Raw genomic sequence first — 72,089 nt, 5'->3', positions numbered from 1 at the left:
GTGTGGGTTGTGGGGTTTATAACGGGAAAAAGTAGGAAATAATGTATTTTTAATTAAATAATATTAATTAATTAATTGGTAAATAATGATGGTAATTATGCAAAATTTTAGGTGCAGGTTGTGGAGCTAATTAGGGGTTGAGCGTGGGAAGAAATGTATTTGTAATTACATAATAATTAGTTGTTAATTAATAATAATTAATTAGTATGGTGATTCTATATTAATTTTTTTTAGCTGTGGGTTGTGGGGTTAATAGGGTCAAAGGGTGGCAAGTAGTTTATTTTTAATTAATTAATATTTAGTTGATAATATTAATGAATTGATAATTATGTTAATTTTTTAATTAAACATGTTTGGGGTGTGGGTTTTAGGTTTATAGGGTTAAAGATTTACTTTTTTTTATAATTTGTTGTTAAATACTATTAGTTATTTAATTGAAAATACATGTTAATTGTGTAAATAATGATTTTAAAGTTCAAATTTAGGTACGGATTGTGGGTATTATAGGGGTAAAGGGTGGGAAGTTAATTATTTTAATAAACTATAATTTCGTTTTTAATTAATAATATTTAACTAATTATTAATTATGTTAAATGTGAAAAGACATTTTGTTTACATTTTAAATATAGGTTCTGAGTTTTGTAGAGACATGGGGTGGGAAGTAAATTGATTTTAAGCAATGACTAATTTTATTAAAATTAATAATTATTAATTTAATAATTAATTGTGTTTGTGTTTTCTGTGGGTATATTGTGGGAAGTACATTGATTATATTTAATTCATAATTCATACTTAATTAATGAAAATGTATTTGTTGATGAATATTTATATTAATAGTGTAAATCATTTTTTAGGTGCAGGTTGTGAGATTTGTGATGTTACAGCATGGGAAGTACATTTCTGTAATAATCAATATTTTTGTTAATAAATAATTTTTGGTTTGTATTTATAATAATATTTGTAGGTATGTGTGATATGTATTTAACATTATAATCTGTTTTTACTTGAAAAAAATGTTATATAATTTTTTTCCAACATATTTATATATTTTTTTATTTACTTAGTTTTTAAAATATATTAATTTTGTTGAAGATATATTGTTTGCTTTTAATGTTGAGTGGGTATAGTACATTTTACCCCTCACTATCCAACACTTTCCCTACTGTTGCATTTACTTAAGTGGGGATAGTAAATCTTACTCCTCTGCAATCTAACACTTTCCCTATTGTTGTACTGACTAGTGTGGGTATAGTACATTTTAGCCCTCCACAATCCAGCGCTATCCCTACTGTTGCACTGACTGGATTGGGTATAGTAAATGTTATTGCTGTGTTAAGTGTGGTGGGTATAGTACATTGTAGTATTTTGTAATGTTATATTTGATGTAATTTTATATTTATTGTAGTTAGAATAGTAAATCTTATTTTTAGGTGGTGTAAAATATTTTGTTACTTTTGTGTTGTTTTAGGTGGGGATAATTAAGTTTATATTTATTTATTTGAAAAATGCTTTCTTTTTAATGTGGTGGGAAGTGTAAATATATTTATTTTAATTTGTAATAATTTAATTTATGTTACAATTTATTTAATTATGTGTTTGATTCATTATAATAATAATACTGTGATTTGATTTTTTTGTTTGCAACTTATTTTTAATTAAATTGTAAAATATGTGTTGTTTAATTTTTATTTTTAATTAAATTGATTCCCATTTTTAAATATTTTATGGGGCAGATTTACAAGAAAGTGATGCATCTGTGGAGATGCATCACTTTCCCCGTGCTACCGTGAGAAACACTTATGCCACCATGGATGCGCCGTATTGACAATACGGTGCACCATGGCGCAAGGATTGACAGATGCATCAGAATTCTGACGCCTCTGTTGGGGAAAAAGTCGCGCAATGCTGGAGTTGTGTCGCAAGCACGCGCAACTCTAGCAATGCAGTTTGAGGCCTATTCCAAATACACTGCGTCACTCCTTACGCCTGCTTCAAGCAGGCGTAAGGTTTTGACGCAGTGGCGTTCTGGAAGTGATGCAGTGAAATCTTGTAGATTTCAATGAGTCTCTTTTACGAGGCTTTCTTGCATGGGAACGCCCACCCTGCATACATTATACCTGACGCAGGTATAATGTGACGCAGGGCTTTACAACTTGACGCATCTCCCTAGATGTGTCACATTGTAAATTGGCCGCATTTTTTACACAGCCGCTGTGTCACAAAAGTGACACAATGGCGGCGCAAAAGTGTTGCAAGGGGCTTGTAAATCTGCCCCTATGTTTTTGGTATATTTAAATATGTTTACATATATTTTTGATAATATTATGATATTTAGGATTTTTTTAACTTATATTGTTAATTAAAATATTAGTTTAGATTTTTTATATATGTATAGTTATATATATGTGTGTGTGTTTACATTTTTAAAAGATGTTTATTTGTTTAATTTGTTCAAATATACATTTAAATATATGTTTTTTAATAAATTATAGTTAGTATTTAATTTATGTTTATTGTAATATTTTAAATTATATATATTTTAATTCGATATTCAATACAACTCTATTATTTTAAACTATATTTAATTTCAATATTTTTGTGCTTACCTATTTAAGTATAGGGAGTCAATATTTTTGCATTCTATATTTTTACCTCAATTTTTTTAACATCTATATTTTTGTGGTCATTATTCTCTAAGTGAACAAACAAAATCCTTCCAAATCCACCGGTAGTACTCCAGGCTAGGGATTCTTGATTGTGTTGTTCCAGGTGAGCGATGGTTAACCTGTAGCTTGCAGGAAGTCTATTCCTTTGTCCTTTTGAAGCTGGTTAGGTCCACAGGGCTGCAGTACCAGATTGTGCAGCCGGGCTGTCTTCAGAGTGCAGGGCCTAGTTTGTCCAAATCAAACTTCCCAGCAGAGACCCTTCTTCTTCCTTTAGTTTCAGTCATCAGATCTGAGAAGTTCTGCCCCTCTCAGATACGTATTCCAAATTCTCAGGGTCATGTAGGAGGGCACGCCTGTCCAATGAGGTGTAGGGCAACACCCCAGGGTATGACTACATCCTCCAATGTGTGGCACTATATTCTCCCAGAGACCACCCATTCTCAAAACTTCATTATGGTTAATTTTCCAGCAGGGGGAGAAGAGCTAACTAAACCAGCATACAGGATGGCTCATTTACATAATCCCCCCCTTTGTTTCTTGAAATTCCTGCCTTAAACCTATCATGTGGCTGTGTTCAAAGGGTAGGGCTGTAACTGGAGCTGACTTACACTGTCTGTCCCGTCCTCTCTTTGAAGAGGTTGATTTAGGACCCCCCCCCCCGCTATAGCATTCCTATGAAGCGGAACTCTCTCCAGAATGGCTCTTGCACCCCAGGGGCTACTTATCACCTCATCAAAGCAGACTGGCTAATCCACTTAATTCTGGCCAATTAGGTCAGAGCAAGAAAAGGTTGAATTTTGGCTTACAGGCAAGAAAGTCTTATAACTTCTTGTCTGTACATTTTAGGATCAATTCCACAATACTATATTGTTGTATTTATCAATACCATTCTAGGAAGTGCTTGAATTTTATTTTTATCACCTCCATGACGTTAAGTATTAATTAATAACTTCTTGCCATATTAACCTATGTGGGTTGGGATCTACAATGGGGAAAATGAACTTGGCAATTTTTTCAACATCAGCGCTTATAAAACATCTTTTATAAGGACCCTGCCTATCTCTATAGGACCCCCCACTCTTGGAACACCTAGCGGAGACTTTATGGGTTCTGAATATGTAAAGATATTACAGATCCTCGCACCACAGTGATCCTAGCACAAAAGTCGATTTTGTGAAACAAATGACTCAAATGTGAGGAGTGAAATGTGCAATTTCACTAACCCCAGGGCATATAAAAACCATTTTATAAGGATTCTCCTCTTAAGAACTAGGCCCCACCACTCCTGGAATACCTAGTGGAGACGCTGGGGGTACCTAATATGCCCAAACATTGTAGTTTATAAATGTTTAAGTGCCCCAAACACCAAAGTCGGGCTTTGGCACAATTTGGATTTTAAAAGCAGTCCTGCAACACAGGGCTGGCTTTAAACTGACCTGAGGCTTTATCAGTGCACACATGCAAGTGCAGAAAGGCTGCCCACATCTAAACTGCCAGGCCCTATTATATACTAAGGACTTAAAGGAAGTTACACTCCCCCAGCCCTATTTTGTGCTAGGGCCTTGTAGGGATGGTCATGGCAGTCAAAAGGGTACCCTAACCCAAAGTGTACCCTAGTTTATGTAGGTTTTTCACGGTATTGTAAGTGCCTTTTCAAATTGCACTGGCCCAGGGCCAGTTAGGCAGAGATCAGGGTCAGTCAGAGTCAGTTACCACCAGTACCAGTTAGCAAAAAGTTTGGGGTGCCCAGGGCACAGGGTGACTTTGCAACAAGGGTCCTGATGCTACATGTGCCATCTCTTCCATGCCCTTTAGACAGTGGAGGGTCTTGTTGTCACAATTGTCTTCTCTTCCATGCCATTTTCACAGTAGAAGGTCTTGTTACCAAAGTGTCACCACTTCTATGATAGTTGGCAGTGGAGGGTCAGGTTCACACAAGTGTCATTTCTTCTGCGCCCGTTTGACAGAGCAGGGTCTCAGCCATCATGGAAAATAGAGAGTTTCTTGTTGTTCACTGAGCAGAGGGCCCTAAATGTTTTTTGATGTCTTAAAACTGTCCAGCTGAACAAGTAGTCATTGGAATATCCTTTCATGTTGTGGTATCTGAATATTTCAACTAGCCAGTGGGCGTGGCTCAGTGGAATGTGTGAATTCCATCTTCACAATACACACAGTGCAAATTCCACTGATGTGGCCACTCCTCTTCTCAGGGCCGGACTGGCCGTAGCGGCACAGGGCATTTCCCTGGTGGGCCATTTCGGTTACCTGGGGCCTCGATATCGGCCACCTGTAACAAATTTCATGTCATATACTTACAGCCCTTGCTTATTTTAGAGGAAAATTGGGGAAATTCCTCTTTTAAGCTTGCATCTCAAAGTTCAAACTTTGTGAAGCAATGACAAGCCTATGAGCCAACTTTCAGTTTACTAACCAAATGTCAAAACATGATCAAAGACAAAATACATATCTATTTTTTTATTTAGGACAGAACACTTATTACTGGAGGTTGTTTATCAGAACTGGACCCACAGAGTTCGAAGAGCAGGATGGATTTACCTTCAAAGACCCAACTTTTTCCCCAAGTGTTTGGCCTTGAATATCTTCCCCAAGCTACCTGTAATCTTCTCTCCACTGCCCCTCTTTTCCTCCTGTTTCTGGCAATCTGTTGTGTCCATTATTTGAGTAGGTTATAAAAAAGAATCTAATTAACATAAATATAGCAACATAAGCGAATACCATAACACTACAACACAATGTATTATCACAAAAAAACAAGACTGCTTTGCAATATATATGGAAATAGCTTCAAAGCCACCTCCTCGCTACCCCCTAATGAGTCTGAGCCACTGAAAAAGAGGCAGGGCCGTATTGGAACCCAAAATCTGCCATAGCAAACTGCTTGGCCGGCACCCCTGGCTGTCCCAGAGTCTACGATTTCTGGGTGGAAGTCCATAGGCTTTTAAGCAAAGTGATTCAGATCCCAGTGGACCCCCTCCCCGAGATAGCATTGTTGGGGTATGTGGTACAAATTCCCCTAAAGGTTCGCAGATATCCGTACTACTAGCAAAAAGAGAGGTTGCAATGTGCTGGGGTAGCAAAAGAGCGCCAAAGGCATCTGGGTGGCTCCAAAGCTTAGCGTCCTGTTCCAAAAAAAGTGATATGAATGCCAATACTATACCGGTGTCCTCCAGGCCTAAAGATATATGGGGTCCATTCCAAGATTTTCTAGCTTCGCAGCAGCAAACCCCTCCTACGCAGCAGGGACAGGGTTTGGAACCGACGGGGGTGGGATGAGGGGAACACTGTATTAAAAATGTATCTGTGTATACTATACATAGTATAACAGGAGCTGAAGAGATGATTGGGACAAAACGGACGGATGACGGGGTGGGAGGGAATTCCTCCGATTGTACCTTCACCATGCCAACTACTGCAGTCTTAGAATGTAATGGTTAAGCTATGATTGATGTTGCGCCGATAAGTCGTGCCTTGCTGACCGTAATGGAATAACAATGTTGAAGTGTAATTTGTATATGTACTGCAAATTGAACTCTGTGCTCTGCTCTCTTTTTCTCAAAAACTGCTAAATAAAGTAAAAAAAAAAAACATTAACAAAATACCTTAATGCCTTCTGGCTGCAAGGTCCCCTATGTATCCACCCAGTTGGCACAGTTTGTACCTAGTTTTCCCTGCAGTACTATGGCTACTTGCCCAGCATCAAAGGCTTGTAGTCCAATTGGCTTCAGCAATTACCTTGCCCTACTCCCGAGCTACGTCTTCCTATCAAAAGTAGCTAGAATCCATGCTCACTTCACACAGGAAGCATCTTACAGAGAGAGCAGAGTTCTTCCCAGCCTGAGGTGCACGACAGCGGAAGGATGAAGCCTGCTTTGCGCAGAGTTTGAATGAAGATGGCGAGTGGCTTTGGAAGCCTGGGGCTGTCACGGACTCTAGGACCTGCCTCAAGAACCTCACGGGTGACCTGTCGCACTTTGATGTATGATTGATGGTACTTTTACAATAATGCACCTTTCAAAAACAAAAACTGGCTCACACGGTTGAAAATACAATCAAATCAGGAGACTGCAATAACTTTAGCTTAACTTGCTTAGGTACTTCTGTCAATCAAAGCTGTTTACCTTTTGAAAACTGCTACAACAACAGAAGAAGACCCCCTTGCTGCCTGATAGTGGAATTCCCATGTTCTCAAAAGACAACCGTAGAGGACATATTTCCTCCAGCTTTATCCTAAATCTCCAAGACTGTCCAGTGGCATGGGAAGAAACCTTCTTCCCGACCAACTTGGACAAAAGAGCCAAGGTCCAGGCCAGCTGGTCATACTCGCTGAGTGCCGAAGGTCCTGGAGAAAGTGTATTTCTGCATGGAAGTGAACCAGTAGATGATTGTCAGCAGAACATTTTTTATCCAGCATGTATGCAACTTCTTCTTTTTGTTTTGCTAGAGTTGAAACCTCTACAAACTGAGGAAGGGAACTAGTCAATCCTGATTGGCTAGCCACATCATGTACAATATGTGGTGGCAGCTAATATAGGACGCACGTACATGGTCCTAGGCTCCTGAAAATGTAAATGTGTTGTATTTGTAAAGCGCACGGCTGCCCACGCGACGGGGCATCCCGGCGCTGCACTCATACCGCTGTGGAACCCTTCCTGGCTTTTCCATGTGAAATGTCCACTCCTGGGCAACCCCAAGGTGAAGCCAGGCATCCAAGCGCTGCTGGGGCCGTTGTGGAGATTAAGCAAGCTATTGCCCAGAGTCACAGAGTGGGACCCATGATTAGACTGGGCACCGAGGCGAGAATTATCAGGTCCGGGGAGATTAAGTCCAAGAGCCACGGAGGCGGGAATTGAACACTGGTCCCGGGCTAGACCTCTGCATCAGGGTCTGCCGCTCTAACCATTGAGCCACGCTTCTCCAAAATGGATTACAAATACAAATGTAAGGGAGCAGAGTGAGCACTCCCTGAACCCACAGGTATGTGGGGCAGTCCCAAGGGGATACCCGCTTGATTGACTGAACACAACAGGAACAAAATGTTCTGGTAACAATTACCAAGCTTAAGGTCATGGTTCCATTGAAATGCATTATAGTGAAAGCCAGGTTTTGAACGTCACAAAAAACACATCTAAAGGATGATAACAGATTTTAGACACAATTGAAATTAATTGTTGTTGGTGGTATACTCATTTTAGGAATCCTGGTGTGTTCTCAGATGATTTTGCCCTGTGGACAATTGCTGAAGTTTGATGAACCATGTTTGCCATGTTTGAGAAAAAAATGTTTTCCTTCCTGATTTTCTCTTAGAGGTTATCGAACGTGCTCCAGAGGCTGACAATAAAAGCACATTTCTATAAGTCTGCACTATTTTCCACAGCCATCTGAGAATGAAGGCTGATATTCTGAGGAAAGCATGTACAGCAGCAGCAGCCTGTCAGCTGATTCCCCAGTGTCCTACTGCAGCTCCTCCATAGTGTTTTAATGAACATCAAAAACACTAACATTCTGTATTCGTGACAGACGTGTGGCACACTGAAACACCATCTTGATGAAATCAAAGCTATAAAAGCTTAAAGGATTTCTTTTAGAAATTAGGAAAAGGAGATGGTTCATTTTGTCATAGAATGCATGATTAGTTCTATGGAAAGCTAAGTGAAGACTCATTAGTTTTTGAATTCTCAAATATCTTTTGCATTCATGTCAGTAAAACATTCTGACATGCAGACTGAAACATGTACTTTCAGCACCATCAGCAGTCTGTCAATTAACTCCCTGGGTGATCAACTGCAGCTTAACCCACACTAATGAGCAACTAGAGTGCTAACATTGTGCACTTATGACAAAAGTGTGGCACATCTGAATGTCATTTTGATGGAATCAAAGCTGTGAAATGACAGCATTTCCTACAAAGGAGACTACAGTAAAGGAGCAAGATGAGGGGGTAATTTTTGTCACAGGATTTATGATTAGTGCTCTAGAAAGCTAAAATGAGGACACATTTTCTATGAGTTCTCAAAAATCTTCCTCATTAATGACAGAAAACATTCTGAAATGCAGAGAGAAGCATGCACTTTCAACACCAGCACTAGCCTGACAGTTAACTTCCTAGTAATCAACTGCGGCATTACAACAGAGATCTAATGAGCAACTAGAGTGCTAACAGTCTGTATTCATGTTAAAAATGTGATGAACCTGAATGCCATCTTAATGTAATTGAAACTGTAAACTGAAATGAACCTCTTAGAGCAGACACTGCAATAAATGAATAAATTAAGGATTTCTTTTTCTTATATAAATTGTGGTTAGCGTTCTAGAAAGTTAAATCGTTCTTCCGCACCAGCAGCAGTCTGTCAGTTAATACCCCAATAATCAATTGTAGCGTCACCACAGAGTTCTAATGAACAACTAGAGTGCTAACAGTTTGCATTAAAGATAAAAGTAAGGCACTGAACACCATTTGTTGGAATAGGAGCTGTTGAAATTAAAGCCTTGCCTGAAGAGCAGGCAGAAGTAAATTTGCATTGAGATGTTAATGGAGGGGAAGTATGAGTGTTTAGTCATTTGAGGCATAATACCTTTTTAAAGTAGCCAAAAATATATAGAAACATCTGCATAAGTACCGTATCTCCTTCCATATCTGTTAACTCAGCCTTCCCATCATCTCATTCGCTTAAATCCTCCCCAATTTTACAATATATATATATATATATATATATATATATATATATATATATATATATATAAAAACCACTCCCGACTTCTTTCTCAGTAATCGGACTCCGACACAGGAATGAGCTTTGCCATTAAGCTTCGTTTATTTTCTTCAGCTTGACACGTTTCAGCACACCTGCCTTTTTCACAATGGGCAGTCTCATAAAATTACGTATTTTTAAACAGAGGATGTAGGTCACATGACCCTTTCCAAATGGATAAGGAAGAAAGACTATATGGTTGCAAACACAATAACCTCTCAATACTGAGAAAACACTGTAAATCAAATAGTTAAAAATCACTATTGATTAAAACCATGATATCTACTTATACATTTAAAATGTGCTGAAACAATTCATTCATGTAGCACTAATACATACAATTACCAACAATCAACTTTCAATATTAATACATAATTAAAAGTTCATTTATGGACTTTCCATTGCTATCCATTGATAAAATCTCAATGAGGGCGCTCAATGAAGACACCATTTCCTCCCAATGTCCTTTGGCAATTTTCCAAATCAGCACATTGGGGTCAATTCCAATTTGGGAAAAACCACTCCAAATAGCCGTACGGAGCGTTTTTCCCATACGAATCGTACCCTGCAGCCTCCCCCGTATGTACAATGAAGTACGATTCGTACCAGGAGCAGGACTCCGTACGAATCATACAAAGACCGTATGACTCCAATCTCTGTACGATTCTCCCTCGGAACCCACTGTACGTGACATCCGTACGGTCCGAAGCAGGTTTTCCTGACCCAGCAAGTACGATTTGTGTCAGGTACGCACCGTACGATGCTTTCTTTAAGGGAGCCCAAAATATCCGGAGAAGGAGAGCACGCCTCGAAACAGGTATGGAACGCCCCACCCCCCCGGGTACGGTGCGTACCCCTGCGATCATGGTGCCTAGACATTCGGAATCAATAATTTCCTATCTTTCATCCGCTGTGGGGGCCCTCACGAAGGAAATTGCAAATGCGGAGCAAGAGCTTGGCTTAGCCCCCTCGCCCCTTACAAACCGTTCCCACGCTATTGATACTGACAAAGCGCCGCATGTACCACTGGAGCCTGAGGTGGTGGTGATTCACCCTAAGAATATTGCTGTATCCACTGTCTGTCCCTCCCCTGGCAAATCCCGATCACCGCCACCGGAACACTGTACCCGGGTTACTGGCCACGAACTAAAGAGGAACACAAAAAGGAGGAAAAAACCAGACGTCATATCAAATATTGCTACTGTGACTAACTACAATTTTGGTGTTCAACTAGAGGCCTTGTTTACAGCTCGTATTGAGCCTTTGTTACAGGGTATAGCGAAAGACGTGGTGGAAACTTTGAACACTTGCCTAGCTGGTCTACTTAAGAAGTGTGCTTTAATAGACACATATGTTAATAAATGCACTTCAGCTCAGGAACCCCCTAGGCCTGATGCAGATCCCCTATGTAAAAGTCCTAAGGAGGCTGTTAGACCTTCTGGATCTCCGTCGACTAATGACGGGGTCGCCTCAGTTAATGCTAGGACTCGGGAAACTCACATATACCCAGAAGAGCAGACACCATTTCCCCAGGCCCCCTGGGCAGTTTTGCACCGCAGCCAAGCCCAGCTATTAGCTCGTTGCCAAGAGGCTGCCAAGTTAAATTGGACTTGCCTCCGGAGGCTGCCCCTTTAGTTGCCACATTTATTGGAGTTCCTCCACTACAAGAGGGAGAGGGTGAGTCAGTTCTTGACTTGATGAACAAGGCTAGAGTTTGGTGTGCTGAGTCCTGCAGTGGAGGGTTGAACATTTCAAATAGGATTATCATAGCGAGAAGGGTGGGTTGGATTGGGAAATATCCAAAGAAAATAGAGGGGGACTGCGTCATAGTTAATTTCAATAGTGCGGATTTGGCAGACAGGTTGTTGTGGGATGGCTCAGAGTTCTCACAAATTATGCAAATGAGACCGGTTCCCTTGGGATTTTTTTACCCACCCCCAGACACATACTATGGGACATGTCGCATAGCGATGGAAAGGAGGGCATGGGGCACAGTACCGGGAGGCGTAAGGACATCGGGGAGTTGCCCATATCCCCCGAAGGGGGGCCTGGGTCCCTCGGTGGCCTTCCACCCCCAGACAACTTATACGCCTTTAGAGAGCCGTGGACCGGTCCTGAGTAATCGATTTGTTCCCCTTTCAGATATTGAAGAGAATGATTGACTGTTAGCCATGACCCCGCCTACCGCTCATGGTGTCTCCAACCCTGATGTGTTAGCGGATTGTAAAATTATTAGTTGGAATGTAGCTGGTATTAGAGCAAAAAAGGGCAGACACAGCTTGGGTTGACTTTGTCACTAGCCACGATATAATAGCTATGCAGGAATCCTGGGATCCTTCCCCTAGCTTCTGGTTGGATGGCTTTACCAGCTTTGTCGTCCCGGCCATTTCAAGCACTGCAGGCAGAGCGAAGGGCGGTCTTATCACCATTTTCTCCTTAAAACTTATGGGGACACTAAATATGGTGGAGGCAGGGTCACCTAATCTTTTAATAGTCGAATGGGTAGTTTCTTCTACCTGTAAAATTATCCTAATAAATTTTATAATTCCTGGGAAAGGGACGATGGTACTGAACATATTGCCTTGCTGGAATTTTTTTTATCTAATCTCAGTCAAAATCACTACACTAATTTCGAGATCATCCTAATGGGCGATTTTAATATTCATCCCTGTAGTGACGTATGTCACGTAGGAGCGCAGGAGGATCCAGTAGGCTCACTGGTCCCCCTCTTTGAGCACACAAAGCCAGAAGAGGCCCTCGAGGAGCTGTTGGCCAATCTTAATGTATTCGAATCGAGCAACATCGAGGGAGAGGCAAGGGCAGTTACCTTTAAGGGCACTGACCCCGGCTCGGTGATAGATTATATCTTTATGACCCCTGGTATTCTACATAGGGTTGTGATCTATAAAGTAATCATTTCGATATATAGTGATCATAATCCACTTCATAGGTATCAGGACCAGCTCCCCTCAAATTGGGCCTGCCATATTTCCCAAGGACCAAGGGAGAAGGCTTAAGCGGGCAAAAGTAGTACCTGATAACTTCCTCGAGGAACTGCTCACTAAAATCGAAGGTAATATGGCGACTTGCCAGGATTCAAATGCTCTCAACCAAGAAATCATGGGGGCTTTTGAGTCAATATGCGTACAAATCGCGCACGATTTGACGATTAAATCATGTCATGGAGGTAACAATCCCCACAGATGGTTCGACTCTAACTGTGCAAAAGCTCACAGGGCACTATTACAAGCACTGAAAACCACCCCAAGAGATAAGGTAGTTATTGCTGACATGAGGAAGATGTACAAGCAAACGATTAGCAGAAGGAAAAATGACATAAAAAATGCAGCATGGGAAAAATTACTGTCAATTGACATTTTGCGGGACAGTAGCCAGTCCTGGGTGACAATAAACCAGCCTTTTTTCTCAGACTCAGAAAACACAGTCATGGACTGTGTTATCTCTGATGACAAATGGTTTCGTCATTTTAGAGAAGTTTATGGAGACTCAGATTCTGGCTCCCCAAGGTGTCCATTGTTGGTGCCGAGCCCGCCCCCCTACATTTTGATTTTGAGGAAGTAGAGAGAGCAATCTTACAGACCTCAAAAAACAAGGCCCCGGGGCCGGATGGGATCCCTTCAGACCTTTATAGACACTCACCCAAACTCTGGGCTAAGGTGTTAACAAATGTTTTTTATGCTGCTAATGGTAATACTTTTCCTGCTACATGGGCAACCTCAATCAGCGTACCGATCTTTAAAAAAGGGCAGCGAGATGATCCCGCTTATTATAGACCCATTTCCCTGCTAGACTCTGCGATCAAAATACTAGGCAGAGTCTTATTGTATAAACTAAGGGAAAATTTAGACAGCAGTGGGGTTTTGTCAAACTTACAATATGGATTTAGAGAAAAGAGGGGTACCCTGGATCAGTGCTCAAACTTGCATCTTTTAATTTCCAAATACACAATAGCAAAGAAGGGGTCGCTATATTTGGCCTTTATGGACCTCTCCTCGGCCTTTGATATGGTGAATAGGGATAAGTTGTGGACAATCCTCTTGAAGATAGGGATTGACCTCTCACTTGTTAACTTTATGGCGTCTCTTCATCAGGAGTTGTTCGCAACGGTCAGGGTCACAAAGGAGGGCAGGTGTACGAGCCGTTTCAAATCAGAGCAGGGAGTGCGACAGGGCTGCATCTTGGCCCCCCTCCTTTTTACCATCTATATTAATGGACTGGGAAATTATTTAGATGTACCAGGGGTGGGCGTGCCGCGTGTAGGAGATGCAGTTATACCGGCTCTCCTATACGCGGACAACGCAGTCTTATTAGCTCGCACTGGGATGGGACTCCAGAGACTGTTGGACCTATTCGGGGTCTTTATGGATCGCTTGGACCTGAAGATAAACGCGAAAAAATCCCATTCAATGATGGTTGGTCATCTTAGACCTAAGTGTAAATCCAAAACCTTTGTGTGCAAGTGTGAGGTGGTTTCCAGGGTCGCCGCATTTTCTTACCTAGGGGTTCTCTTCGATGAGAAGGGGACGTGGGCCCCCCAAACCAAGGCTAAAAGTATATCCATGGCAAGATCCAAGTCTGCCCTTATGGGCTTTTCAAAACGGCTGGGGGCCAGGCCCATGGAGGCTCTTTTAAAAGTTTATAATACAAAATGCATGCCAATTGCCACATATGGTTCTTCTGTATGGGGCTATGTTTCACATGATAAGATCCAAAGAGTGGAGAATAGGTTTTTAAGATACCTTTTGTCTGTTCCCCAGTCCACCCCCACCTTTTCGATCCATTCAGAGGTGGGTTTGGATTACGTTTCAGATAAGCTGAAATTAGCCCCATTAATATTCTGAGTAAAAACATAGCTCAACCCAGAAATAACCTTGAATCATGCTATCTTGAACGATGTTATGGCATTGGATCATGCGAAAAAGGTTCCCTGGTTGGAATATCTGAGAAACTCATTTAGTCAGTTAGGACGCCGGGAGCTGTTTTTAACACCTTCTTGCATCAGGAGGGAGGATGTTAATTGGACTAAGTTGCACTTTATAGATAGGTCTAGAAGGGCTCGTGAGGAGCAGGAATTACTGAAACCCACAGTTAGATTGCATTACATGTTATTAATTTCCCCCGCACTTGAGCCATACCTTAAAATTGTAACCAAACCCTTTTACAGAGTCCTACTGATCAAATTATTCAGATTTAACCTGATACATTACTCTTTGGGTAGTTACCAATCATAGGGCAAACCAGAAGATGGCCCTCCTTGTAATTGTGATAATTTTTCGCAACAAGATACCATGCATTTTATCTTGTTTTGCGGGTTTTATTCGGGAATAAGAAAAAAAACCTGCTACCAATTTTGAGAGAGGCCGGCTTTACCCAAGTCAGGCCTGCTCTCATCCATCTTCAGATGTTAAGTAGCACCCGCATCATTTTTCAAGTGGCCAGTTTTTTAGCGGCAGCAATTAGAATTAAAATGAAAAACACGCCACTAAATGTATTATTCACATTGTTTTTTATTAACCATTTTTAAACTGAACTTGATTAACAGCAGTGTATTTTTTCAATAGGGCCTTGGACTGAGCTTGTAAATACATGAATTGCTCTATTTTATATGCATGTATGTAAACTTGTTATGCCTTTTATGATTTTAACAAATCGAATAAAGTGTATTTGACTGACTGACTGGTTTATGCACCGTACGGTGTGTATGTGATTGTGTGGTTGTCCGTACGAATCGCCATTACCTGACGTGAACCGTACAAATCGCGTCCTCATACCCCGGTCCCGATCGTACTCGTCGGGTCATACGGCGTGTTTACGAATCGTATGGTTCACTGTGAGGGTCCATGTCGAACGGTATCAGCCTTGCAGTTCGTACGGTTCGTGAAGATTCGGACGGATTGACGGGATACGGATCGTACTACGCGATTCGGACGGACGTGTACGATTCGTATGGAGAGGGCTCAGGATACAATTCAGGCGGACGTTTTTTTTCCCAAATCGGAATTGACCCCTTTGTATCAATTTTCTCATTTTTGTTGTGGTCTCAGTATTCTTTTGCGACAGCAGTGTTGGGCCAGTGCCCTTAATTGAAGTCAAACGTCATCTTAATTTTTATATATATACACATGTGTGTGATTGTGTGTATATATATATATATATATATATATATATATATATATATATATGTGTACATATACACACACACATATATATATACTACTGTTCCTGAATTCCAGGCCCTCGTGAAGTCAAAATTGAATTTAGTATCCCAAATAAGAAAATGTATACTCAGGTTATGCTGTGTGCAAAACGTTTATTTCGTAAAACTGTTCACCTCAGTCTTCAGTTAATGAGTGCAAAATGCGATGCCGTGTGTGCAACGAAATTCATTTAATTAATTTATATGTTTACTTACCTCTAATCAGCCGTAATCCGTAGTTTACTACCCCCCACCCTGCCCCTATCCCGCCCCATGTCAGAGCCCAGCAGCACTCCCACCACGGGCCGCTACTATCCCCCAGTGCAGTGAGTATGCCGCTCCCAATGAGACCTTTGACCCGCAAATACTCTGATGAACATTGCGGAGACTATAAATCCTGCTGTTAATTTAGTTTTGAATACTTCGCTCGAAAATCATTCCACTCTTAAAGAAATCCATGGCTGATCCTGCAGTTGCCTCCAACTATAGGCCCATATCTTTGCTGCCTTTTTTCTCAAAAGGTCTTGAAAAGTATGTGAATTCAGTACTAACAGAATATGTGGAGTTGAAGCCATGTTCTCCATGATAGAGCGGAGAGAGCATGGCGGAAGACGTATGATGCTGATATGAAAGCCGCGTATGTTGCTTCCGTCAAGATCTATCATCGAGCTATTTGTAAAGCTCGTGCGGCGTTCTATGCATTGGAATTCCGCAACAGCTCGAACCCGTCTAAGACCATATTTAAAGCCGTTAAAGATCTTCTGGCGAAAAGAACTTCCTACCTGGCAGTTGGTTCCATCTCCCACTGTGAGGCACTGGCTTCCTTCTTTCTGGAGAAGGTTCGAACTATTTACCAGGCTTTCCCTGGTAGTGGGCCCGATCCGGGAATTTATGATGGTATTCAAGGGCACATCGCATTGCATTCTTTTCCCCCGCTACTTCCGGAGGGATTTAACAAATTTGCTTTGCAAATCAAGTCTGGCTCTCCCTCGGATCCTGTAAGATCAGCTCTTTTTAGAGACCAGTCTTTTCTGGGACGATCTGCGGTGTGCTCCTTGATTAACCTTTCGCTGACCTCGGGTGTGGTTCCTATCAAATGGAAGCAGGCGGTGGTTTCTCCAATTTTGAAGAAGCCTTCGATGGATCCTTTGAGACCCGAGAGCTACCGCCCTATTTCATTACTCCCTTGGCCGGCGAAGGTTGCAGAGGCCCATGTTAACTTGGCCCTGTCAAACCATCTTGCCCGGGCCGATGTCCTCGGTCCCACGCAGAATGGCTTCCGTGCTGGGCACAGCACGGAAACGGCTCTTCTTGCGATGGTGGAACACCTGCGTGCGGTGCTGGATGCTGGTCAGACGGCGGCGCTGGTATTATTAGACCTCAGCGCCGCCTTTGACACTGTCTCTCACAGCATTCTGCTGCACCGGCTGGAGGAGATTGGTGTTGGGGGACAGGCGGTCCGCTCCTTTCTCGACAAGCGTTCTTTTTGCGTGGCCATCCCTCCCTTTCAGTCCAAATTCCATCCTCTGGCCTTGGGGGTTCCGCAGGGATCCTCGCTGAGCCCCATGTTATTCAATCTATACGTGAGACCGCTGGCTGAGGTCGCAAGGCAATGGGGCCTGACTATGGTCTTGTATGCCGACGACACTCAGCTGGCGGTTACTCTCAGCGGGGATGCGGAGTTTGATGCCCCCAGGTTTCAAAATGGACTGAAGGCGGTGGCCAGCTGGATGACGGCGCACTGTCTCCAGCTTAACGCATCAAAGACCGAGGTTATGATTGTCGGAAAGAGAGCGGAGCTTTGGGGGGACAGGTGGTGGCCCTGGGAATTGGGACCATCTCCGACTCCGGTTTCAGAATTAAAAAACCTAGGAGTCTGGCTGGACAGTAGCCTTAACTTTGTTGCCCATACAAAAAAAAATGCGGCCTGCTGTTTTGGCACTCTCCGGGGCCTAAGACCTGTCCTTAAATTTTTCGATGCCCCGACCAGGCAGCTGGTGATTCAGGCGACGGTAATTTTCCGGCTTGACTACGCCAGCTCTCTCCTGGTGGGGGCCAACCAGGCAGAAATCACCCGTCTGCAGCGGGTTCAAAACGCTGCAGCTAGAGCAATAGTAGGCCTGCCTAGACATTGCCCCGTCTCCAATGTCCTTCGCTCCCTGCACTGGTTGCCGGTGAGGACGAGGATCCATTTTAAGGTTTTATGTTTGGCTTTTAAAATCTTGAAAGGTACCGCCCCTCAGATACTGTCCGATCTCCTGTCCTTTTATGTTCCGGCACGCTCTCTCCGATCTTTGGGCCAGGCTCTCGCCGTGGCCCCTCGGTTTAAGCTGTGTCGTGCCGGTGGCCGATCCTTTCGTGTTAAGGCTGCGGCTATTTGGAACTCTCTCCCAGTTGAGATTCGTATGTTGGAAGATCTTTTACAATTTCGGAAAACCATTAAAACTTTTTTATTTTAATTTCCCTGTAGTCGCTCCTTTTCAGCTTTTGTGTTGGTAGTGTTATGTTTTACCTTGTCGGGCGCCAGGACGCTCCTTTGCTGGAGCAGCTGTGCGCCTAATAAATAATATTAACATAACATAACATAACATAGTCAGTCAGGCTTTATAGCCTCTCTCAGTACTGAAACAGCACTACTGGAAGTTTCCGAAATTATCAAAACACAACAGGATAAAGGGGGCTTCACCCGAGGTCTCTTGGTGGGAATAGCGGCAACAACGATCTGAGGAACATTCCCTGTCCGCTTTCAGTGAGAGTGATTGCCCGCCAATGAGAAGACTCGGTTAGCAGCTTAAAAACAGCAGCTTCGGAGCATTTCCATCTTGGCAAAATTCAGCGAGTACCCGGCACTGATGAGGCACACGCCGGAATGCGTCTGCCGAAGGCTGACTCTTGTGGACACACGAAGTGTGAATTATGTATGCAATGGCGGAATAAAGAAATTTGCTGGTATCCAGAGCATGTGTCAGACCTGTTTTTAATGAAAGCAGGATTGGAGGAGGATAGTAAAGCGGAGGTCGGCTCCGCTTTCTGACACGCCCCTCGGTCTGGAGCTCCGCATCAACCGACAAACTGTGGCAATGGACGATGTGCTTGGAAGGCACAATGCGGCGCCCCCCCAGCCCGGAGTTTCTCTAAGGTATTGGGGAGAGGGAGCAGACAGTATGTCTGTTTAATGGACTTTCCAGCAATGATGGAAACCGCCAGCGTTTTCCCGCAATGCCAAAAGGAGCCGACATCATTAGCATTAATATGTGCGAAGTTAGGTCACTGTACCTCACTCTCATTGACTGTTGATTCCATATTGCGGGACTCGATGCACTTCACCCGAGGTCTCTTGGTGGGAATAGCGGCAACAACGATCTGAGGAACATTCCATGTCCGCTTTCAGTGAGAGTGATTGCCCGCCAATGAGAAGACTCGGTTAGCAGCTTAAAAACAGCAGCTTCGGAGCATTTCCATCTTGGCAAAATTCAGCGAGTACCCGGCACTGATGAGGCACACGCCGAAACGCGTCTGCCGGAGGCTGACTCTTGTGGACACACGAAGTGTGAATTATGTACGCAATGGCGGAATAAAGAAATTTGCTGGTATCCAGAGCATGTGTCAGACCTGTTTTTAATGAAAGCAGGATTGGAGGAGGATAGTAAAGCGGAGGTCGGCTCCGCTTTCTGACACGCCCCTCGGTCTGGAGCTCCGCATCAACCGACAAACTGTGGCAATGGACGATGTGCTTGGAAGGCACAATGCGGTGCCCCCCCAACCCGGAGTGTCTCTAAGGTATTGGGGAGAGGGAGCAGACAGTATGTCTGTTTAATGGACTTTCCAGCAATGATGGAAACCGCCAGCGTTTTCCCGCAATGCCAAAAGGAGCCGACATCATTAGCATTATTATGTGCGAAATTAGGTCACTGTACCTCACTCTCATTGACTGTTGGTTCCATATTGCGGGACTCGATGCACTTCACCCGAGGTCTCTTGGTGGGAATAGCGGCAACAACGATCTGAGGAACATTCCCTGTCCGCTTTCAGTGAGAGTGATTGCCCGCCAATGAGAAGACTCGGTTAGCAGCTTAAAAACAGCAGCTTCGGAGCATTTCCATCTTGGCAAAATTCAGCGAGTACCCGGCACTGATGAGGCACACGCCGAAACGCGTCTGCCGGAGGCTGACTCTTGTGGACACGCGAAGTGTGAATTATGTATGCAATGGCGGAATAAAGAAATGTGCTGGTATCCAGAGCATGTGTCAGACCTGTTTTTAATGAAAGCAGGATTGGAGGAGGATAGTAAAGCGGAGGTCGGCTCCACTTTCTGACACGCCCCTCGGTCTAGAGCTCCGCATCAGCTGACAAACTGTGGCAATCGACGATGTGCTTGGAAGGCACAATGCGGCGCCCCCCCCAACCCGGAGTGTCTCTAAGGTATTGGGGAGAGGGAGCAGACAGTATGTCTGTTTAATGGACTTTCCAGCAATGATGGAAACCGCCAGCGTTTTCCCGCAATGCCAAAAGGAGCCGACATCATTAGCATTATTATGTGCGAAGTTAGGTCACTGTACCTCACTCTCATTGACTGTTGGTTCCATATTGCGGGACTCGATGCACTTCACCCGAGGTCACTTGGTGGGAATAGCGGCAACAACGATCTGAGGAACATTCCCGGTCCGCTTTCAGTGAGAGTGATTGCCCGCCAATGAGAAGACTCGGTTAGCAGCTTAAAAACAGCAGCTTCGGAGCATTTCCATCTTGGCAAAATTCAGCGAGTACCCGGCACTGATGAGGCACACGCCGAAACGCGTCTGCCGGAGGCTGACTCTTGTGGACACACGAAGTGTGAATTATGTATGCAATGGCGGAATAAAGAAATTTGCTGGTATCCAGAGCATGTGTCAGACCTGTTTTTAATGAAAGCAGGATTGGAGGAGGATAGTAAAGCGGAGGGCGGCTCCGCTTTCTGACACGCCCCTCGGTCTGGAGCTCCGCATCAACCGACAAACTGTGGCAATGGACGATGTGCTTGGAAGGCACAATGCGGCGCCCCCCCAACCCGGAGTGTCTCTAAGGTATTGGGGAGAGGGTGCAGACAGTATGTCTGTTTAATGGACTTTCCAGCAATGATGGAAACCGCCAGCGTTTTCCCGCAATGCCAAAAGGAGCCGACATCATTAGCATTATTATGTGCGAAGTTAGGTCACTGTACCTCACTCTCATTGACTGTTGGTTCCATATTGCGGGACTCGATGCACTTCACCCGAGGTCTCTTGGTGGGAATAGCGGCAACAACGATCTGAGGAACATTCCCTGTCCCCTTTCAGTGAGAGTGATTGCCCGCCAATGAGAAGACTCGGTTAGCAGCTTAAAAACAGCAGCTTCGGAGCATTTCCATCTTGGCAAAATTCAGCGAGTACCCGGCACTGATGAGGCACACGCCGAAACGCGTCTGCCGGAGGCTGACTCTTGTGGACACACGAAGTGTGAATTATGTATGCAATGGCGGAATAAAGAAATTTGCTGGTATCCAGAGCATGTGTCAGACCTGTTTTTAATGAAAGCAGGATTGGAGGAGGATAGTAAAGCGGAGGTCGGCTCCGCTTTCTGACACGCCCCTCGGTCTGGAGCTCCGCATCAACCGACAAACTGTGGCAATGGACGATGTGCTTGGAAGGCACAATGCGGCGCCCCCCCAACCCGGAGTGTCTCTAAGGTATTGGGGAGAGGGAGCAGACAGTATGTCTGTTTAATGGACTTTCCAGCAATGATGGAAACCGCCAGCGTTTTCCCGCAATGCCAAAAGGAGCCGACATCATTAGCATTATTATGTGCGAATTTAGGTCACTGTACCTCACTCTCATTGACTGTTGGTTCCATATTGCGGGACTCGATGCACTTCACCCGAGGTCTCTTGGTGGGAATAGCGGCAACAACGATCTGAGGAACATTCCCTGTCCGCTTTCAGTGAGAGTGATTGCCCGCCAATGAGAAGACTCGGTTAGCAGCTTAAAAACAGCAGCTTCTGAGCATTTCCATCTTGGCAAAATTCAGCGAGTACCCGGCACTGATGAGGCACACGCCGAAACGCGTCTGCCGGAGGCTGACTCTTGTGGACACACGAAGTGTGAATTATGTATGCAATGGCGGAATAAAGAAATTTGCTGGTATCCAGAGCATGTGTCAGACCTGTTTTTAATGAAATCAGGATTGGAGGAGGATAGTAAAGCGGAGGTCGGCTCCGCTTTCTGACACGCCCCTCGGTCTGGAGCTCCGCATCAACCGACAAACTGTGGCAATGGACGATGTGCTTGGAAGGCACAATGCGGCGCCCCCCCAACCCGGAGTGTCTCTAAGGTATTGGGGAGAGGGAGCAGACAGTATGTCTGTTTAATGGACTTTCCAGCAATGATGGAAACCGCCAGCGTTTTCCCGCAATGCCAAAAGGAGCCGACATCATTAGCATTATTATGTGCGAAGTTAGGTCACTGTACCTCACTCTCATTGACTGTTGGTTCCATATTGCGGGACTCGATGCACTTCACCCGAGGTCTCTTGGTGGGAATAGCGGCAACAACGATCTGAGGAACATTCCCTGTCCGCTTTCAGTGAGAGTGATTGCCCGTCAATGAGAAGACTCGGTTAGCAGCTTAAAAACAGCAGCTTCGGAGCATTTCCATCTTGGCAAAATTCATCGAGTACCCGGCACTGATGAGGCACACGCCGAAACGCGTCTGCCGGAGGCTGACTCTTGTGGACACACAAAGTGTGAATTATGTATGCAATGGCGGAATAAAGAAATTTGCTGGTATCCAGAGCATGTGTCAGACCTGTTTTTAATGAAAGCAGGATTGGAGGAGGATAGTAAATCGGAGGTCGGCTCCGCTTTCTGACACGCCCCTCGGTCTGGAGCTCCGCATCAACCGACAAACTGTGGCAATGGACGATGTGCTTGGAAGGCACAATGCGGTGCCCCCCCAACCCTGAGTGTCTCTAAGGTATTAGGGAGAGGGAGCAGACAGTATGTCTGTTTAATGGACTTTCCAGCAATGATGGAAACCGCCAGCGTTTTCCCGCAATGCCAAAAGGAGCCGACATCATTAGCATTATTATGTGCGAAGTTAGGTCACTGTACCTCACTCTCATTGACTGTTGGTTCCATATTGCGGGACTCGATGCACTTCACCCGAGGTCTCTTGGTGGGAATAGCAGCAACAACGATCTGAGGAACATTCCCTGTCCGCTTTCAGTGAGAGTGATTGCCCGCCAATGAGAAGACTCGGTTAGCAGCTTAAAAACAGCAGCTTCGGAGCATTTCCATCTTGGCAAAATTCATCGAGTACCCGGCACTGATGAGGCACACGCCGAAACGCGTCTGCCGGAGGCTGACTCTTGTGGACACACAAAGTGTGAATTATGTATGCAATGACGGAATAAAGAAATTTGCTGGTATCCAGAGCATGTGTCAGACCTGTTTTTAATGAAAGCAGGATTGGAGGAGGATAGTAAAGCGGAGGTCGGCTCCGCTTTCTGACACGCCCCTCGGTCTGGAGCTCCGCATCAACCGACAAACTGTGGCAATGGACGATGTGCTTGGAAGGCACAATGCGGCGCCCCCCCCAACCCGGAGTGTCTCTAAGGTATTGGGGAGAGGGAGCAGACAGTATGTCTGTTTAATGGACTTTCCAGCAATGATGGAAACCGCCAGCGTTTTCCCGCAATGCCAAAAGGAGCCGACATCATTAGCATTATTATGTGCGAAGTTAGGTCACTGTACCTCACTCTCATTGACTGTTGGTTCCATATTGCGGGACTCGATGCACTTCACCCGAGGTCTCTTGGTGGGAATAGCGGCATCAACGATCTGAGAAACATTCCCTGTCCGCTTTCAGTGAGAGTGATTGCCCGCCAATGAGAAGACTCGGTTAGCAACTTAAAAACAGCAGCTTCAGAGCATTTCAATCTTGGCAAAATTCAGCGAGTACCCGGCACTGATGAGGCACACGCCGAAACGCGTCTGCCGGAGGCTGACTCTTGTGGACACACGAAGTGTGAATTATGTATGCAATGGCGGAATAAAGAAATTTGCTGGTATCCAGAGCATGTGTCAGACCTGTTTTTAATGAAAGCAGGATTGGAGGAGGATAGTAAAGCGGAGGTCGGCTCCGCTTTCTGACACGCCCCTCGGTTTGGAGCTCCGCATCAACCGACAAACTGTGGCAATGGACGATGTGCTTGGAAGGCACAATGCGGTGCCCCCCAACCCGGAGTGTCTCTAAGGTATTGGGGAGAGGGAGCAGACAGTATGTCTGTTTAATGGACTTTCCAGCAATGATGGAAACCGCCAGCATTTTCCCGCAATGCCAAAAGGAGCCGACATCATTAGCATTATTATGTGCGAAGTTAGGTCACTGTACCTCACTCTCATTGACTGTTGGTTCCATATTGCGGGACTCGATGCACTTCACCCGAGGTCTCTTGGTGGGAATAGCGGCAACAACGATCTGAGGAACATTCCCTGTCTGCTTTCAGTGAGAGTGATTGCCCGCCAATGAGAAGACTCGGTTAGCAGCTTAAAAACAGCAGCTTCGGAGCATTTCCATCTTGGCAAAATTCAGCGAGTACCCGGCACTGATGAGGCACACGCCGAAACGCGTCTGCCGGAGGCTGACTCTTGTGGACACATGAAGTGTGAATTATGTATGCCATGGCGGAATAAAGAAATTTGCTGGTATCCAGAGCATGTGTCAGACCTGTTTTTAATGAAAGCAGGATTGGAGGAGGATAGTAAAGCGGAGGTAGGCTCCACTTTCTGACACACCCCTCGGTCTGGAGCTCCGCATCAACCGACAAACTGTGGCAATGGACGATGTGCTTGGAAGGCACAATGCGGCGCCCCCCCAACCCGGAGTGTCTCTAAGGTATTGGGGAGAGGGAGCAGACAGTATGTCTGTTTAATGGACTTTCCAGCAATGATGGAAACCGCCAGCGTTTTCACGCAATGCCAAAAGGAGCCGACATCATTAGCATTATTATGTGCGAAGTTAGGTCACTGTACCTCACTCTCATTGACTGTTGGTTCCATATTGCGGGACTCGATGCACTTCACCCGAGGTCTCTTGGTGGGAATAGCGGCAACAACGATCTGAGGAACATTCCCTGTCCGCTTTCAGTGAGAGTGATTGCCCGCCAATGAGAAGACTCGGTTAGCAGCTTAAAAACAGCAGCTTCGGAGCATTTCCATCTTGGCAAAATTCAGCGAGTACCCGGCACTGATGAGGCACACGCCGAAACGCGTCTGCCGGAGGCTGACTCTTGTGGACACACGAAGTGTGAATTATGTATGCAATGGCGGAATAAAGAAATTTGCTGGTATCCAGAGCATGTGTCAGACCTGTTTTTAATGAAAGCAGGATTGGAGGAGGATAGTAAAGCGGAGGTCGGCTCCGCTTTCTGACACGCCCCTCGGTCTGGAGCTCCGCATCAACCGACAAACTGTGGCAATGGACGATGTGCTTGGAAGGCACAATGCGGCGCCCCCCCAACCCGGAGTGTCTCGAAGGTATTGGGGAGAGGGAGCAGACAGTATGTCTGTTTAATTACCTTTCCAGCAATGATGGAAACCGCCAGCGTTTTCCCGCAATGCCAAAAGGAGCCGGCATCATTAGCATTATTATGTGCGAAGTTAGATCACTGTACCTCACTCTCATTGACTGTTGGTTCCATTATGCGGGACTCGATGCACTTCACCCGAGGTCTCTTGGTGGGAATAGCGGCAACAACGATCTGAGGAACATTCCTTGTCCGCTTTCAGTGAGAGTGATTGCCCGCCAATGAGAAGACTCGGTTAGCAGCTTAAAAACAGCAGCTTCGGAGCATTTCCATCTTGGCAAAATTCAGCGAGTACCCGGCACTGATGAGGCACACGCCGAAACGCGTCTGCCGGAGGCTGACTCTTGTGGACACACGAAGTGTGAATTATGTATGCAATGGCGGAATAAAGAAATTTGCTGGTATCCAGAGCATGTGTCAGACCTGTTTTTAATGAAAGCAGGATTGGAGGAGGATAGTAAAGCGGAGGTCGGCTCCGCTTTCTGACACGCCCCTCGGTCTGGAGCTCCGCATCAACCGACAAACTGTGGCAATGGATGATGTGCTTGGAAGGCACAATGCGGCGCCCCCCCAACCCGGAATGTCTCTAAGGTATTGGGGAGAGGGAGCAGACAGTATGTCTGTTTAATGGACTTTCCAGCAATGATGGAAACCGCCAGCGTTTTCCCGCAATGCCAAAAGGAGCCGACATCATTAGCATTATTATGTGCGAAGTTAGGTCACTGTACCTCACTCTCATTGACTGTTGGTTCCATATTGCGGGACTCGATGCACTTCACCCGAGGTCTCTTGGTGGGAATAGCGGCAACAACGATCTGAGGAACATTCCCTGTCCGCTTTCAGTGAGAGTGATTGCCCGCCAATGAGAAGACTCGGTTAGCAGCTTAAAAACAGCAGCTTCGGAGCATTTCCATCTTGGCAAAATTCATCGAGTACCCGGCACTGATGAGGCACACGCCGAAACGCGTCTGCCGGAGGCTGACTCTTGTGGACACACGAAGTGTGAATTATGTATGCAATGGCGGAATAAAGAAATTTGCTGGTATCCAGAGCATGTGTCAGACCTGTTTTTAATGAGGATTGGAGGAGGATATATATATATATATATATATATATGTACATATATACACACACATATATATATATACTACTGTTCCTGAATTCCAGGCCCTCGTGAAGTCAAAATTTAATTTAGTATCCCAAATGAGAAAATGTATACTCAGGTTATGCTGTGTGCAAAACGTTTATTTCGTAAAACTGTTCACCTCAGTCTTCAGTTAATGAGTGCAAAATGCGATGCCGCGTGTGCAACGAAATTCATTTAATTAATTTATATGTTTACTTACCTCTAATCAGCCGTAATCCGTAGTTTACTACCCCCCACCCTGCCCCTATCCCGCCCCACGTCAGAGCCCAGCAGCACTCCCACCACTGGCCGCTACTGTCCCCCAGTGCAGTGAGTATGCCGCTCCCAATGAGACCTTTGACCCGCAAATACTCTGATGAACATTGCGGAGACTATAAATCCTGCTGTTAATTTAGTTTTGAATACTTCGCTCGAAAAGGGGACGGTACCCAGCTCTTAAAGAAATCCACGGCTGATCCTGCAGTTGCCTCCAACTATAGGCCCATATCTTTGCTGCCTTTTTTCTCAAAAGGTCTTGAAAAGTATGTGAATTCAGTACTAACAGAATATGTGGAGTTGAAGCCATGTTCTCCATGATAGTCAGTCAGGCTTTATAGCCTCTCTCAGTACTGAAACAGCACTACTGGAAGTTTCCAAAATTATCAAAACACAACAGGATAAAGGGGGCTGAGGTGTGGTTATATCACTGGACCTGTCTGCGGCCTTTGATACCGTGCTCCATGACCGGCTCATGCGAAGGTTGATGGAGTGTGGTATTTTGGGCACGGTATACAAATGGTTTGCCTCCTTTCTGAGCGAGCAGCAGCAGGAAATCCGGTCCCCTCCGCTATCAGCCGCAATTCCACCTATGAAGGTGGGCATCCCACAAGGTGCAATTCTGAGCCCAACGCTCTTTAACATTTATAATGGCCCCCCTTGGTCTCCTTGCAAAATCGCACAGTGCGAAGATTAGTTCTTATGCCGATGATACACAACTGCTGTTCACGTGTGGCAAAAGGAGCGAACTTCGAAGGGAATGAGATTAACAGATGTTTGACGGAGGTCTTTTCCTGGATGCGACTCACCCAACTAAAGTGCAACCCAGAAAAATCTGAAATTATCTTTTTTGGTTGCCCTCCATGAGGATTGGAGCCTATGGTGGGCCTGTGACATGTCTCCTTCCTCTGCTCCAGTTAGTATAGTAAAGAACTTGGGAGTTAAACTAGATGCTAGTTTAGCGATGAAGACTCAAATTCAAACTGTTGCTGGCATATGTTTTGGTCTGCTAAAAATGGTAAAAAACGTTCTTCCTCTGCTTCCGGTTGAATATCGGAAAAACGTAGTGCAAGACCTAATTTCATCCAGGCTGAACTATGTGAATGTCCTCTATCTGGGTTTATCAAAATATCTTCTCAATCGGCTGCAGGTGGGTCAGAACAGTGCAGCCAGAGCTATTCTTATGGTAAATCCCAGAATGCACGTCACCCCACCTGAAGGTTTTGCACTGGCTCCCGGCGGGCCCTCATGCTCATCCCTAAGCTTGCCCGCTCTCGGATGGGGGGACGCTCCTTTGAGATCCTTGTGGCACGTCTGTGGAATGATCTGCCTTTGAATCTCAGACTGGCCCAGGACCTGTTGCTTTTCAGGCGACAACTAAAAACTTGGTTGTTTCAGTAATAGTACTCTGGCAGGCAAAATGGAGTCCATCCGGTTTCGGTTTTTTTTGGGTGGTTTAAGCACCGGGACACTTTATGTGAGTGGCCGTGCATTTTATAAATACCTATTTTCATTTCATTTCAACTGGGGGAGGTGCGGAGATGCGTGTGCAGAGTCAAATCACCGCCTTCAGGTAGCCAGGAAAGGACTGATGGGGGAAAAAGGAATGCTGTCTCATTTTTTTCTTTCACCAACAGTAGTGAGGGCTTCACATTTCTCTTCGCCCAGGGCACTATAGGAGCAGCCATTCCACCTTTCTCCGCTCAGTTCGAACAACGTGGCTAGAGTAACTTCAGAGCCTCCTGCAGCTGGCCCAAGTGCTATCATGTGAACCTCACATTTTCTGCTGGATGGGGTGATGTTTACAACCAAACTAGAATCCTCCCTGGGAAGACATTACATGGAAGAAGATGAGCCACAGGCGGCACTTGGCAGGGACCGAATATATGACATTACAACGCATGTAAAGACAACACATGCTTTTACAAGGCAGTCTTTACATCGCAGCTACCATTACATTGCACGATTTTAAAACGCATGCCATTTACATACATTTTTAAAAACTACCATTACAACGCATTCCATTACAACGTATACTATTATAATGCATACCATTACAATGCATAATACTTTTAGGGCAACAGTAGGGAAAGTGTTGGATAGTGTGGTGTGAAAATTAGTACTATTCCCATGTTCCCCAAAACCCATACCCACCCTAATACTAAAAGAATCTCCATTACTTACCGTATAATGTGTTGTAATGGCATGCATTGTAATGGTATGCGTTGTAATGGCATGCGTTGTCGTGACATGCATTGTAATGGCATGCATTGTAGCCAGGCGCGCAACACCCATTGAACTCACCGGGCTTCAGCCTCCCCCGTCGTGTGTGGCAGCCCGGGATGAGACAGATCCCGGGCACACACACAGCCGCATCCGAACGTTTCACAGGTCTTTAACAGGCCATTCGAATGTTAATTAGGTTTTGCAGTTGTTTCACCCCTTCTAAGAGCCCCTGCAGCTCCACTCCGCCTACTGATTAAAGGTTTCAGCCCCCCCGAAATTTTTTCTTAGCCCCCCCTGAAATTTGGCTCTAGTTGCGCCTCTGATTGTAGCATTGTAGTGACATGCATTGTAATGGCATGCATTGTAATAGCATGCAATATAAAGGCAGTTGCATTCTAACAGTTGCGTTGTAAAGGTAGGTCATTGTAATGACAGCGTTGTAATGGATGTTTCCCGCAGGGCCTGGGCTAGATACTGTCTTCAATCTGAGGGTGTTATTTTAGAGAACCCTGTGCATTTTAATGAGACTTTCATTACTTTTCGGAAAAGTGCTGCTGCAGTTCTAGGGATCTGCCCAGTTAAAGCGAAAAAAAGTCAAATACAGACTGAGAGAATAGAGATCTCCTTATAATTAGAGCATAACAAGCATTGCACAACCCATTCAATTTAAATTGTGACAACCATGGTCCTCGAAATCCACTAATGGTTTAGCTCTGATCAGATGAAACAGACACCTCAGCACGGCTGCCAGTTAACCAGAAAGGTATCTTAATGCAACATTTATATTCCTTTGTTGTTTTTATTGTTAATAGTAAATAAATATACCTTTATGCTATTTTATTCCTATTTCCTGAATGCGACTTTATGAATTTCTTAAACACACGATTCTAGTTATCATGAGTTAGTCTTTGCCCCTAAATGTGTGGTCCACGCCCCTTTACCAGGTTTCCCACACCCCTTCCAGAGACCCCCTACCCCAAGTATTTTCATCTCATTTAAAGCCCTGGAGAAGGTTCAAACTAACGGTTCATGGATACATTTATTGGCACTGCAAATCAAGAAACATTTTGACATTGATTTCAAATTTGGTTGAATAGTTTTGTCAGTTTTCATGTTTTTTCTTGTTTTTCCCCCTTTCCCTCACTTCCTTTCAGTACAGCAACATTGCATTTGGTCACCATTTGAGCAGGATCTTCGTTGCAGGCATTTGCGTGCTGTGCTAGGTTTTATTCTGCTTTCCTGGCACCTGCCCTTCAGATCTCTGACACTCCTGTCCAGATGATGGCGCGTGGCTTCCCTTGGCGCGCTGACGGCAGCACGCATGGAAGGCAGTAAAAGAAATGACATCTCTCCGAGGAGGCGGGTAATTTCCCGCCGCACCTGTTCCAGCCAGCTGCCCACGGCCCCGGCCGCCATTTTGTTCCAGTCCTCCCGAAATGAAAGCAGGAAGTGCGCGTTATTCAAGGCCCTGGAGGGAGCAGCCCTGTCCTGCGTTTTGAGATTGGCTTCGGAGCACCGCTCTGGAAATAATCTAATCTGTTACCAGCTTCATCCGAGCAGACAAGGGGTCTTACAAGCTGGGGCCTGGGAGAGCAGTGAGAAGACATTGTCTGACGTCCCCCTGGATCCGGCTTTCATTTCTCAAAGAGCACTGTATTTGCATAATGTCATCCTTTGTCCCGGCTGCCAGCCCCTCTCCCTGGCTCCTGATAATACAGAATGTATGATACCAGCCTCTCCTCCGGTGCAGAGGTGGTACCGCATACCAGACAGATGGGGTTTGGGGCCGCATCGCTGACAACGGGGCGTTCGGGGGCGGCACAAAGGAAATCCATGTGGAACAAGGAAGCCACCTGGAGAAGCCTCTTTCAGTTCCTAGGCACAGGTTTTGGGCCAGGGATATGGGGTGATGAGGCATCCAAGTTGTTCTGACAATATAAATAGGTTGTATAAGCAGTTATCGGGCACAGTCATGTTGCTAACCAGCACTTTGAACACAGGCTTCTTTACGACATCACTCCATTCACTCAACTGTTCATTCATTTATTTCTCCTTTATACAGCAGGGTACACAGTGGCGTAGCAAGCACTTTGGCCACCCGTGGCAGCCCCCCGTGTGGGGTGCTGGCGGGATTTTTTCTATTTGTCGCCCCTCGGAGGCCGATTGAAGATTGAAGAGAACGGCGGGTAAGAGCGGGGGAGGCTGCCACCCCAAAACTCGTGCCGCCCCCCCATCCCCCCCTTGCTACGCCACTGAGGGTACATAGGCCAGTATTGGTTTTGAGCGAATAAGGTTTAGAACTAATGGTAAATATGACAGATGGTAGTGAAGCCGACAAGAAGGCGTTAGATAGATTTACTCTTTGTATTTGCAGTGGTGGGGTCTGAAAAGGCAGAGGCTCACTGTGCATAGTTGTCCTTGCAGGTCATGTAGGAGGCGGTGTTCTTTGAGGGTGGTCTTGAACACGGGAAGCAATGGGGTGGCTGCAACCCAGAGAGAAGAGGTTCCAATGGAGCTGACCCAGATGGTTAAAGGAGGAGCGTCTTAAAGCCACATACGGAAGCTTGTATGCTACCAGGAGGTCTGATAGGCAGAGAGTAAGGCTGAGAAAGGACGAAGCGACAGAGGATCTCATAAACTTAATTTGGGGAAGAGCTGCTTATGACTTTGAAGACAAGAATCAACAGCTTGTACAGAGCTTGGTTTTTGACTGCCATCTGGTCAGTGCGATTATGCTAATATGAGGTAGCAAAAAGAACAATTGATGGACAGAATGATGAACAATGTCATACATTCACAGCAGCACAGAGATCTGGGCCTCAACCCATTGTTTTTTTTGCTCACCATGTCATTTGAATTTAGACCCAGCCATATGCAAATCAGTCTTGACCCTGCTCCTCATGGGGACAGTCCAGCCGAACTGCCAAGCCCGGTCCTCCCTGGACTGGAAACAAGCATCCTAGGGCGTGGGTCCGGGCTCACTGTATCACTGGATTCAAGCTAGCCTGGCTGATGAGTGGTGATGCCCTGAAACCAGTCCCAGGATGCTTGTTTCGGATCTGGTATACTCATGTAAACTTCTGCTGCTGTGTACTTAACTCACCTTTGGTCTACATGGCGAATATGTGTAGCACCAGGCAGCATGTGATACTTGTGGGAGCGTGTTGGGATGTATGTGTGCCTGTGCATGATGCATAACATGGAGACCTGTGGGTTCCATCTAGGAAGCCCAGGACCTGGAAAGGCTAGCGGAGGCAAGGGCTGCCCTCCCCAGTCAGAAGATGAGGTGGGAATACACACACTGAAGGAAGGAGAGCAGGACATCCTCTGTGCACATCAAAGGTCTCTTTGATTCCCGTAAACGTTACTGGTCAGTGGGGCCTGGTCTCATTTTAAAGCGAGATGATGTGTCTGATGAGATTGGCACTGTAGGGCCGGGGAATCCTGATGGAGTGGATGGCTTAGGCCTTTGAACAGAGGCATATTTCAGTGGAGGGTGAAAGCCAAGTGTGGTCCCGATTACTCCCTTGGTCTGTGTAGTGGGTCAGTCAGAATTGAAGTCACTCCTGCTGACGTAGATAATCCCTTTGGCAAAAGAAAGGCCATAGGAACGAGCACTTCAAAGGAGCTGACACCCACAATACGCATTTTTTAAAGGATCAGACACAAAATCACATTTTTGTTTGCATTTAAACTCTAAAGAGTCCCACACTTTGTTCAACAGCCCTGTTCAACAATGGCGAAACTCACCAACGCTGCTCACTGCTGGAACCAGGACTAGGGATCAAGGTATGCTAGTTTCTGTGCTGAGTGATGGGCCATTACCCAGGAAGTCAAGACCGCTTGCCCTTAGCCTGGAGCACCCGCCTTTAAGGCTGAGTGTGAAGACCAGAGGACCCTCAGAGGAGGAGGAGAGCACCAGGAGGGAGCCTACTGAGCTTATCCCAGTGAGCGAAGCACAACATGTCTAGTCCGGTTGCGACCATTGTACAGAAGAAATCGAGGACCCTGTGTGCCAGGAGGGAGCCACCGTGAAATTGGAACTGTCTCTTTGTGCTGAGAAGTTCGCACCTCCTGCGTGCAAGGAGGGGGCCACTGTCAAATTAGAGTTGTCCCACCTTGTGAGGAGTAGTCGGCGGCTCCTGTATATGAGGGGGCCAATGTGAAATTAGGGTAATTGTCCTTGTGCAGAAGAAGTCAGCAATCCCGGTGAGCCAAGAGAGGCCACTGCGAAATTAGGGTTGTCGCCCTTGTGCAGGTGAAATCGTCAGCCCAGGTGTGCCATCTCCCATCAAGTTGAGTAAGACTGTTCGAGTCTAGCATGCCTGTTAGGTTATTGCACAAATTTTGCGCATAGTGCTGCTGAAGTTGACTCTTAAGACTGAACTTAGACCTTGTTACCTGGGCCATATCTGAAAGGGAATTCCCGTTTTATATGGGGAATAACCAGCCTCACTAGAAGGGAGAGAGGGACTCAGAGATATTGCCTAGGATGATGTTGGTGCATCAACCTTAAGAGACTGAGGATATTATTCAATGTGTTTGCATCTTTACTTTGTGTGCTTATATTAAAATACTACTTTTTTCATAAAAGCAAGTATTTGACTGGACAATCAACTTATTCTGGTTACTGTTTGCACTTCAAGTCTTACGTCTGTGTATGACTCACACATACCTCCCCTCGAAGAGCCTTGAACTGCTCAACCTAATCTAGCACTGGGAGTCGCATGCTAAGTGGTACTTTGTCCAATTGCTAAGGAACCATAGTAGGGCGGGACTCGGGGCATCAGGATTTAAAGGTCTCAGCCCTCACGGTTGAGCTCAGCCACCTTTGCTTGCCCAGTGGCCCTCTGAAAGGTCCTCTGACAGTATACATAAATGCTTGTGCATATTTAATCAGATTTGTTCTAGTTTGCCATGTTATGATTTGCATGTGGTGAGCTCAATATTTTTTAAGAGCCACCATACAAAAATGTGTACCGGAATAGTGATTAAAAATACATGTAATTAATAAAAATTCTGAAGGACAGATGTTTTTTCCCAGTCCAACTTTATTTTTAAAAATATGCATAAAATGGATGCAAATAATTGACTAAATGTCCAAATGTGACATCAGAAAAATTGTATCAATTGGTTATGCAAGAGCCTGCCCAATGTTCATGCATATCTGTGCACACTAGAATATTAACATTAAATGCACTTGGCCATCTGCCGCAGAGTGTTTGTCCATCACATCCTGGGTGCTCAAATTCTGACTTTCCTTGTGGCTCTCTGGTCTCCTCTGAGGGCTCTTAGCATAATAGCAACAAGGGGTGAGCATGGGAAACCTTCCATTGGTACAGAAGATGGAGCTGAAATGCACCACCCACAGGACTTTCTTCAGCTCCTAGGAATGGTATGTCCTATTTTCCACCCGGCATTTCCCTGGTGAGCTAGTGCCCTTGGCAAGGGAGTAGCTTCAGGGAGGTATTTGGGGTGAGACTTCCCCCCCCCCCCAAATTGAATTCTTGGCTTGATATTTGGGTCTGGGGGCCCTGAGTCAGGTCTTCTATGCCTTTGTTGGTCTTGTTCATCCTTCTTTGACTGAAATGTTTTAAATTTGTTTTAAGGATCTTAGATAGAGGCCCACCTAATTTAAATGGGAAACATCCTTTACAACGCAACTTTTACCACGCAGTGCCTTTACGACGCAACTTTTACAACGCAAACCATTACAACGCATTGCGCTGGGGGGCGCTCTAGGATAGGGAATAGGTTTAATTTACTATCCAACACCTTCCCTAGTGTCCACGGGGACTGGAGTTGAAATAGTAAATTAAACTATTTGCTATCCAGCACCCCAAAGCGCTATGCGTTGTAATGGTATGCGTGGTAAAAACCGCGTTGTAAAAGCATGCGATGTAAAAGCATGCGTTGTAATGTCATACATCCAATGCAAATAAGTATTGAACCTGTTCCTCATGTATCCCAAATCTTGGTCATCCCTCTACCGTGTGGCATACTGTTTTTAGTTGGGAAATTTGCGATTCATACCCCACATATCTCAATGACTACGCTACGCCCTGGTCTTTGCAAGCCGGTTTTTAGGATGAGGGACGCTGCTGGCACCCGTGCCGCATCCTCCATCTTCTACAAGAAATTACAGTAGACGTGGAGGTGAGAGGGAGAGAGAGGAGGAGGGGAAGAAAGAGAGCGAGAGAGAGAGAGAGAGAAAGAAAAGGAGAGACACAATAAAGGAGGAAGAGAGCGGGGCTGGTTTTAATTTTTGTTGCCCAGTCCAGTATGTTTGAATGCAGCTCCAGAGATGACTGATGGGAGCATAGGGTGGTCCTTGCATGGAAAAAGATAAGTCTTGCTTAAGAATGCAGACTTTCATCTCAGATAATCTCACAGTTGTGATGCTGGTTTCAGGCGGTTTTAAAACAGAGGGGCATATGTACAAAGAAATGATGCAGCATGATTCTGTCAGCAATTTAGCAGTGCCACGCTGTGTCATTTAGAAAAGAATACGGCACACCCCTGTGTTTTCCCATGCACCAGCACTAAAACAGCTAGCTAGTGCCAACGCAGACACTCTTGCACCCTGCGTTGCAGGGATGATTGTTTATGTGAAGGAAGGGACACCTTACTACATATAAACAATCATTAAAGGTGATTTGCTCCTTCTATGTGTGGTGAAGAATGCAGCATACATAGAAAGAAGAGCAAAAAACGAGGAGAAATGAAAGTATTTCTCCTCATTGCACCACTCTAATGCCTGCTTTTCAATGGAGTTAGTTTTTGTGCTGCCTCAGATCCTTGTAAATCTGGGGAATCATCAAAATGCAATGGATGTTGTGGTGGAATGCCCACATCAACACGCATTGCACACCCCTTTCACGCAAAGTGATGCATGAAAAGGGGCCGTATTTACAAGGCCATGAAAAGCCATGCAGGGTGGCTTTGCGTGGCCTTCTTAATATGGGCCAGCACACAGTGCCAACAGAGTGTCAAAAAAAGTGATGCTCCAGTGGTGTTAGGGTCTTGTAAATATGCTCCACAATGTCTTTCACCTCCCATTGAGACATACCCCAGAGCCTGTTTCTATGTAAACTGGATCTTCTTAATTTAATAGTTGTTGGCTTACAGGACATTGTTTTGGCTGTTCTAATGTGGAAGACTCACTCCTGTTATTCTGGTGTTCTTTCAACATGCCCAGGTTTACTCAATATTCCTTGCTTTGGAAGTCTGTCCTTCCAATCAATCTAACATTTTCAAGACAGAATGATCATTATCTATGTTGGTTTTTCATTCATGTAGCCTTAGAAGTTAACCCCATATGAGCAGTGGTTTCCAAACTTTTTTGACCTACGGCTCCCTCGACCAATTGGCCATTGGCCGCGGCTCCCTATTACAATATTTTCTTTTGTGTTTGTGTGTGTAACTGTAAGTAATCCCGACCTCTGTAGTGCATCCATTTTAATCCCTGAAAATAATTGGGATGAAGGTAGAGAGAATAGTGCGTGCAATGCAAATATATGTCTGCTCTCTCTTTTCACAATACTTGTGCACCCTCAGGTCATGCAGTGAATGCATCTGTTTGCTGTTCATGTGCAATCAAACTGAAGATGGACACATCCAGCCGAATTAAGGGGACGCTAGGGTGCTGCGGCGCACAGTTTGTAAACCACTGGGCTTACATCTGTTAGTGATCTACACAGAATGCAATGAGGAATTGGAATGGCTTGTTCGCTTTGTATCTTCATGTAACACAACTGGTGCTATGTAAAGCGCTCTGATACCCGATACCTTCGGGTCAAGTTCGCGCTATATAAACTCCGTAAAACCAAAAAATTTTGACTGGTCAGCAGCCTACCACTGAGGTTCATTTGGACACAAAGTCCACTCAGACGCCTTTCATGTGTCCACTTCAATTCCAGTAAAGCTATTTATCAAGAAAGACAAAGCCTTTTTGGTAGCCATGGATTCATGTAATAAAGCCAATGAAAAGAAGGCCAAGGCATTCAGAGTACTGCTGGTGCTATACCTCAAATTAAGAAAGCTAGTGCTGTTAAATACTGTCTGCCTATATACAAACCACTGTAATTAGCAACAAAACAGCAGCAATAGCCACAGTTTGGAGATGAAAAAAAATAACTTTCACAATGCCTCTGAACCACAGGATTCCATTGCTTCAGGTCAGTCATTTGTATGCTTCACTTCTGCAAGACTTTCACTGTACTGACACATAAATCAAATATTGTACTAAAAGCCAGCACATTTGTAATGGGAGTAGGCTGCAGTGAAGGCATTCGAACACCCATTAAAGCCCTTAAAATGCCTCAACTGAAAGGCAGAGTAAAAAGCCAGGACGGACAGTGTGGACGGGAGACAACCTTTACAACGCAACTTTTACTACGCAGTGCCATTACGACGCAACTTTTACAACGCAAACCATTACAACGCATTGCGCTGGGGGGCGCTCTAGGATAGGGAATAGGTTTAATTTACTATCCAACACCTTCCCTACTATCCACGGGGACTGGAGTTGGAATAGTAAATTAAACAATTCACTATCCAGCGCCCCAAAGCACTATGCGTTGTAAAGGCATGCGTTGTGAAAACCGCGTTGTAAAGGCATGCGTTGTGAAAGCATGCGTTGTGATGTCATACATCCGTGTGGACAAAGCCAGGGATACGGCTCATGCATCAGTAAAAGCCATCAGCAAATACGGACGGACAAGCATACTGGTGAAAACTGTTATTCTGAAAAAGTACTGGACCTCTTGTTACGAGGCAGCCCTCCAGCCGCTTCCGGGTTAATCTTGATGTGATAAGATATATTTTAGAAAAAAACTCCCTACCCCTCTTTAATGAAAAAGGACAACATCCGCTGTGTTCCTCGGTGTTATCAATGATGATGACTGTAGTCCTGAAGGAGCGACCATTTTGGAATTGAATTACACTGGATCGCATTTAGTGCTAGTAAAGTCAAACAGTGAAGGTATCACATAGTAACGTGGGGGCTATTCAGTCCCAATCTTTTGTCCTTCATAAATAATCCCTCTTCCTCGCAACGATCTTTCATGTAAATTCTGTAAGGTTTGTAATATGCTAAATGCTAAATTCCTCATGTAAAGCGCTCTGATACCTCCGGGTCTAGCAGCGCTATATAAAACTCTTAAATAAATAGATAAATAAATAAATATAAATAAATGAGGATATTCATCACTGTGGGCACTGGACACGAGATGTCAATTTCAATAGCTTGTGCTCATAATAAATACCCGAACACCAAACTGTTTCCTGTCCTGCTGTCCTCGCGTGGGGAATGATAACACTTTCAATGAGGGAAAAGTCTGCTACCCCGTGTTTCTTCACTTATGATAAATGATTACGCTATGAGGCAGCAAGTGCACCGCCTAGTGGTCGCCAGGCACTGAGCACCCAGCCGGCAGCCCAGAGGCTTGTGTAATTCAGGATAGATTACGATCAGTATCTGCTGCTGCGGCGCCCTTGGCTGGTTTTGGTGGCGCACCAGGGTGCCGCGGCACACAGTTTGGGAACCACTGCGGCATATGAGGGTAATTCTGAGGCTATAGTTCCACCTATTTCAAATCAGATTCTATAGGGATAGGGTTAAAGACCAGATATTGTATGTTCTTCTACTTTAAAGTGCCCTGTGAAACTTTCCTCTCTGATGTATGCCTTCTGTGAGATTTCTACTCATAAATCCTTTCCAGGCTTCAGGCTGGACCTGGAAGATGTTTTTCAGCACTTTCTGCTTATGAGCAGCACGGGGTGCGGTTGGGTAACAACAGGCCCTCAAGATGTCACAAAAAGAAGTAACAAAGCATGTCCATAAAGAAGCAAACAGATGAATTTCTGGGCCTTTTTTTGCACTTCATAGACGACTACACCTGGAATTGCCCATTGTTTTTTGGTAATTCTTTCTATTTTCAGGGATTTACCTTATTTGTTACCAGCAGGAAATGTTACCACATAAGCGCAATTTATCTTTTTATGTCGATCTTACCAGACAGCACAGTTGCAAAAAAAACCTATTGTGCACTTACCAAGAGCTCACAAGAGCTCACAAGGGCTTGCAGCCTGCCCATTGCTTATGATTGGGTGGCTGTATTGTCACACTCATTTGCTTGTTTCTTATTCGATGGCTTTCCTTGTCCATCTTATGGTTGCTCCTTCCATTGAGCAAATTCTCTTTACCACCTCTCTGATTGGCTTGCTTCCATCCTTCCACTACCCATTTTTAGGGACATACTTTTTAAAATTGTTACTTGACCACGCATTGAGAGTTTGTGTATTTATTAGGCCTGGGCGTAGTTCGGGGAGTTTTGCTACGTGGAACTCCGCGAAGTTACAAAAAAACTCAACGAAGTTCCGCGAGTGGCAGAGTGCAGTGCGAATTGCAGTTTGTGCTGGTATTCCTGCCGCTCGGGTAGAAATTGAGAGTTTTTGTATTTATTAGGCCAGGGCGTAGTTCGCGGAGTTGTCCAACGTGGAACTCCTCGAAGTTACAAAAAAACTCAGTGAAGTTCAGCGAGTGGCAGAGTGCAGTGCGAATCGCAGTTTGTGCTGGTATTCCTGCCGCTCTGGTAGAAATTCTACCAGAGCGGCAGCTTGGGCTCGTGAACTTACCGTTCCGATCGTGAACTTACCGATCGCAAGCGGGGAAAAACTCTGCTGCACATCGCGAAGCGGAGTTTTTTGCACTCCGCGAGCTCCGAGTGCAGAAAACTCTGCAAACTCTGCGAACGGAGCTAAGTTCACCACCCAGGTCTAGTATTTATAAGCCATCTCTGGCAACAGCGTCTTCCCCTGCCAAATACCTACCCCAGGTGTCCATATTCCTGGCTGTTATAAGGTCTCTGACATGCTTCATCACCTTTTTCAGCTGAAAATAGTAGACATTTGTTCCAATTTTGGGATTCTGGATGAGTGTGCAGCTGGTACTTGAACATTCTTTTTCAAATTGCAATTCCGCCTCTGTTAGTAAGTATCGGCTATACCATTACTGGGCACGATATTCAGCTGCATTTACTTGGAGCAACAGAAGAAGTCCACACAGTTGGAAAACTTTCCCTGACCTCACTGGAGTAGTTATACCTTCACTCACCCCTAATCCGAACACATTCAAGGCTGAGAATCTCTTATCTTCTGTCCTGCATCCTTGGTCAGCTATACTTCCTTTCTCTCTTTATTTGCAACTCTCTCGTGTTCCCCTCACATGTTCTGAATATTAGCCAATCCCTTTTGATTTTGGTAAATATAGATGCATAGATAGATAGATAGATAGATAGATAGATAGATAGATAGATAGATAGATAGATAGATAGATAGATAGATAGATAGATAGATAGATATTTATTTATTACTGGGTCGCTATAGTTAGGACCACAATTCCATAAATTCCATAGGTGAAGCATTTTTGGGTTTGCTTCTGGTCATGTGAGTCTGGAGGCTGGTTCTGTGGTCATGTGAGTCTGGGGGTTGGGTCTGGTCAGGTGAGTCTGGGGGTTCTAGAGAGGTCACTCTGGAAGTTGGTTCTAGTTATGTCAGTCTGGAGGTTGGTTCTAGTTATGTCAGTCTGGAGGTTGGTTCTGGTCATGTGAGTCTGGGGGTTGGTTCTAGTTATGTCCGTCTGGGGATTAGTTCTGGTTAGGTCGGTCAGTGTGGCTCTTGGGTCTAGTCAGATGAGCCTTGATGTTGGTTCTGGTCGGGTCTGTCTGGAGGTTGGACAGAAAGCGTTACGAGAGGTGGAAGAGGGGACTTCATGTGGGAGGACAATCGCGGTCTCGTAAGTTTGCGCCCAAACCACCACTAGCGGCAGGTGGAGTACCTTCAAAGGGTTCCCTTCTGTTCCCTTTCGCAGCTAGCCGGTAGGAACTGGACCAGCTTCCAAGCTCAGCTGCGGACAGGCCCACGCTTGGCACTGCCACCATGTGGAGCAGTCCTGCCAGCTCCTCTTGGCCCTTTCAACAAGGTTCTCTCTGGCTCCGTCCACCTTCCAGATGGCCATCTGCATGATGGGTCAAACAAAATGGCCGTCCGGCCGGTTCCATCCTTGAGCGCCATCAGCTGCGAAGCTTTACGCGCTCCCTGAGCCCTAATGATGCCAGCTGCAGAGTGGGCTGCTCGGAGAAGAGCTTTTAGATGCCAGCGTGCTGCTTTTGGACTCAGTACCACTACCTGCCAAAACAAACAGGCCTCTCCGCAGCCAGGGCTCTGCGTGGATTCGTCGCCACTGACATACCGTCAAGTGCCACCCTGGACTGGCTTGTGTTTATGTGGCGTGGGCAGGCCCTGCCTGGCACGGAGACTCGCAGCTTAATTGGCAGAAATCTGGTGGATGGCGCCAGTTGGACTTCAGCGTGAATCATATTACAGGCATTTGGCTCATTTGAAAGGAAAAGTTTGAAAACGATGAAGTTCAACAAACATTATAAGAGAGGGGGCTGCGAAACGTCTGCTTACGGAAACCGCCGAGGTAAACAGCACACGGAGTCAACGTAAATACCCGCATTTGGCGTAACTTTGTGATTTACGTACAATCAACGTGGGCACAAATGAACCAATCATTCCAAGCAGTCAGGGGAGGTTCGGCACGCCACAGTGGGAGAGGATTGGTGCAGAGTTTAAAGTGTTCAGAAGGGATTCAATCGATTTATCAATATTAACTGCCAACTCAGTGGTCGAAGTGGGCAGGATCTGGAAAAAAGTATGGGCACGACTTGTCTATACTTTTTTTAATTCAAGAAAAACAGTTCTCCTACTTTTTATGAAAATGCAACCATTCCGGGACGATTCATTCCAACAGCTGGAATGCTTCAGCTGCAGTGTAGGCAGGGGACGTCCCCTCCTCAGCTGTGAACCCGAGGGAGAGGCAGAGAGCTAAAGAAGCCCTCTTGCCTGGATGCCTACTTCCTTGAAAGAAATTAAATGTGTGCAATTGGTCAATCTGCAAATGGAAAGGAAGCTTGGAAACTGGCATTGGCTTTAATTAATGGAATCACTTGAAGCTTCCTAAAGACATGGGGGCATATTACCAAGGGGGGAGATAGGCAATTATCGCCGATTTAGCGGCCGTTTTCGTCCGCTAAGCAGCGATAATTCTATCGCGCTATTAGCAAGCTGTTGCTAACTGATGTTAGCGACAGCTTTTAGGCGATATCGAGCGGTTTGGGGCCCGCTTTGCATTTCAGCGATGTTTATCGCTAATGACATGCAAAGTGGGCGTACCCAATCAGTTAGCGACTGAAAGTAGTCGCTAATGTCGTTATCGCCTATTAGCAAGGCAGGCGTAGCATTGGAAATATTCGCGCTAAGCGCGAATATCTCCAAATACTAACACCTGCCCAGGCCAGTTCTTAGCCATGTTATCCAATGGGAGGTGGATAACATGGCTAAGAGCATTTCGTCGCTAATGCGTGAATATCGCTGTATTCTCAGTGATATTCACGCATTTCGCCGCTATCGCTGGATATTTTAGCACAATGGAGAAAAACATTGCTATAATAGCATGTTTTCTCCGCTAACATATCCAGCGATAGGCAGCGATAAAAAAATCGTCGCTAAGCCTATTTAGCGATAAATATCGCTACTTGTTGGTAATATTCCCCATCAGTATTGCAAGCATTTTGAGTGGTATTTCATGGGATTTACCAGCTGAGCTGTGAAGTGTGTGTTTTAGGAGCAGTTATGAAAATAATTGCATTACGCACAGTCTGAGTATTAATAAAATCTATTTTTTAGAAGCACTTTTTTTTATCTTATAACATTTTACGCTGATATAGCAGCCTGTCTTTTACTGTGTCTAATGCACATTTAAAATAATGACTTACATATTCACAGTGATTTATGTCACAGAATGGGACCTCGTAGGACTAAATGCACAAAAGTCACTATTTTCCACTGCACCGGACCAGGCTAAATTCTGTGGCTGTCTGGTTACAGACACAGAAGTCCCCTGTCTGTTAACTAATAGAAGTTTTGTATGTACGGTAGTGCATTTCCGACTGATTAATTTAACTTGCAATTTATTTTTTCATTTAAGCTGTGCAATTTTTTGTTATGTAGGTACCTGAAGGTGAAAGACCGAAAAAAGTTTCACAATATTTTGTTTATTTTTAGCCACGTCTTTGACCACTCCCCATGCTCACTCACCCCGCCCCATTTACACACAGCTCCCATACTTTTGTAATGCACTTTGAACACTGACTGCCATAGAAAACTGTTCCCCAGGACTATTTTCTATATGACTCTCTTGGTTACAGTTTCTCGAAAAACGTTGCAGTGATATTGCAAGCAGCGACTGCTCAGATGCAAAGTGGGCAACAAAATGTGAAAAGAGACCCGTAACCCTGCCCCCTGCTCCAGGGAACCATATTCTGTTCATGGTACAAAACGACATCGAAACAATACAGATGTTGGTATTTTTTAACTGACGTGGTGTACTCCCCAGCCTTCAAAAAACACAAACACCGAAATGTATTGAACTTCAAAATGTCGACAATGCAGGAATACCTCACTTCAAGCGCTCCTGCCTAACTAGAGTAGTGCCTGGCCCAGTTCTCCAGCAGGTAGTAGGAACGAGTCAGGCTGTATTTAAGTGTCTAAACAATTTCGAGATTATGGTAGCCATATATTAATCTACCGTCGATATTTTGTTCGTTGAAGAGGCCTCTTCCCAGGGGCATTTTGGAGTAGGGTAAGCACTGTCTGTACTACTCGTCCCCGGACTCATAAGTAATTGCTTTAGTTAAGCAACCCCAAAAGGTATTTACAATCTTTTCGCTGGGGACGCCACGAGTTTACTTAGCTGGGTGGGTCGTGGTGTGGGGGTGTCTATAGTGAACACCGATTATAACCTCTCACCCCCTTGACCAGGGGCAGCCTTAGGCATGTGCAAGCTGTGCACCTGCACAGGGCCACCAAACCCCAGGGGCCACCACGCCAATATATATCCTTAATATAATAATCCTCTGAGGATGGATACATATTTGTGTGGCGGCCCCTGGCAGGGATTTGGCGGCCACCGGCTCTGTTCCACTTCCAAACACCCTGACCCCCCCTCCCCTCTTCACTGGCCTCTGTTCCTCCGGGCCCCCCCTACCTGTTCCTCCGGGGGCCCCCTACCTATGCTCCCTGCCCAGGATCGCCATGAGCCTAGAGCCGCCCCTGCCTTGACTCGCACCAGCCTGAAAGTCATCATTGTCTTGCTGATAATGTGTCAGTCAGTAGTAAGAGGCCAAGACCCTGCACTTTACAAACACCGGCTGGTGATGAGACACGTCAGAGCTACGGACATGCCCATGGACAGGGCTTTAAGTCGGGCGGGTCTCGCAGGATCCCAGACCCAGCAGGAGTTGAAAAACACAGTTGAAACGGAACCCTCGGGGCTCTAACAGCCTGATTCATGTACGGGCCGTTTTGTGTGGCCCTAATAGCGAATCATAGCGACTCGCTATTGAGGACACGCAAAACGGTATTCATGTAGGAATTGCTAAATAAATAGCGATTCCTACATGTTATCTATTTGCGAGTAGGAATTTGCTACTCGAAAAAAAAAGGAATAACTCCCCATTCATTCCTATGGGCCAAAAGGCCCATAGGAATGAATGGGGAGTATCCCTTATTTGCGAGTAGCAATTTACTACTCGCAAATAAGATAGCGATTATAAGGGTGCCAGGGGTGTCCAAAGGACACCCTGTAGCACCCCTAAAATGCACATTTGAACAGGTGTTGCGCACACACATGTCCAACACATGTCCAAGGGACATGTGTGTGTGCAACATGCAACTTAGAAAAATGCTTTTAAAAGCATTTTTCTAAGTTTTTGCTATTTACCGAGAGGTCTGACCTCTCGGTAAATAGCGGCCCAAATTTGCAAAATCGCAATTTTTGAAAGTGTCATGAATAGCATTTAAGGAATCTCTAATAGAGATTCCTTAAATGCTAATCCTCGCATATTAGCTAATTCTTCATTAGCGATTTTTGCATTTGGGATTGTGAATCCCAAATGCCAAAATTGCACTCGCAAAAGGCAAGAGTCTGAGAATCTTGCCCTTTGCGAGTGCAATTTAGCTTCATGAATCAGGCTGTATATTCAGGACCTTATCTTTACTGACAAATTGTTTTTTCAGTTTCTCAAAAATGACTATAAAATCCCCTTAAGGTATTCCATGCCAGTGATGCAATCCCTGTTCACGCTTCCCTTGTCTTTCTTCTTCCTGCATTGCTTAAGAGTATTTGTTTTTTGTGTTTCTGTAGTTTTGTGTTTCATGTAAGTGTGACTCTTTTAAAGGGCACACTTTGAGCTGAGCAGGAGGCAATGTCCCTATGTGCGCCACAATGCATATTTAAACAGGTGCACCGGGAAGTGGAACAAACAGGAATAGTGCGCCCTATAACAATGAATGTGCAGCCCTCAGGGCAGCTGCAAACGTGCACTGTGAAACACGGAGCAGCTGTTTCAAAGCCCCTCTGTGCTTCTCTGTGCAGGCGGCAGCCCGCATGCACTTTACAGACAGTCACTGCAGGGGAATCTTTCTTTTCTTCCCTTGTTGGACTTGGGCCTTCTGGCAGGGTCACCCCTGAACTTTTTGCCTTAAATTATAGTGATTTCTGTCCTTTGCGCACTTTGACACTGTGGCGCAGTGTAAAGTGCGTGCTCTCCCTGAGTGCGTGTGTGAGATTGGCCTGCCCTCCCCTAGGAATGCATGGGGAATGTCTGTGTCACTGGTAGTTCCTGATGCGTGAGGTGTGCATGGTCAAGTTTGGTATGTGTGAACTCGGGGGAGTGAATGCTGCGAGATGGTGTATGCAGCATGTATGTGTCTAGAAGGGAAGCGCCATTTCTAGACATGGCTGTACGTGTGCTGTGAGGGTGCTGGCGTGTGATTGGCTGGAGCTGGCTGGCATGCCAGGCTCCAGGAAGTCTGGATGGGTCTGCCCCGGTGGTGAGTGGGAGATTAGCATGAGTGATGTGTGGGAGGAGTGTACCTGTGTCCTGGATGGGCTGGGTTTTCCCCACACAATGCTGGCTCCGCCCCCCTGTGGTGTGACTGATGACCCAAGCCCTGCCAGTGAATAGAATGGGTGGTTGGGCCATCAAGTGTGCTCCAGAACCAGCTGCGACTGGTTCTGCCCCCACCCTGCACCTAAAGACAAAGGGAAAAGGTGTATAAAAGAGGGGCTGTGACCCCATGAAAATGTTCTTGTTTGCTGCTTGAATCTGCCAGGGGCGTGCTGCTGCTTGGGCTCAGGGATGGCTTGCCTCCCTGAGCCCTGCCCAGCCCCTGGCTTGCTGATGGACCCCTGATGGACTTTTTTTGCTCTTTGTGCCTTCCTAGCGCCTGGGAGCGCTGTATTTCTTTCCTAGCGCCTGGGAGCGCTGTATTCCTTCTCTAGCGCTGGGAGCGCTGTATTTGCCGTGGTAGCGCTTGGGAGCGCTCTATCTTGCCCTTAGCGCTGAAAGCGCTTTATTTTGCTTTGCAGGTGCCACCCTGCTTATGGCTGCCCACGGCGCATTTTGCCGATTTTCGGAGCGGGTGCCACCCCGCTTATTTGCCCTTTAATGGACCTCTAGCGAGTGCCCACCTCGCTGTGCAATTTAATTAAAGCCGGTGCCCACCCGGCATTGCCCCGTGTAATCACCGCCGCAGCCGCGGGCAAAACAGGAAGTCAGGCGGCGTCGCGCCTGACTGTAGGCGGGACTTCCGGGTTGCTGAAGGAAGTCCCGCCCGCCGCCGTGCTCTGATTGGCCAGGGCGCCCGGCCGGAGAAGAGGAGCCCGGAGCCTTGAGGGCTCCACCTGCCAAGTCCCGGTCCCGAGATGGGGGACCGGGTGAAGATGCCCCCCCCCCCCCCTCCTGGAGCCGGATGTTGCGTGGTGGGACTCCCAGGAGTGAGGGGAGCCCCGGAGGCGGAGTCCTGCGCTGTCCCCGGAGAGGGGACACAGAGAGAAGGGACGCCCAGAGCCCGGTAAGGGGGGGGCCTCGGGACTGTCCTGGTTGTTCTTCGAGCGGCCCCACATGATAGCGGGCCGCTCCAACGAGATGGCTATACCTGTTTCCAGGGCACCATAGTAGTGTCACCTCCCTGAGCGGCCCCGAATGGCAGCGGGCCGCTCCCACGTTCCCAGAGCCCAGATGGCTCCCGTTCCTTGGGCAAGTGTCCTTCGAGCCTGAGAGGCTCCACCAGTGCGGGGGCATTATTATATTTTAGGAGCCAGAGTGCTCCAATGGGACCAGTTGTTTCTCGAGCCCTGAGAGGCTCCACCTTTTGCAGATTTGTTTGCACAGCCTGTGAAGGGCTCCAACGTTTTGGGCGCAGTGTTCCCGAGGGGCTAGAGAGAGCCCCTGGCGATATTTGTTTCCAGCTGCCCAGCAATGGTATTTTGCTTTTAGGGACATGTACTTTGGACTTTAGGAGTGAGGCGCACTCCTTCATCCCTGGCCTTTCCCCAGCTGCGCAGCACTTAGTGCCAGCTGCAGCGTTTAGGCCCCCTGTTCTGTCCCTCAGCTGCCCAGCAAGTAGTGGGCAGCTGCTACGTTTAGGTTCTGGCGCAGTGGCGCAACCTGGACTTTGTGAGTTCTGCGCTAAAGGTTTAGATGCTGTTATGATCTATGTCCTATTGCTTTTGGGTGTTAGGAAATGTACAATGTGTAGTATGTTTTGCGCACCCTGTGTTCTGCACCTCTGAATGTGTTGTTGATACATTATGTGCCCTGTTCCTTACACCGCTGAACGTGTGTTGATGCGTCATGTGTTCCTTACACCGCTGAATGTAGGTTCTGCATCATGTGTTTTGTCCCCAGGTCTATGCCCCTATGTGTATTGTGAGACTGAGGTGGTTGTTCTTGCTAGTGCAGGTGGTGCTAGTAAGGTCCTGGTTCCCTGCGTGACCTGTTCCTAGGGTGGTTAGGATTGCGTAGGGGGGACTTACCAGTTACCAGTGGGTACTGGTTTTGTGCTTTATGTCCTATTTTGTGTTACAGTGATCTTCTGTTATAAGTGATCCCAAGGGCTTGATACTAAGCTTGCCCCCTGACCAGAGTCCCAGGACCAGTGGACTCTATGGTGCCTTCCCTGCCAAATTGATGGGACTTGTCTGATCTCCCTGGGCCCCTGGGGCCTCGCTGAAGTGTGCCTCGCTCGTTCCCCTCGGCAGCTCGTGCCGGCAGCCCGTCCAAGCCTCGAGCAGCGCCGCTCTCCCCTGAGCCGCGTCGCTTCGCTGGGTCGCCCGCATCCTGCCTCCCCCTCCTCTTCTGAGCCGCACACATTGGTCGCCCCAGAGAAACGCTTGTACCGTGCCGGCAGCCCGTCCAAGCCTCGAGCAGCGCCGCTCTACCCTGAGCCGCGCCGCTTCGCTGGGTCGCCCGCTCAAGCTTACTAAGGAGGTCACTCGCATTATCCCGTGCAACCAGGACGGAAGGTACTGTCTGATAGGCTATGTTCTAAGTTCTAGGCCTACAAGTATTGTATTGTTACTTCTAAGTGCTATTTCTGAAAGTGCTACTTCTGATTCCTGACAGTGGTCCAGGTGGCCCTGTCTTGTACATATCCCCTGTAAATTCTGCCCGTGCCTCTGGCACATTGTAAAGTGTGTGTTTTATCTAATGTGTTTTGGTGTAATACAAAGGCTATTTTTTATATAACCTTGTGTGGAGTTTCCTTTGTGGTGGGCCTTTGGTTGTTGTTGCTGGGGTGCGTGCGCAAATACTTAGCCTACATCGCCTCCAAGTTTAGCCTTGCTGCTCGCGCCACGTTACCTAGAGGGTGAGTAGGGGTTATCTTGGCGTGTAACTCCCTTGCCCTGACTTGGGTGTGGTGGTCTCTGACTGACTTTGGCGAAAGCCCTGGCCAGCCGGGGATCCCATTTCCAACATTGGCGGCAAGCGGTGGGATAAGGATTTGTGTTTGCGTTGTACCTTAGTAGCAGCTGGCTGCACCACAAAACTCTGCATTTTAGATAAAAACATTTTGGGGATTATTGTATGGAGTTTGCTAAAAATGTCATTTCTGTGGAAATGTGTTTCTTGTGCACTTTGAGTTAGGTGTCCCTAGCTCGGGAGGGTAGATCATCCCCCTAAGTGCAGTGTGTTTTCTGGATTCACCAGAAGGGTGGGATCCAGTGGTGGCAGCATAAGTGTGTCCAGTGCATGTGTCCCCCGTCCCTGCCCTAGAGTAATGGTACCTGTGTCAAGTGTGGTCAGGTTGAGAAGTCAGGGGTGGTAGAAACTGCCTTACCAGTCTGGGGAGGGGTGTGTGTGGATGAATGGTGTGTGGCACTGGATGTGTTTGTGAGTTCTCTGGATGGGGAGCTTGCTGAATGCTAGTTTTGTTCAGATACCTAAGTCCTGTGTGTTGAACTTTTCCCAAGAACGTCTGCAGCTAGTGGAGCCTGCTTTTTGATTTCTGTGGTCTGTTGAGAGACAGAATTTTGGAGTTGGTAATGTTCTGGGAGGAGAGAGGCATAGGGGATGGAGTGATTCCAAAAGGAGTGTCTGAGGTGTCTTCCAGCCCAGCGTGGTGGAAGAGGTTCAGTGTAGCCCAGCTAGGTCTCGGTGTAGGGGCTCACGTCCTGTCTCAAGAGGAGAAGGAGTGGGTGGGACTGCATGTCTCCAGGTGCCCGAAACCCAGTGTCAGGGCCTGGAATGTTTCTGAAGGGAACATCAGGTCGGGGGCCTAGGCTGTACCAATAGGTCATTTGAGGAGGATCTTCCAGAGTGTCTGGAGAACGTGGAACCTCTGTAACCAGGGTTCCAGTAGTTCTGGTGTCTGGCAGTACCGCTCCAGTTGGGAGGGTGCAGAAGTCCAGATGGAGGGGTGCGAGGGGGATAGGTTCCCCAGTGGAAGAGCCAGTGGGTCAGGGGCCAGCCAGAAGGGTTGTGTCGCCAGTGAGTGACCATGGTGGTGCCACTTCTGTCCGGAGTGTCAGGCAGACTTGTACACGACACATTAGTGATGTGTCACCCTCAAGGAAGTCCTGGTGCGCCAGGCATCTGACCAAAGGGTACGTCCCTCGGTTGGGGAGCCAGTAGCCGGTGTTTCCGGATCTGGACGTAAGGACAACTGTATGTAGTGTCCTGAAGTTACAAGAGGGAACTCCTGCCTGATGAGAAGGAACCGGGTAAGCTGTATGGGGTATTGACCTGCAGTGGTTGCCTTGCTGCTGAAGGAGGAGAGAAAGTCTTAGATTTTTGTTTTCAACTTGTAGAAGTCCTGGTGCGCCAGGCATTTAACCAAAGGGTAGCGTCCCTAGGTTAGGGAGCCAGGTTCAGGTGTTGCCTGTCCTGGACGGCAGGGCGACTGTAGCCAGTGTCCTGGCCGGTTTGTCTTCTAGGGGTACCCCTGTGAACACAGGTGGGGCTCATCTTAAGTGAAGAGACCCTGTGTTTCCCAGAAGGGGTGGTACAGGCCTAGCAGGGATCTTTAGGGTTCTTGGCTGAGTGTTGTGGTACTACCCTGAGAGCAGGTGGGGCCTACCTTAAGTGGAGGGACCCTGTTCTACAGTGGGAGGGTGCAGAACTCTGGAAGGGGGTCAGAGGGAGTCTGACCCCTGTGCATCCGGTGAATGTGAATCCCAGGTGGTAGACCAGTTAAGGGAGCGGTGACCTATCTGTCATGACCAGCCTGGTGTCCTGTAGGCCCCGCACTAAGCCGCGTCTGCCTTCGGCCGCGCAGTCTATGCCGCTCGCCGTCCCCGTCTCGACGCGGTCCGCGAGCCGCCGCCTGTGCCGCATCTGGCAACCCGCAAAGTGCAACGCCTTACTACACCGATCTTGTGCTGGTCTGACTGTGGTCACTGCTGCTGAGGAAGTCAGGTCCTAAACTGGTGGGAGAGTTGTGTTCTGGAGGGTGCTTCAGAAGTAGAGGTAGGGTGGGGCATTCTTGCCCGTGACCTCTGGTCAGCCTGAGGGTGCGGACCCTAGGTTGAAGGATCAGTGGTAGTTTGGAACTACACTGAGAAAGGGAGTGGAGAATGGCTAGTGCAGGCCAGGGGTTACTACCCCCCACTCTGTGTATTGGCATGGACCAGTGGTATCTGGGTGGCCTAGGGCCTGGTCCTGGCCGTGGACAACTAAGGAGTACCAGTGGGGTAGCCTAGTTGGGCCTATTTTTTTTAAGTATGTGCTTGTCTTATGGTTCAATGTGGCATAGAACCGGAGGGTGTCCCTGCAGTGCGGGTCCGTGTTCTATCGCCCCAAGCAGGGAAGTCCATCACAGTGGTGATTGGTCTCCCCTGCGTTTTGGCTGGAAGGGGGTTGTGTTGGACTTGGGCCTTCTGGCAGGGTCACCCCTGAACTTTTTGCCTTAAATTATAGTGATTTCTGTCCTTTGCGCACTTTGACACTGTGGCGCAGTGTAAAGTGCGTGCTCTCCCTGAGTGCGTGTGTGAGATTGGCCTGCCCTCCCCTAGGAATGCATGGGGAATGTCTGTGTCACTGGTAGTTCCTGATGCGTGAGGTGTGCATGGTCAAGTTTGGTATGTGTGAACTCGGGGGAGTGAATGCTGCGAGATGGTGTATGCAGCATGTATGTGTCTAGAAGGGAAGCGCCATTTCTAGACATGGCTGTACGTGTGCTGTGAGGGTGCTGGCGTGTGATTGGCTGGAGCTGGCTGGCATGCCAGGCTCCAGGAAGTCTGGATGGGTCTGCCCCGGTGGTGAGTGGGAGATTAGCATGAGTGATGTGTGGGAGGAGTGTACCTGTGTCCTGGATGGGCTGGGTTTTCCCCACACAATGCTGGCTCCGCCCCCCTGTGGTGTGACTGATGACCCAAGCCCTGCCAGTGAATAGAATGGGTGGTTGGGCCATCAAGTGTGCTCCAGAACCAGCTGCGACTGGTTCTGCCCCCACCCTGCACCTAAAGACAAAGGGAAAAGGTGTATAAAAGAGGGGCTGTGACCCCATGAAAATGTTCTTGTTTGCTGCTTGAATCTGCCAGGGGCGTGCTGCTGCTTGGGCTCAGGGATGGCTTGCCTCCCTGAGCCCTACCCAGCCCCTGGCTTGCTGATGGACCCCTGATGGACTTTTTTTGCTCTTTGTGCCTTCCTAGCGCCTGGGAGCGCTGTATTTCTTTCCTAGCGCCTGGGAGCGCTGTATTCCTTCTCTAGCGCTGGGAGCGCTGTATTTGCCGTGGGAGCGCTTGGGAGCGCTCTATCTTGCCCTTAGCGCTGAAAGCGCTTTATTTTGCTTTGCAGGTGCCACCCTGCTTATGGCTGCCCACGGCGCATTTTGCCGATTTTCGGAGCGGGTGCCACCCCGCTTATTTGCCCTTTAATGGACCTCTAGCGAGTGCCCACCTCGCTGTGCAATTTAATTAAAGCCGGTGCCCACCCGGCATTGCCCCGTGTAATCACCGCCGCAGCCGCGGGCAAAACAGGAAGTCAGGCGGCGTCGCGCCTGACTGTAGGCGGGACTTCCGGGTTGCTGAAGGAAGTCCCGCCCGCCGCCGTGCTCTGATTGGCCAGGGCGCCCGGCCGGAGAAGAGGAGCCCGGAGCCTTGAGGGCTCCACCTGCCAAGTCCCGGTCCCGAGATGGGGGACCGGGTGAAGATGCCCCCCCCCCCCCCTCCTGGAGCCGGATGTTGCGTGGTGGGACTCCCAGGAGTGAGGGGAGCCCCGGAGGCGGAGTCCTGCGCTGTCCCCGGAGAGGGGACACAGAGAGAAGGGACGCCCAGAGCCCGGTAAGGGGGGGGCCTCGGGACTGTCCTGGTTGTTCTTCGAGCGGCCCCACATGATAGCGGGCCGCTCCAACGAGATGGCTATACCTGTTTCCAGGGCACCATAGTAGTGTCACCTCCCTGAGCGGCCCCGAATGGCAGCGGGCCGCTCCCACGTTCCCAGAGCCCAGATGGCTCCCGTTCCTTGGGCAAGTGTCCTTCGAGCCTGAGAGGCTCCACCAGTGCGGGGGCATTATTATATTTTAGGAGCCAGAGTGCTCCAATGGGACCAGTTGTTTCTCGAGCCCTGAGAGGCTCCACCTTTTGCAGATTTGTTTGCACAGCCTGTGAAGGGCTCCAACGTTTTGGGCGCAGTGTTCCCGAGGGGCTAGAGAGAGCCCCTGGCGATATTTGTTTCCAGCTGCCCAGCAATGGTATTTTGCTTTTAGGGACATGTACTTTGGACTTTAGGAGTGAGGCGCACTCCTTCATCCCTGGCCTTTCCCCAGCTGCGCAGCACTTAGTGCCAGCTGCAGCGTTTAGGCCCCCTGTTCTGTCCCTCAGCTGCCCAGCAAGTAGTGGGCAGCTGCTACGTTTAGGTTCTGGCGCAGTGGCGCAACCTGGACTTTGTGAGTTCTGCGCTAAAGGTTTAGATGCTGTTATGATCTATGTCCTATTGCTTTTGGGTGTTAGGAAATGTACAATGTGTAGTATGTTTTGCGCACCCTGTGTTCTGCACCTCTGAATGTGTTGTTGATACATTATGTGCCCTGTTCCTTACACCGCTGAACGTGTGTTGATGCGTCATGTGTTCCTTACACCGCTGAATGTAGGTTCTGCATCATGTGTTTTGTCCCCAGGTCTATGCCCCTATGTGTATTGTGATACTGAGGTGGTTGTTCTTGCTAGTGCAGGTGGTGCTAGTAAGGTCCTGGTTCCCTGCGTGACCTGTTCCTAGGGTGGTTAGGATTGCGTAGGGGGGACTTACCAGTTACCAGTGGGTACTGGTTTTGTGCTTTATGTCCTATTTTGTGTTACAGTGATCTTCTGTTATAAGTGATCCCAAGGGCTTGATACTAAGCTTGCCCCCTGACCAGAGTCCCAGGACCAGTGGACTCTATGGTGCCTTCCCTGCCAAATTGATGGGACTTGTCTGATCTCCCTGGGCCCCTGGGGCCTCGCTGAAGTGTGCCTCGCTCGTTCCCCTCGGCAGCTCGTGCCGGCAGCCCGTCCAAGCCTCGAGCAGCGCCGCTCTCCCCTGAGCCGCGTCGCTTCGCTGGGTCGCCCGCATCCTGCCTCCCCCTCCTCTTCTGAGCCGCACACATTGGTCGCCCCAGAGAAACGCTTGTACCGTGCCGGCAGCCCGTCCAAGCCTCGAGCAGCGCCGCTCTACCCTGAGCCGCGCCGCTTCGCTGGGTCGCCCGCTCAAGCTTACTAAGGAGGTCACTCGCATTATCCCGTGCAACCAGGACGGAAGGTACTGTCTGATAGGCTATGTTCTAAGTTCTAGGCCTACAAGTATTGTATTGTTACTTCTAAGTGCTATTTCTGAAAGTGCTACTTCTGATTCCTGACAGTGGTCCAGGTGGCCCTGTCTTGTACATATCCCCTGTAAATTCTGCCCGTGCCTCTGGCACATTGTAAAGTGTGTGTTTTATCTAATGTGTTTTGGTGTAATACAAAGGCTATTTTTTATATAACCTTGTGTGGAGTTTCCTTTGTGGTGGGCCTTTGGTTGTTGTTGCTGGGGTGCGTGCGCAAATACTTAGCCTACATCGCCTCCAAGTTTAGCCTTGCTGCTCGCGCCACGTTACCTAGAGGGTGAGTAGGGGTTATCTTGGCGTGTAACTCCCTTGCCCTGACTTGGGTGTGGTGGTCTCTGACTGACTTTGGCGAAAGCCCTGGCCAGCCGGGGATCCCATTTCCAACATCCCTACTAAGGGCTGCCCTCGGGGGCACAATGACAGTGAGTTACCTCTTTTGTGGCGACTGTCAGTGTGCCTCTGGAGAGCCTGTTTGCCTCTGCCCCCACATCCATAATAGGGCGCAGGAATAGCAGCAAACTAATTTCCTCATTTGCATGGGGCCATGCCCCCATGCAAATCAAGGGCCACCCTCGGAAGACAGCTCTGGCGATACATGGGCTCCAGCTGTAGCAGAATTACAGAAGGGGATGCACAAGTGTCTGTAATATCATAATACCCCAGGGCAGCACAAAGAAAATATGCCCCAAGGGCACTATGTAGAATACGGCTCCACGTGTCTGAGTGCGTTCAGGCTGTGCAAGTGTGTTTATGATGGCTCTATTGAGAGCACTGAAGTCGAGGCTGAAGGCAGTGAAATAAGCGTAAAATATAAATCAGTATTTATAAAGCGTAAACTACTCACCCTTACGGGTTTCAAGGCACTGGGGGCTGTCGTGGAAATTAAGTGAGCTATTGCCCAGAGTCACATGGAGCTGAGCTGAGCTGCCGCCAGAGCCAGGGATCAAACCATGAACCCTGGGCTGAAGTCAGCTGCCCTGGCCGCTGCATCACACCTCTCCACAGTGGAAGTGCCTCACTGTGCTGGTCAAAGAGTCACATGGGTGTGCAAACTACACGCACATCCAATCCTTGGCCTCTCTGCAGGGCTTTCAGATCAATGGTCACAAAAGTGCCGATTGTAATGGACAGTGCTGAAGAAAATATAAATGCTGTGGTTATAGTTGAGTAGGTGAGGGCAGGAGATGGTGAAGTGGCAAAGATGGAAGCAAGTAGGAAGGGATGAAAAGACGGCGCTGAAAACGAAAGAGATGACAAGTGAGGGATTCAGATAGAGGATATCAGAAAGATGTCGGGAGAAAAGGTCCTAAGGGCCTTATTTATGAGGCCTTGTGTCACTCTTACACCGCCGGTGCATTACTTTTTGTGACGCACCAGCGGTGAAAAAAATGCTCCATGTTGCGCCATATTTACAAAGTGACGCATCTAGGCAGATGTGTCACTTTGTAAACCACTGCACCACATTATACCAGCGCCAGGTATAATGTATGCTAGGGGGGTGTTCCGACGCACAAAAGGGTCGTAGATGTGACGCAGTGAAATCTATGAGATTTCACTGCACCACTTCTAGGACTCAAATGCATCAATATCTTATTCCTGCCTCATGGCAAGAGTAAGACTGATGCAGGCACCTTTAACATGGGACTTGCCCATTTGAAATGACCCATTGATGGAGTTCCGTCACTTTTGTGACACACTCCAGAAATGCGTCATTTTTGCACCTACAGATACGTCAGAAATACTGACGTATCTGTAACTGCTTGCGACATGATGCGTCATACTTTAAATATGACGCATCCTTGGTGTCGCAAGGAGAGCACAATGAAAAGTGACGCATCACTGTTTTCTCGCAGCGAGGCGTCACTTTTCATAAATGAGGCCCTCAATATGTAATAGATTTAGAGAGTGAAGAAGAAAGTGCATACTGCTTTCCTGCATAGAAAGACATTTGTTTCTGCAAAATCATCACAGTTTGAGCAAAAGAATGACACTTTAAGCATATCAGAGCACAGTTCTATTAAACATCATTTTGCCTCTATGCACTATCGCACTGCATAAATATTGAGTCTGCACTCTCTCTATGCTAATGTCATGCAGAGATCACAGGACAAACTACTGTGAATAAATCTCAAACAGTGAGCTAGCAGAAGGACCTTAAAAATACAACATTACTATGTCTATGTTGGAAAGTATTCCTTGAGAATAGCAGCAAGAACATCAGTGGAAGTGAACAAGCATGAGTCTGCTTGGCTGTAGAAATAATGAACAGTGAACATGCAGCAGAAGACATCCATTTTGAACAAGATGGCGTCAAGGTCTAATTGAGGCCTAGTTAACATATGCCAGAAAAACATACTTTAACAAAACATTGCAAATTTGTTTCAAATGTAACAGCACCATATCTGTGCATACAAGTAAATTCGAAAGTGAATGTTGTTAATAATTAAAAAAAATATAAAATGCACAAACAAATCTAACATCTTTATGCAGTCACTTGATTGGTATAAGACATAGTCAAATAACGTGGTAGGGGTGGGATGACCATTAAGGCAAATACATGAATGATAGACGGAAGGGACTGGAGCAGCTGCGCTGCTGGTTCATGGCTTCTTCACTGCAGGGACACACGGGGCATATTACCAACAACTAGCGATATTTATCGCAAAATGGGCTAAGCAAGTTTTTTTTATCGCCAAGCATCGCCGGATATTATCGCAGAGATAATGTGCTATTAGCAACGTTTATCTCTAAAGCGATAAAATATCTGGCGATAGTGGCAAAATGCGTGAATATCGCTGAGAATACAGCGATATTCACGTATTAACGCCAATAGGGTCTTAGCCATAATAGCCACCTCCGATTGGATATAATGGCTAAGAACTGGTCTGAGCAGGCGTTAGCTTTTGGAGATATTAGCACTTAGCGCGAATATTTCCATCACTACGCCTGCATTGATAATAGGCGATAGCGAAGTTAGCGACTGTTTTTAGTCGCTAACAGGTTGGGTACGCCCACTTTGCATGTCATTAGCGATAAATATTGCTGACATGCAAAGTGGGCCCAAACCGCTCACTATTGCCTACAAGCTGTCGCTAACTGCTGTTAGCGACAGCTTGCTAATAGGGCGATAGAATTATCGCTGCTTAGCGGGCGAAAAATGGACGCTAAACTGGCGATAATCTCTTATCGCCCTCCTTGATAATATGCCCCCACATTCCTTCGTATTAGCGTCACTAACAGAAAACATCAATCTAGAGCATGTTGTGAAAGGGCGGCGACCACGTCATTGGCCCCACTACCTCTTTGTTAACGTGGATGCGGGCACAGGTGGCCCAGACTTTCCTTTTCACCTGACCCAGGTGCACTGTTAGACACGGAGTGGCTTTGAAACCTAACAGTAAAATATTCTGTGTATAAAATCTGTATGTGATTTGAAACCCTGTTCAATTATGAAACAGTGATATACCAGAGGGTGATAAAAATGTGCCCTTCATATAAGGATTATGGAATACAACAGATTGATGTCTTCCAACATTTTTCACTAAATCTTGTGCGAATTTCGTCTCAAATGCAATAGAAACTTTGCTCTTAGGGACCACGATGAGCTCCTTCCTTGTAAAATATTTATGTGTTTTAAATTTTAAATGCCACGTTGGTGAAGGGACTTCAATAAAACTCTGCAGTGGACTATAATGTTCTCCATTCTCTTGGCAGGCCGTAAGAATGGGGATTTATATTAAAATGAAGGGAGGTCGCACGCTCAGCAATATTACTGTGTCTTGGACTCTTTTGCTGTGCATAGGAGAGTGCACGGTAAGCTGCGGCCCTTGATGTCTCTGGGGCAAACTGCAGTGGAGAATGAGCAATCTGAGGAGGAATCAGACCTGAATTTATTGGTTAGTTTGGTATCAGGAGGGCTTCTTGGCCCCCAAGGTCCCTCACAATCCAAGAGGAATTTATTCCCCAACCAGTAGTGTGCCAGGAGAAGCGCTTACAGAGTGGTGGAGAAAGGTAATTGCTCCTTTCTTAGAGGATTCGCAGGGTTTAACCCACCTGGAATTCCGCACCGATGGACTATATACAATATCGCCACGGTGTGGAATCACCACCACTGGCACTAGGGTACTCGTAATGGGTCCCTAAGAGTCAAAGCACAAATAGGAGGCAATACTTTTCATAAGGTATGTCAGTATCGCTGAACCACCTAGGACCGGGCGCGCAGGCCTGGGTATCTGGCACACCCAGGAGTAATGGAGGTCATCTGTTCTTTGAGAGGAGGACTTTGCCACCTCTCCAGAATACTTGGTCCTCCTTTCTGCTGGTTTCTAGACTTATGTTTGCGTAGTCCAGACCAGTGAGTTCTCAGCACAGGATGGTAGGCATACCAAATGGTAAAATATTTATTCAATGGATAAATAGTTAGATAGATATATACATACATATATACATACATATATAAAATAATAATATATATACATACATACACCAATATATATATATATATATATATTTGTGTGTATAAATAAAAAATATATATATATATATACACACATATATATATACACACACACACACACACATATATATATATATATAATTACCTACTGGTGGGCGCCAGTAGGTAGTTATAGTTAGGACCAAAGTTCCATAGGAAAAGCATTTTTGGTTTTGCCAATAACTTTTGGTTCAGCTTCTGTGTTGAAAGTTTCGGGTTGAACTGTAAATTAGGAGCCAAGAAAAAAGGGGGGTCTCAAAACACATTTTCCCCCAGTGATGTCACTGACCATGTCATGAGTGATGTAGTATGTGAGGTCATAAGCAGTGCATTGCAGGGGCATGAGTTATAGTTAGTTCAGCTAACTACAACTGCTGAATTTCACTGGTTTTGTACGAGTGAAACCTGAGCTTAACTATACCATCCCTGTATCTTTTGTTTTTTTCAGTGAATATGTCTAGATTTTTTTACTGGAAAAACCAAAGGAAGAAAAGAAAGTGAACAGCTTCATGCAACATTGCACTTCACTGCCTTTTGGCTAGAATTGCACTATATACATATCATGTGCACTCACACACATATATATGTGTGTGTGTGTACATGATATGTATATAGTGCAATTCTAGCCAAAAGGCAGTGAAGTGAAATGGTGTATGATGCTGTTCCCATTCCTTCCTTCCTTTCTGGGGGCACATGACAACCAGTGGTGCAGATGATGACAATATGCAAACCATCGTCTGATGTTGCTCTTTATTGAATACCCTCCAGCTTCATTCTCTCATTCTTTGAGGGTCCCATCAGTTCCTACAGAATTTCCGTAAATTGGCAGGGTTCTTCCTGTGTTTCTGATGCTTTGGCGCTCTGAAGTTAACCTCTAGAGTCTTCTCGAACTCCCAAGACTTTCTGAATCTGGACCTCTGTCGGTCTGTCACGGTGTGCGACGTTTACGACGCAACCATTACAACGCCGTTCCATTACGACGCGGTCATAACAACGAAAGTTGTTACAACGAATTACACTGGGGGGCGCTCAAGGATAGTAAATCATTTAATTTACTATCCCAACACCTTCCCTACTATCCATGGGGACTGGTGTTGGAATATTAAATGAATTTTTTTAAATTTGCGCCCCCCCAACGCAAGTTGTTGTAACGACTTGCGTTGTTACAACCGCGTTGTAATGGAACGCGTTGTAAAAGTGTGCGTCGTAACGACGTACATCCGTCTGTCACTGCCCACAGGTGTCTTCTTGAATTCACAGATCTTCTTCTGTTTCTAGAGCTCTGCCAGTTTGCCCCTGCCAGCTGGTGCCTTCTTGAGCTCTACAGGGCTTCTATGTTTCTGGAGCTCTGCAGCCTGTCCCTGCCGTCTAGCATCTTCTTGAACCCCCAGGGGCTTCTGTGTTTCTGGAGCTTTGCAGTCTGGTAAACCAAATACAGGGATCGCAACAGAACCCTGCTTATAGGAAGCTTGAGGGAGACCTTGAATTTAGTCCAATCGATACACACTTCCTGTGTGGTGATTTGCATTAGCATATCTTTATTATCGAATGCAGTAAAGTCCTAGGAATGTTGGGGCGCAGATGAGGAGAGCCTGTGGACAGAGCTAGATGGCTGGCTGAGCTGTTCTTCCATTCAATGTACTTATTAAATCAACTTGTTGAGAGCTCAAGGCATCATCTACTTATTGAAGAGGAAGTAACCTTTTCACACCCTGTTATACTCGAGAAACATCCTTTACAACGCAACTTTTACCACGCAGTGCCTTTACGACGCAACTTTTACAACGCAAACCATTACAACGCATTGCGCTGGGGGGCGCTCTAGGATAGGGAATACGTTTAATTTACTATCCAACACCTTCCCTAGTGTCCACGGGGACTGGAGTTGGAGTAGTAAATTAAACTATTCACTATCCAGCACCCCAAAGCGCTATGCGTTGTAAAGGTTTGCGTTGTAAAAACCGTGTTGTAAAGGCATGCGTGGTAAAAGCATGCGTTGTAATGTCACACATCCATTATACTCAGAACCTGCAATGAAAGGGTAGCACCTGACTTCACAGAACGCATACACATATGGCCAAGTCCATCTTTATAGGGATCAGGATGAGGCCCGATGATGAAGCATGCCACTACTAGAGTGGGTGGGGGTCTAACATAAAAAAATAGATTTCTATTTCTTTGAAAATATCAGACAGGGTATTTAATTAGGAAAGAAAATAATTATGTGAAGGCATAGGATACCCTTTTGTAGCGAGTTGCGTCTTCTTCTACTCACAGGTTCTTCATCGGTGTTTCTTGGGCTCTGCCAATCTGTACTGTCGCTCTAGAGTCTTCTTTTACTCAAAGGGCTGCCTCTGTGTTTCTCGAGCTTTGCAGTCTGCACCTGCCTTCTAGTGTCTTCTTGAACTCACAGGTTCTTCTTCTATATTTCTGGAGCTTTGCAGGTCTGTACCTTTCCTCTAGTGTCTTCTTGAACCTCTGGTTCTTCCTCCATGTCTCTGGAGCTCTGCAGGTCTGTACCTGCCCTCTAGGGTCTTCTTGAACGCCCGGGTTCTTCTTGTATTTCTCAACAACTCTGCGCTCTGTTCTCTAGTGTCTTCTTGAACCCCCCGGTTCTTCTATGTCTCTAGAGCTCTGCGCTCTGTCCTCTAGTGTCTTCTTCAAACCCTGGGTGCTTCTACTGTGTCTCTGGAGCTCTTCCTATCTGCACTTGCACTGATGTCCCTGTCGGATTGTGGAATTTTAGTTTATGAACTGAACATCATCTGCGCCATCTTGTCCATTCCTCAGACTCACGTATGAGCATACACGGCAGCCATTTTAGGTACCATGGTCTCCCTGTTTACGATCGGTCACCAGCACACTTCCCTGACCCTGCAAGCCTCCCCCATGCACCCTGACTGCCTCCGCTCTCACATGTACAAGTCATGACCTCTCCTTCCACATGACTCTGTCTCTGGGAATCACACCCCGCGCCTGACCGACACCTCCTTTCCTTCCATGAATGCCCCTCTTTCGATAAATCCTCCCTCTGCGCTCGATTATCCACACTGACCCTTTCTTTCATGAATACCTCTCCTTTGATGACCCCTTTCTCTGAGCCCGATTGTCTGTACGGACCGCTGGTCATCCCTTGGCCTGAGGATACAGTTTATTGCCTTCCACTGTATGCACTCGACCCTTTTCAACGAAGCTACTATTGATCATGGGTTCCCCACCCCTTGAGATTCGATCAGGCGCACACATTCCAAAGGAATCGGCGGAACACTCAGCTGCATGATTAGCCTCCTCTTATTGTATGGGGGGTGAGGACCTCTACTGTAGCCACGTGTTGGAAAGAGCTGGAACTGGAGGAGGGGGGGGGGGTACCGGGGATGTCATCTGTCGCTACCTTACAATGTCTTTATTGTAATAAAGAACGGTCTCATTCATAAAGCAGTGTATAAAAGGTTGGGCCTCAGAGAGGCTTTCAGAGAGCACCTCGAGACGATACCTTGTTGTCCGATCTGATGTGTTCTGCTCCGTCGGAATAAACGTGTTTCCTGTCTTCCTGTCTCCAGCGCCTGCCTCTTTATTTGATAATCTTCATAAGGTATTAGAGGCGTCTAACGCCGGGCAAAATTACTTAAGAAACATCGACTAAATCGCCTGACTATTTTTATTGCTCACCTTCAACAATTGGCGTCCCAACGTGTGGGGCCCATCAGCGACACGTGGATCCGGTGGGAGTGGTCCCAACGACAGAGTGAACGACTGCAACGATCGGAAGAGCTCCTGTCCGATAGACCCTCGTCTGACAGCCGATCATCTGAACTTCACTGGTTCCGAGCAGACCTCTCCCCGAGTGATCTTCGGTCCTGACTGGGAACCATCAGGAGTGCTACGGTAGTAACAGAGGGTGGAGGACGATCGGGCGCTGGAAGCGGAAGACGAGAAACTGTCCATACGGTCCGGGTAAGGTCGTGTAACACGACAAACTAAGAAATATTTGATTGTTTGATTGGAAAATACTAGTATTACTCTCCGAATTGTTGGTTCTCTTGGAGATTCTCTGTCTGCAAACTGAGAGGGATAAAAATATTCTCTCTTCCTTTGCATGCAGCGAAGGGTAGGTAACGCAGGCCTTTGCCCCCGTTGTAATCCGTCGTGCCTATCTTTTCTCCCCCACTGATTGATTGTTTGCCCGAACATTGTTTGTTCGAGGATTGTTTTTCTCGAGAATTCTCTGTCTACAAACGAGGAAGGGTAAAAGGTATTCTGTCCTCCTTTGCAGATAGTGAAGAATAGGTAACGCAGGCTTTTGCCCCCTTGTAACCCGTCGTGCCTATTTCTTTCTCGCCATTGATTGTTTGATTGAACGAACATTACTTGTTCGATATTGGTTCTCTCTTTGGGTATTCCCTATTTGCGAATACTGTAGAATAGATATATTCTGTCTAGTCTTCGCGAAGTAGTGAAGGATAGGTAGTGCAGACTTTTGTCCCCGTTGTAACCCGTCATGCCTATCTTCTCCCCATTGGTCAGTAGTTGGATCAGCCCGGACCGTTTATTAGAGATGAACCATCCAGCTCCATTGGAAGGCACCCCTAATAAGGACATGTTCACTAAACAAGGACTAGTCGCTATAGGTTATAGTAAGTTATGGCATAAATATACGAAAAGGGACCCCAAAAGTCAGTGGCCACTGATAGGTTCCTTTGATATTCATAAAATCGAGGCGCTAGAAGCAGCTGTTAGAATAAATAAGGCAACACCCACTATGCTCGATAGTATCGGCATGTGGCGCAAAGAAGCAGAGCAACGAAGGAAAAGAGAAGAAACAAAAATAGGGAAAGAATTACGAAAGGCAGCCCACCTGGCAGCGAAGGAACTAGATGAAGAGATAAAAAGGAGAGAGGAAGTTAGACAAACGCAGGAATCGGGGTCGACAGGCCAATGCCCTGTTAGGACCCCCTCTACGCTCTACCCAGAAATGCCCTCCAAAAACCGGGCAAACGACGAGTTACTGCTAGGTCCTCCGATCATCTACATGCCCCCTCCTTATGCCCCCTGCCAGCCACTGGCACAGCACCTACCAGTCCTGAGTGCGGGCGAGGGTGTCCCTAGCACTAGTGCCCCGGCTCTTACGGCCTTCGCACCAGCCACATCGGGAACATCAGATGAACTCGAGACTAGCAAGCAGCTAACGGCAAGACCAAATAGGTTGAGCAAAGATGAGCGGGATGGGATTGATAAGATAGCAAAGACACTGGTAGAACGGAAAGAGAGCGAAGAGTATGCGATGAATATGCACAATTCACATGCCGGTAGCCATAGACGGCATTTTATTTTGCGGTTCAGCTACCACACCCTGAACGCATATGAGGATAGGTATCAGAATAAGGGTCCTGCTAAACTGACGGCTCTATATAGAAAGATCGATGTTGGAGATGGGACTGAACATGATGTGACGGACCTCTTCATGCAAATGCTTGAAGTCTTCCGCCACCTCACTGAACAGAAACCAGAGGTTAAGATCACAGTCTCTGAAACGGTTGAGCCCCCATTAGAAGTAGCCAACACTATGATGCCTATCAGAGAAGCCTCCCCCTACTGGGTTCCCCCAAGAGGTCAGGGAACAAACGACGATATTAACCATGCAGATGCAAAAGGGAGGGTTGTGTACAACTGGGTTTATCAACCATGGGATCGACAAGATATTTTAACCTTTAGGCAAACCCTGCCCGATTTAAGAAAGAACCCGACAGCATTTTATACCGAACTAAGTACAGCCCTGGGCTCAACCATAATGACTCTAGCGGACATTGATTTGTTTTTTGGGTTATGTCTGCCGGCTGACGTGTGGAAGCAAATCCGGAAGGCCAACCACACGGATCTGTTCGGACATACCTGGAATCAACTCAGTGAACTAGATAGGCAGCGAGAGCCCGGCAAGAAACCTGTAAAAGACATACTGGAACTCCCGGACAAAATAGTGCAGAAGCTGAAGACATTGATCCCAGAGAAAAAGGTAGACTGGTCGATAGTCACGGCTTGCCGCCAGAAACCCCAGGAAGACGTATCAGAATATTTCTCCCGATTTGAGACAGTGTTCTCCGACTACAGTGGCCAAGACATGACCACCGCAACCGGACAACACCTATTCGTGCAAAACTACGTAAAAGGGCTATTACAAGAGGTCTCCCAGAAGTTACAGACGAGCGAGAGTAGTTGGGGGCCTCCAAACCTGCAGCTATCCTTCAGATGGCTCAGTATTACGAACACCAAAAGAACGAGAACGAGAGGGCGACTGAGAGAAAGAAAAAGGACTTAAAAGAACGAGTGATGATTGCACAATTACAGGGAGTGACTAGAGGAAGGGAACAGTATAGGGGAAACTACCAGTCGAATGCCCCTAGAAATCCACGCCCTAGAGAGCGCACACCCACACCCGGCGCTCCACGAACAGACCTCGATGAGAACCAGTGTGCGTTTTGCAAAGGATTTGGCCACTGGAAGTCTCAATGCCCAGCCCTCCGAGAAGTGCTTAAGAATAACGAGACAAGGGAAATGACAAATGGCCCCAGGACTAGAGGGCAGGGACGAGGGCACACCCACGACACCAGCAATGACAGGCCTGGCAGACCGAACACATTTGACCGCCCCCGACAGAATCAGTGCCAACAGTCTGATTGCAACAATGCCCACGACTCTGCATAGGACTGCCAGGGGCGAGGGAGGGATCCAGTCGAGCTCTGTGTTGACCAGCAAGGTCCTTACGTCACCGCTAAGGTCCTGGGTACAAAGTCTCCATTTTTGGTAGACACTGGAGCGACACGTAGTGTATTATCAAAGCGACTGATTCCAAGGGCACCCTTGTCTGGCTCACACATTACATCGATAGGTTTCGATGGAACGCCCTCCACCAATCCCCTGTCTGTACCTATCTCCTTTGACCTAGGAAACAACCCCACGGACACAACATTTCTGCTCTCCTCCAACTCCCCTGACGCCATTATGGGTATTGACTTGCTAAAACATTTCCGAGCTACTATTAGATGTTCCCCAGATGGAGTCCGAGTCATCCTGTACGACAACCCGAGCATGTCCAGATCCTGCCCCGCACGACATATGTACTCTATAACCGATGCTAACCGATCCTTGCTCGACACCCTACCCCTGTACCTATGGGCCAGAAACGACTCGGATGTAGGACAAATGATGATCGACCCTGTACACATAACTGTTCGACCAGACGCAATACTCCCGAAACTCCCACAGTACCGGATATCGCCCGAAGGCGAGAAGGCATTGGTAGCGATTATTCAGTCCCTGGTAGATGCAGGAGTGGTAGAGGAAGTGGTTAGTAATGTTTGCAACAGCCCTATCCTACCCATTGTTAAGAAGCAAGGTGAGGGAGATGAGAAAGCGTACCGCTTTATCATCGACCTGCGAGAAGTCAACAAAGTGGTGGTGCCACAGTACCCCGTAGTCTCAGACATCGCCACCATTCTGACCCTCATCCCGTCCACTGCCACCACCTTCAGCGTTATTGATCTTAAAAATGCATTTTTCTCTATCCCCATCCATCCAGACAGCCGTTATCTCTTCGGCTTCACATTAAGAAACCGTTCGTACCGATTTTGTAGAGCTCCTCAGGGCTACACTGAAAGTCCCAGCATTTACAGCCAGGCCCTCAAAAGACAGCTGGACGCCGTCCAGCTACCAGATGGAGTGGTGTTGATCCAATATGTCGATGATATCCTTTTGGCGGCCGACACCACTCCTCTTGCAATCATCGCCACTATCCAACTCTTGCACTTTCTTGCGGAGAATGGCCACAAAGTCTCCAAAAAGAAACTACAGTTCTGTCAACCTCAAGTGACATACCTAGGTCATCTCCTGTCCAAAGAAGGGAGGAAACTTACACCCGACCGAATCCAAACCATCCTAGATACCCCCATCCCAAGAACGCAGAAGCAAGTCCGTTCATTGGTGGGCCTTACCTCTTTTTGCCGACAATGGTTACCAAATTTCAGTCTCGTCATAAACCCCTACTTTCCCTGTTGGCCAAAGATGTTCCCTTCCCACTCCCTTGGACCCCCGAATGCCAAGCATCCTTTAAGGAGTTGCGAGACGCCCTTTGCTCGGCACCCGTCCTAGGAACACCAGATTACTCCAAGCCCTTCTCTCTCTTCACTCACGAAAGGGAGGGATGCGCATTGTCTGTTCTAACTCAGCCCATCGGCTCCAAACAACGCCCTTGTGCCTATTTCTCTGCCACTCTTGACCCAGTCGCCAGAGCTTTACCTGCCTGCCTTCGAGCGGTAGCCGCCGCTGCTGTCTCTATCCGTCAGAGTGAGGGAATTGTACTTTCAAACTCTCTCACGGTGTTAGTACCCCACGCAGTTGACACCCTTTTGAACCAGACCAAGACCCAACACCTGACTAGTGCACGACTGACGGGATACGAATTGACTCTACTTGCACCCCACATCACTCTTAAGAGATGCACGACTTTGAATCCTGCTACACTGCTGCCCTTGCCTGAAAATGACCCCGATGTGCCCCCTATACACGACTGTGTGACCCTCACGGACGAACAGACCAGAAGTAGAATTGACCTTAGAGACACTGCTTTTACAGACCCTGATGGAGAACTATGGGTAGACGGTTCTTGTATCAAACTCCTAGACGGCACCACCTCAGCTGCCTATGCGGTGACGACCGCCCGAACAGTAGTTGAAACAGCCCGTATCACGCAACGATCCGCACAGGCGGCAGAACTAATTGCCCTCACACGAGCATGTATCATAGCAGCAGGAACCACGGCGAACATTTACACGGACAGCCAGTATGCCTTCGGGTGGTTCATCATTTTGGGCTCTTGTGGAGGGAAAGGGGATTCCTGATGTCCCATGGCACACCCATTCTCCATGGAGATCTAGTCTCCGCCCTGATCGAAGCAGTTCTCCTCCCCGAACGATTAGCAGTGATCAAATGCCAGGCACACAAGAAGGTGACGGACTTAGTTGGACAGGGAAACGCACTGGCCGACATCACTGCCCGAACCACAGCTGAGAATAGGACGACGACACGCATGTATGTGACCAGGTCACAATCAGAAAAATGGACTGACGCAAGGGAAACGATCAAGGACATCCAGTCGGCCAGCACACCTCACGAACTAACTGAGTGGGCACGGGTGGGTTTAAAGGACGACGAAGGCTGCTGGCGGACACAAGACACAAACAAGTGGTTGTTGCCTGACTCATACTTGATCCCCATACTGACTATGGCACACTCCCCTGCACACATAGGTTCTGCCCCCATGATTGAACTCATTTCCAAAGTCTGGCACAACAACAAAATCCCCGACTCAGCCAAACGCCTGGTCCAGCAGTGCCTTATCTGCTTACAACACAACCCCGGGAAAGGAACTGTGGTACCCCGGGGAGGGTTTGGGACCCCCGACCACCCCTTTGAAGTCCTTCAGATGGATTACATCCAGCTGGAAAGATGCCAAGGCTTGAAGTATGTACTAGTCATTGTATGCGCTTTCAGCAAATGGGTGGAAGCCTATCCAACCCGAGATAACACTGCCATGACTACTGCCAAAGTACTACTGAAAGAGTTTTTCCCTCGCTGCGGACTTTGCCGAATTTTATGGAGCGACAATGGCCCCCACTTCATAGCTGAAGTTATCCAACTAATCCTGAAGGGGCTGGGGGTAAAACAAAGGTTCCATGCGGTCTTCCACCCCCAATCCGCTGGCCTGGTTGAGCGACACAATGCTACACTGAAACTGAAACTGTCAAAAATAGTGGCCACCACAGGACTTAAGTGGCCAGATGCCCTCCCACTGGCATTGCTATCGATGCGCTCCACTCCCACTAAGCACCACTTGACCCCCTACGAGGTGGTGTTTGGGCGACCAATGAACCTCTGGACTGCCGCCAAACCAACCTCCATTCACGACGTCCCCGACGTCCTGCTGTCAGATTATTTGTGCAAATTAACTAAAACGTTGTCTGTCATTCATCAACAGGTGCAGCAGGCCATCCCCGATGCTTCCAGGGGCCCCGGTCACGATATCCAACCGGGAGATTATGTTCTAGTCCGGAACTTTCAACGAGCTAAGAGTCTGGAACCCCGGTGGACGGGCCCCTGGCAAGTACTGATCACCACTCGGACGGCTCTTCGAGTGGAGGGAAAGAGGCACTGGCTGCACGGCCATCACTGCAAGAAGGTCTCCTCGACCCTGGCCACGACAGAAAACGTCGACACCCAAGAAGAGCTCCTGAACAAAGACCGGCCATCACTGGACTGCTATCCTGATACCGAGGCACTTGAACTTGCAAAATTCTCTGATCCCACTGTGCCATCCCGGGAAGGGTATTTCCTGCGTCGAAAGGGGGGAGCTTCGGCTAAGTAGACCACGGACTAAGTTGAAATCTCAGAACGGTGGCCTAAAACAACCAAGGGTCACCCGGAGAGAAGCTAAACAAAGTCTGTGGTTCTGCCCACTACCGAGCACCTTGAAGATGAAGATGATGGGAGCGCCAGACAAGAAGATGATGGAAGCGCCAGATAAGAAGATGATGGACGCAACCGGAAATACCCACTGCAGGAACCCAAAGACTGACAATTTGCACAAATCAAAGACAATCGCCTTCTTCATCCTCTTTCTCTTTTGCCTCCTCCTCATGACTTCCTTCTGGATCTTGGAGGACAGCACACCCGCTCATCAGATATTGCTAGCCACTGTACAGCCAACCACCATGAAAGAGCATCACTTGATTTCCCTTTCGCCTCAGCTCCGAGAAAGGTGTAGGGAGTTCTGGAACAATTCCTTCGTGCAACTGCTGCACCAGCACAACCTTGCTACAAATGCCACGAACTGCTGGATCTGCGGGTTGCTCCCGCATGCCACTGAACACTCCATACCTTTCATCCCTTCTCCTTTCTCAGTTCACGGCTCCTGCCTCGCTTGGTTGATCCTCTTGCAGGAGAGCCACAAGGACAACACCGCTTCTGGTCAGACAGTGTCACACTTCTACTATGGGTTCTGGCTGAACAAAACAGGAAGAACGTCTGCCCCCATTTGTCCTGTGGCCTCAGGTTCCGCCTTCCTTATGAACATCCCTGCCAAAGAAAGAGTCGAAATGCAAGTGCTCCACAATCCAGCCAGACCCACCTTCTCCCACCTGTGGAAGCAAACGGCTGCCACCCTGACCGTGGCCCTGTCTGTCATCAATGTCACAGGACTCATATGCCTCGAAGGCCAAGGAACGCAGCTGGTGGGTCACAGTTCCTGCCGCATCACCAGAACATTGGTCTCAGTTGATCCTCCTTCCTTTGTTGCTTCTCCGAATATGTACTTTGTTTGTGGCACCAAAGCTTACACCTGGCTCCCAAAAGGTTGGAGGGGTACGTGCTACATCGCCTTCATTCTTCCTCCCACGTATGTGGCCTCAGCCTACCATCACCGGCAAAAGCGCGCCGGAGACGTTGGACAAGCCGACTCCACCGGAGCGCAGTTCCTGGATGCAGCGAAGGGACTTGTTCCTCTGTGGGGACCAATGGCAAACAGCCGCGCTATCCGACATCTGACTCAAGCAGTAGAAACAACCATTAACATCACGGCTGGCATCCTCGCTAACAACACGGCTGAGCTTCAGGCAGTCCGCCTGGTGGCTCTCCAAAACCGCCTTGTCCTAGATGTGATTCTGGCCGACCGTGGAGGAGCATGCCGCATCATCGGCTCCAGCTGTTGCACCTACGTGCCAGATAACTCGCCTTCAGTCTACAAAGCAATTGAACACCTCCACAGACTATCCTCAGAGGTTCACCAAGAGCAAGAAGGATGGTCGCTTGGAGGCTGGTTTTGGGACACCTTGAAGGACTGGGGGTGGAGGTTGTTTTCATTTATATTGATACCAGTCGTGGTACTGTGTGGGTGCTGCTTAGGTATTCAATGTCTGCCACCTTTGTGTTCACTCATTTCTAACTGTATGTGCCCTAAGACTTTGGATTTCAGACCTGAGCACATGAGTCCTCTCTATGAGATAGAGATACGTGGTCTTATGGGGATAGATCCGAATTGACAAGCTGGCGAGACATGTTAAAAGGGAGGACTGTGGAATTTTAGTTTATGAACTGAACATCATCTGCGCCATCTTGTCCATTCCTCAGACTCACGTATGAGCATACACGGCAGCCATTTTAGGTACCATGGTCTCCCTGTTTACGATCGGTCACCAGCACACTTCTGTGACCCTGCAAGCCTCCCCCATGCACCCTGACTGCCTCCGCTCTCACATGTACAAGTCATGACCTCTCCTTCCACATGACTCTGTCTCTGGGAATCACACCGCGCTCCTGACCGACACCTCCTTTCCTTCCATGAATGCCCCTCTTTCGATAAATCCTCCCTCTGCGCTCGATTATCCACACTGACCCTTTCTTTCATGAATACCTCTCCTTTGATGACCCCTTCCTCTGAGCCCGATTGTCTGTACGGACCGCTGGTCATCCCTTGGCCTGAGGATACAGTTTATTGCCTTCCACTGTATGCACTCGACCCTTTTCAACGAAGCTACTATTGATCATGGGTTCCCCACCCCTTGAGATTCGATCAGGCGCACACATTCCAAAGGAATCGGCGGAACACTCAGCTGCATGATTAGCCTCCTCTTATTGTATGGGGGGTGAGGACCTCTACTGTAGCCACGTGTTGGAAAGAGCCGGAACTGGAGGAGGGGGGGGGGGGTACCGGGGATGTCATCTGTCGCTACCTTACAATGTCTTTATTGTAATAAAGAACGGTCTCATTCATAATGCAGTGTATAAAAGGTTGGGCCTCAGAGAGGCTTTCAGAGAGCACCTCGAGACGATACCTTGTTGTCCGATCTGATGTGTTCTGCTCCGTTGGAATAAACGTGTTTCCTGTCTTCCTGTCTCCAGCGCCTGCCTCTTTATTTGATAATCTTCATAAGGTATTAGAGGCGTCTAACGCCGGGCAAAATTACTTAAGAAACATCGACTAAATCGCCTGACCATTTTTATTGCTCACCTTCAACAGGATGTATGACATTACAACGCATGCTTTTACATCGCATGCCTTTACAATGCGGTATTTACAACGAATACCTTTACAACGCATAGTGCTTTGGGGTGCTGGATAGTGAATAGTTTAATTGACTATTCTAACTCCAGTCCCCGTGGATAGTAGGGAAGGTGTTGGATAGTAAATTAAACCTATTCCCTATCCTAGAGCGCCCCCCAGCGCAATGCGTTGTAATGGTTTGCGTTGTAAAAGTTGCGTCGTAAAGGCACTGCGTGTTAAAAGTTGCGTTGTAAAGGATGTTTCCCATCCCTGTCTCCTCAGCTTCTTCTGTGGTTTATTGTCCCTGGAGCCAGTGGTATTCAGAAGCCTTGATAATCCCGAAAGACTAGATTATACCCCTGGAGCACAGACAAGCTTTAGTTGCGGAACTTGTCGTACAAAAGTAGAAGGTTA

The sequence above is a fragment of the Lissotriton helveticus genome, chromosome 9 (assembly GCF_964261635.1).
Source record: "Lissotriton helveticus chromosome 9, aLisHel1.1, whole genome shotgun sequence".
NCBI lineage: Eukaryota > Metazoa > Chordata > Amphibia > Caudata > Salamandridae > Lissotriton > Lissotriton helveticus.
The sequence above is the reverse complement of the archived record's forward strand: the minus strand, read 5'-3'. Positions refer to the sequence as shown.